Genomic DNA, 72,089 nt, shown 5'->3' on the forward strand with positions numbered 1-72,089 from the left:
TTGCCTTTGTGTTTTGGACTACTCTGCTTGTGTACCTGACCTTGTTTTTTGGATTGCCCTTTTGCTTACGTTTACCTGCTGTTAATGATCACAACTGTGATTATTTCTGCCTTCCTTGTTTTGACCCACGCTTGCACTTTGACACCAGATTTGCCTGTTGTAAATAAAACATCTTTTTACAGAACTCCGCGTTCATCTGAACTTCACCGAATCCACAAATTCACATTTTATGGATCAATATCTGATTGCAAATTTTCATATACAATCATTTTAACTTCTTAAATGGCCAGGACCCAATGGTGAGCCCAAAATGTTATTACACACTTTTATAGCCTATGAATAGCTCATCCAGTTTGCACTGACATTCCTGTAGTTACTGAATAATAAACCTTAATATGTATTAAGCCTGAGATTTTAAGGGGTTGAAATCTGATTTAGGACTAAAAATGGTCTATAAATGAGGCCAAAAAAAGACACCTACAGAAAAAATGCAAACACTACCTGTAAGTTATACACTTGTAGGACTGAGAATCGGCAATATGGACACACATACAGGCCCTTAAAGAGGTTAAATTTGGGGGGTGAGTGAGGTGGGTGAAGCCTGTCTGGGTCCTGCTAGAGTGTCAGCCAGCCTTAGAACAATCGTAGGCAGACAGGCACCAAGCCCCATGCTGCTGCCTCGCAGACTACATTAATGAAGCCCTGCCAAGCTCCATCCGCCCTTTCCCATCATTCCCAGTCAGAGAGAGGGGTTTTACAATGGCACAGGCCAAAATTCACCCAGCTCAAACACTGAACCCATGCTGGCAGACTCTATCTCATACACACCTGCATTAAACCACTCAAGCAACTGAGACGCTAAGAGGTTTTGTATTGTCACTTGTTCTGTGAATGGTACGAGGTATTAGCCAGTGTATACAATTGAGGTTATTGACAAGCTTAGGGATGTGGTAGGACTTGGCTTGTCCTGTGACTACTGTTTTCCTTTGCTTATCTTTCCAGCTCAGATTTCATTGTGCAATGAGTGGAGCATTCCATGGAATACACTTAAAATGATGCAGCTTGTATTTACAGTCTATAGTTTCTCTAAAGCACTGCAATAGAATGCACTGATATGCATATCATGTAAACACTATATTTAATTAAGGACTGTGTTGAAGAGAAATATTTCTCATTCTTGATTTCAGCTGTTCAACAGTTTGGGGTGTCCATCATATTTTTTCATTTCTTATTGTGCCAAATGGTTTCAGTCGGTGACAGGTCTGGGCAGCAGGCAGGCCAGTTTAGCGCCTGGTGTCTTTTACTATGGAGCCATGCTGTTGAAATACATGCAGAATGTGATTTGGCATAATCTTGCTGAAATAAGCAAGGCTTTCCATGAAAAAGATGTCTGCAGCATATGTTACCAAAACATGTATTGAGCATTCAGCATTAATGGTGCCTTCACAGATGTGCTAATAATTCATGCCATGTGCACTAATGCATACCTCTACCATCATGGATGCAGGCTTTTGAACTGTGCACTGATAAGGTTTAATTGACTACAAAAAAGAACTTTGAAAAAAGAAGTTTTGATTTGTTGGACCACAGGACACTTTTCCACTTCACCTCAGTCCATCTTAAATGAGCACAGGAACAGAGTAGGTAGCAGCATTTCTGAATCCTGTTTATATATGGTCTATTAACTTGCATTTGTGGATGCACAACAAATTGTGTTCACAGACAGTGGTTTTCAGAAGTGTTCCTGAACCCATACAATAAGGACCCAAAGATCATGCGCAGCAAACACTGGTTTTTGGACTTGTCCCTTGCACACAGAGATTTCTCCATATTCTCTGAATCTTTTTATTATATTATGTACCATAAATGATGAAACCCTCAAGTTCTTTGCTAGAGAAATGTTGAGAAATGTTATTCTTCTTTTCACAGTCAATTCAATATTGGGTTTAAATGATTTGAACAACATTGCATTCTGTTTTTATTATTTACATTTTACACAGCGTTCTAACTTTTTTGGAAACAGAGCTGTATATGATGTTCAGTGAGATGTGCAAAGTGTGGCGGCTGGATTGTGTGTTGCCAACTCACTGTTGTTGCTCCCTTCACAATATGCTGAATGGGGCCATTACATTTTTCAGTTACTTATTTCCTTGCTAAAGTTTGCAAAACTTATATTACATAAATAAAATATACATTTGAAAATTAGGTAATATAACCATTAGTATCATTTTGCTTAGTGATATTACACTTGGTATCAGCACTGAAGTCAAAATTCTGGATCCATGACAATACTGTGAATGAACATAAATTGGAACCTTAAGTGTTAAGATGGTTTTAACACCACAATGATTTTGGAAAATTGGAAAGTGGATTTAAAACAGCTGACATGGAATCAGCATGAACTCAGGATTAAGGCCAGTTGTTTTCTGATCAAAGCCTTCACTGAACACATGCAGCCAACTGGTTTGTACAGACAGTCAATCAAAGTACAAACCACATCTAAGCTTCAGACGAAGATGCCACAGAAATGAGCATCTCCAAGCAACCAAATGAAACGTCAGTTACCACAATTGCTTCACTTCAAAATGGGCTGAAAGGTCAAAAGGTCAGCTGGGCTGTGCAGTGTTGGTTTAGGGAGAACAAAGGACCACAGAGAACTGAGGGGAGGGTCTCGTGCTCAGGAAGGCTTAGAGGAGATCACTCAACATGGTTGTCACTGTCAAGTGAGAGGCTGGTTTAAAAAAAAAAAAGGACAAAAACAAAGAAGAAGGTCTGATTATGTAGATAATGTCCTGCTATTATAATCCGACATCTGTTTTCTTCCCCTCAAATCTGGACTTCAGCTATTATGTGAGGAGGTGAAAAACTACTTTAAGACCAGTGGTAATGAGAAATTTGTCGCAGCCATGAGCATGAGGTGGACAAGAACTGGTTACATTTACTCAGTTACATTAAGGGGAGAGCAGAGAACAACAGTGGGTAAAAGGTAACATGTATTTTTTATATAGTTTCAAGTAGAACAATTTTGCATTCTGTTTTTATTTACATTTTACACAGCATTCTAACTTTTTTGGAAACAGAGCTGTATATGATGTTCAGTGAGATTTGCAACGTATCAATAGTTTCAATACCACAATGTAGAAAACAGTTCTATACTCTAAATTCTTTATTTAAACAGGCTTAAGCTATGTTGATATATTCTATCTACAGACTAATCAAACAGCACATCAAAATTTCAGCATATGTAAAGGTTAAAGGTAAAGACTAAAGGTAAAAGGTTTTATTCAGTAACACACTGCTTAAGTTATGTTGTCTTTCAGCAGTCACCGTTTTGCTCATATAAGGACTTCCAGGTCCACACTGATTTTCTCTATGCCAAAAAATAATCTTGTCTAAAATCGTTACTATGGTGAACAAAATTCAAAAATGTTTTGTCTTTACATTTTTCCTCTGAATACCACTACCCTCTGAAACAATTGCTGGACATATAAACAGTTAATAAATGTTTAATAGCAGGTTTCCACTGCAAGGTCATCTGCAAATTTTGGTCGGCAAGTCCAAGCTCAGCCTATGGCAAAAGATTCAACCTAAAAAATTAAAGATGTTTTTTTTAATCATGTTTTTCAGTTGGCTGAGTTTTGTTTATAAGTCACAGAATTCACTCTTGTATTGTTTACTCTTGGTGGCTGTAATATAGCACAATGGAGCTAACTTGCAGTGACAGCCAGACTAAAGCCCAGCCTCAAATCAGTGGGGTTATTTACAACTATGGCTCCTAGAGACAACAATTAGAGAAAGCCATACCCTGCTTTAAGAATATAAAAGTTTTTTTTGGACATTTATATACAGATTAATCAAAAACATACTATACATGTCATTTCATTAACAAATATTCTAATTCTATTGTGCTGTTTGCTGTTCTGCTTCATGTTTGAAAATAAATTTGATAGCGACTGTTGATACATATACATACAAGTATTCACTCACCCATCCAAATAATTGAATTAAAGTGTTCCACTCACTTCCATGACCACAAGTGTATACAACCAAGCATCTAGGCATGCAGACTGCTTCCACAAATATTTGTAAAAGAATGAGTCACTCTCAGGAGCTCAGTGAATTCCAGCATGGTACTGTGATAGGATGCCACCTGTGCAACAAATTCAGTCGTGAAATTTCCTCACTAAATATTCCACAGTCAACTGTTATTGGTATTATAACAACATGGAAGCGATTGGGAACGACAGCAACTCAGCCACAAAGTGGTAGGCCATGTAAAATGACAGCACGGGGCCAGCAGATGCTGAGGCGCATAATGTGCAGAGGTCGCCAACTTTCTGAAAAGTCAATCACTACAGACCTCCAAACTTCATGTGGCCTTCAAGTGTAAAGTTTGGTGGAGGGAGGATTATGGTGTGGGGTTTTCAGGAGTTCGGCTTGGCCCCTTAGTTCCAGGGAAAGGAACTCTTAATGCTTCAGCAGACAAAGACTTTGGACAATTTCATGGTGACGGCCCCTTCCTGTTCCAACATGACTGCGCACCAGTGCACAAAAAAAGGTCCATAAAGACATGGATGAGTAAGTTTGGTGTGGAAGAACTTGACTGGCCTGCACAGAGTCCTGACCTCAACTCGACAGAACACCTTTGGGATGAATTGGAGCAGAGACTACGAGCCAGGCCTTCTCATCCAACATCAGTGTCTGACCTCACAAATGCACTTCTGGAAGAAAAAATATTTCCCAAAAATTCCCATAAACACACTCGTAAACCTTGTGGAAAGTCTTCCAAGAAGAGTTGAAGCTGTTATAGCTGCAAAGTGTGGGACATCATCATATTAAAACCTATGGGTTAAGAATGGGATGTCACTCAAGTTCATATGCATGTGAAGGCACATGAGCAAATATTTTTGGCAATTATAGTGTGCATCAATTTAACAACTGTTATATCTACTCCCTCAGTTTTTTACAACTAACCCCAGCTATGGAGTTACATTTGCACACACTTCACTTTTGGCTAAATTTGTTCACACATGGTAGGGGCTGGAAACAAAGTTTATGTTTTCGGTTGTAGCAGAGATGAGCAGTTTGCTTGTGTAAAAAATATAAATTTTGCTCAAATGTGTTTAAAATCATTTAGCAAGAAACAAAATTTGCTCATTTTCCCAAGTAAAATTTGTCATTCCTAAAGTATTACTTATCAAATAATTTGCACTCTGGTGAGGAAAGTAATCTATTTTATATTCTAGATTTTTTTATTGCAATTGGTCACCGCTTTCTCTTTGGTGGCTTAATTTAGACCAAGAATGCATCAAAATGTGAAGAATAGTGTATAACAATCTTCAGTTCTAACACTAATAGATACTGCACATACTAAGAAGTTCCACTGCAGTTCTGATTTAATGAATAATACTTTTACTTACTACATTATTTTACAGAAATAACAGTACGTGTACTTGCGTAAGGATACTTTACCCACAAAGTGGAGGAAAGTTTTGTCTCTAGGGGTGGACATTTTAACAGTATTTGTTGTTATCGTGAATGTCACATTCCTTCCCAAAATATTTTTCTGAGCATGCTGTCAGCATCGTCAGTACTTAAACACTGATCAACTGCAGGTTTCATTACAGATAGCATAATTAATCATATGACATATATGACAAATATTTTATATCATCAAAATTCCTTTTAGTACTGTGGTGTTCTTGCAATAGTGCCACCCCCATTTTGTCCCCCTCTACGAAACATGAAAAAAGCACCAAAAAAAGTACTGTCTCTTCCATATCTTCTCTTTATATTATTGCAGAACTTTCCACATACAATGGCTAAACTCCACAAGTTGGAACACAGGAGACAAAAATAAAATGACAAATAAAATGACAAAAAAATAGAAAGTATCTCATCCAAAAAGCATAAATAATATAAAAGATGAACTTTTTTCTTAAAACAGGTACATTCATATGAAATAATATTTTACTACTACAAAAAAAATAAATAAGTCATCTAAAGAGTTTCTTTCATTTTTTTTCAAGGGTCCTTCCCACAGATGTAATAGATTCATCTCTTTGAAAATCTATCCTTCTGTGTCTTTTTACATGCTTTTTTTCATTGTTTCTTTTTCTATATCCCTCACTTTTCCTTACTAATCCACATACAGCCTGGTCAGTCAGTATAGTGTCCTTCAGTTTACACATGGTCTCTGATCATGCCATCACTGGTCATCTCTTTGTCTTGTATGCGGTTTCCTGCCTCTTCAGTTGCATGCTTCTTTCCCAGTCCATGTGTGTATGAATGTTTGGGGAGTGTATATGTAAAACTGTGTGTTAGTTTATGTGGCATGTTTGTGTTTATGTATGGGTTCAGATCTCCTGCACTGTGGGCTGGATAAGATCTCCAGTCAGACTTGCAGAGGAGATCCAGGCTGTTTTATCTTTACAGTCTAAATCAGGCAGACCCAGCCTCTCCCAGCACACTACCGGCCCATCTGAGTCCACACACTGCAGCGGCTCCTCTGGCTCTGTGTGACGATGCATACATAACACACACAGAGGGTGAGAAAGAGGGAGAGACAAAGGGAGTGAAGTAAGATTCAGCAGGACTTTACAGTACTGGTATATAGACTGTCCACCAAAACTGTAAAGGACATCTTGCTGTCTTTTCTAATTTTCTATGCAATGTTTGATTTTCATGGTTTCTTTTCTATAATGTGAGAAAAACAAATGTTTTAATAAAATGAAACAGCTATACTTTTGTATATTTTGCTTCATGTTCTCATCTTCAAGTGTCATACATCTAAACTACTGTTAAAAGGACAGATGGACAGTCTAATGCTGCATTGCAACTCACTGAGGGGTAATTAAGAATCTTGCTGATGTTCTGTACATAGTTCTAAAACAACAGAAAGGGAATTTGCTATTAAACTTTATTCTTTTAGAAAAAGTGCCAGGAGTGTGATCTACAATTGTGCTCTGTGCATGTCTCTGGGCCTTTGGCTCACCTCTCCTTTGCTCAGCGCCTGACTCTGCGTCTACTGGCACACGGCAAGGATTGTGGGTAGGGGTCAAGGCTGTGTCCTCCGTTTCCACGGCAGCCTCCTGCTCACTGTTCCCGTGGAACTGCGGGCTGTCATTGCCACTGCAGCGGAGAGAACTATGGTTCAGGGGCACCATCTCAAGGCCATCGAGTTGGCACTGTGCCACACGGTGCATTAGGGGAAGAGTGCCGCCGGAGAAGTTGCCATTGGCTTTCGTGTAACACCTGGTCACAAAAGACACACATATGGATCAGACAATGGATGGACAGCATATGAAGAGTGGTTACTGAGAAGTAGAGCAGTTCTAGACTCTTTTCCCAAAGCTCTCAACAAGGAACTTTGACCAAACATACAAAAACTTTCTCCAAATACACTTGTCTAATACACACCCTATGGCTCTTAACTGGTATACTCTTGCCAAAATGTCAGTTCTTCCCACTCAGAGCTACCAGAGCACAGTGCTGTAATGAGGACTTGGCCAGGCCAGTTTTCACACTTGTATAGATATGAGCCATCTACACTGTCTGTGTGTCTGTACAGTTATGTTCAGCAACCCCAGTTCCAATATGTATGTTTGATCTGTTAACGTTTCTTGTTTCCCTTCTTGTTAAGGGTTTCAACAACATTATACAGTTTAAAAATAGTCTGGAAAAGGAACTGTGTTGATGTGTGTATGTGAATACAATTAACTCATTCTTTTAAGCCATTTATGCTCCACAGAAGTTGGATACTTGAGTTAGTTTCACTTTAACAGCCAGAGTGATTCATCAGTTTGCAGCCTGCTACAATAAGCACTCAGCCCTTAGCATTGTGGTTACATCTTTGCAGAGTTCTTTCATTCTATAGTGCTGCTAAACACATATAATGATACTGTGATATAAACGATGTGTCACATAAATTAATTTTTTGTTCACTGTTAATTTTATATCCTCATAGTCTCAGATGTGAACATATACATATGTCGACTTGCTGACTACTACCTGTGCTGCTGCCTTTGCGTTTACAAATGAAGAAATTTTAATCCTCTGCATCTGTGTTCTCTGACCAGTGCCTCAGAATAAACCACACCTGAAGTCCACTGGTAACACTATCTACGAATGAGCATCTATAGACACTTTCATAACATGTTGTAATGCATTCATATGGCTATTCATACTTATAAAAATGAATTACACATTATAGCCACGTATATTATGTATTATGAATTGTCAACCTAATGCATTATAAGTAGTGTTTATAACATGTTGTATTGTCAGTGCCAAAGAAGTCAGTTCCAGTTTGCAGAGTGCATTATGACTAACAAAACTGCTTAAACAGCAACATAATTTATTTGTCATTATGAGTATATGCTGTTATTGATAAAAATATATTATAACCCTTTTGCAAGAGCTTATAAGTTGTATTTGTCAGCTCAGTAAAGTGAGACACGCAAGTTTAATTATGCCATTGCACTACTGCAATATTTTATCATCACTCCAGTAATGCTAATTTCCACTAACATCCTACTGGATGTGCAGTGTTAAGTTAGTGCCAAGCTAACAGTGGAGTACACTGACTTTGCCATGCTGGGATAAACACAATCTGTGGCACCACTAGTTTAAACTTTGACATTTGAGTTTGAAAAACATAATTTACTTCATATATTGCAGTGTTTCAGTACATCCTTCAGTAAATTAATCAACTTGAGGCCAAACATAATATTGGAGGAGATATATAAAATATGCCTCACTTTACTGAGCTGACAAATACAACATACAAGCTGTTATAATGGGGTTATTACATCATATGTCTATCAATAATAATCTATACCCATAATCCCAAGTATGCATTCTGTGTGTTTGTTTATGGCTTGGCAGGTTTGTGTTTCATAGTCCACCAACTGGGAGTTTCTTTGGCACAATATAATGTGTTATGAACACTAATTATAATGTGTTATATTAGCAATTCAAAAATGCATGACGAACATAGGTATTAGTATTACGCACATTTGTAAATATTTATAGCTATATTTTTAATCTGATATATATATTTTTAACCTGATGAGTGCTTTATAGCATGGTAGGAATGTGTTCATAGCTTATTATAGACATTTTTCAAAAGCATTATTTATTTATTTTTATGAATCCTTATAGATTCATTCATTATTACTGTAGCCTTTTTTTATTTGGTACACATTAGTAAAAATGTATGTTGTATATCTGATTATCTGATATCTGTACTGTATTGTGATGCATATTGTATTGTGAAGATCTCCAGCTCTTGTAATGAGTAGTATCAATTAGTAGACTGGTGGTTTGTGTCAGGCCACTGAGGAAACTTGGAGGCTATGATGTTGTTCATTAAAAGCTTCAAGAAAACCGAGTACCAATGTCAATGAGCCTAGTCTGGGTAAACGTCCTGTTAGAACAATGATCCTATCAAAAATCACTGTTCTAATCCTATCAGCCCCTGCTCTGAGTGGGCTCCTGTGGGCTTTTTATCAGAGAACAGGTCTGTTTCTCTATGCTGTGTGGCAAGACAAAGCAGCAGCTGCCTTCACACTGATACACATACATTCAAAACACAAAAACAAATAGAACCTTGAGATATAAATACACACAATCACGAGTAAATAAACTCTGAAACATATTAATGTACCCAGATACAAACAAAGAGTAAGTTCTGAATGACTTTTACTCGTATCATTTCCATTCACCCACCCCTTGCCTGGGGGAAATAAACACTGTTCTCATTAAGACAGTCCCATTGGCTGCACTCTGAATAAACTGTTAGTGCTGGACACACTAGAATACATAAACAAGTTTCACTGATGGATGCATGCCACAGTATGTGTGTCTATATGTGTGTGTGTGTCTGGACCTGAACACACTTGGGTCAAAGGTGGCCTGAGCACCAGATGACTGCGTTCTTGATTGGAAGCATGCTGAACAGCAGTTCTACAGCTTGCTTTCTCTTACCTGTTGTTGTTACAGAAGTTCTGGCAGTTCATGCAGTCAGAAGAGTCCGTCTGGGGCAGAGCTGTGTACATTCCTCCCCCCTGCCACAGCAAGACCAGAATTAGCTATGCACTACTTCACCCACTTGCTACACACTTTCACTTTGATGTTACACTTCACACCTAACAGCATAACACCATACATTAAGTGCTGACCAATATTTTGTTCTTACAACAGAACATATTCCAAGAATAACCCTATAAAATCTCATGCTTATAACATACTAAGGCTTATTCTTCAGTAACTACCTCCAGTGTGGTGATTTTTATGTTGAAACACATCAGATTAATGTCCAGGTTTCATATCGAAGTTTGTTTGGTGTTACAGAGAAAGTAAATCACCAGACTGTGCTGGAATCTATCCCTCAGTTCCTCCCGATTTAAATCTTTCTGTCAGTGAGTTTCTGTTGAAGACTGCCAATAATAGCTGACCACACAGTTGATAACTGAGAATCAAATCAGTTTAACAACAACTACTGACGTCTATTCAGTTTCCAACTACCTAAATATTATACTGCTTACTGTACTTTTTTACTCCTTAATATTAGTATTGATCATTTTTATACGAGTCAGGTTCAACTTTCAGACCCAGACCACAGAAACAGAAAACCATGACCATTATAGTTACGCAGTCTTTCTGTCCACTCACATTGTGGATGTGGGTGTGTGGGTGTGGGTGCTCATAGTCCATGGTGCTGTGCTGCAGTGGGGTGTCATGGCTGTGCGAATGCCCCGAAGGGTAGAGGGGTCCAGAGCCATTGAGCAATGTAAGGCCATTGGGAAGTTTGTGGTGGAGGTGATGGCAACCCTGGGGCATGACAGGCCCTCCATGGCCATAGCCAGCATGAATGCTTCCGTTGACCCGGCTGGAGCCTGGCAGGGTTGTATACTCCAGAACATGGCCATTCATTTCAGCAGGCTGGTACAAGTAGCCAGGAGGGTCATACTCTAAAGGAGGGGTGAGGAAAAAAATATATACATAAACAGTAAGTTACACATAAACCTTAACAACTAATTATGATAAAGAAGTTCAGTCTTTGACTGAATCCCCATCACATTCAGACTGACTCTCCAACACATTCAGTGATGCTTAAGGTCTGGACTCCAATCCTTTTTTCTGCAAACACCTTTGTAGCAGCTTGTTTGTTTGATTTGGAATTTTTTTTGCCTTTTATTTATTTCCTTTTCTCATTTCAGACACATAGCGTAATGGAAATGGATTACCTTATATCTAATGTCTTCAGATATATGTCCTGAAAAATAAATAACTTGTACCCTATCAAACCAAGTGTCTTGGTGACAACATATTCTGAGAATAGATCTGTTAGAATAGAACTGTTTTGTCACTAGATAAAAGATACATGAGTCTTTCTTTATTGTTGCACACACTGGGAATGAGCGTGCAGGACAGCTTATTAAACAGCAGATGTAGCACTAAGTAGCCTTAGGGAGTTGCTGGCTATTTAGACTTGAAATTAAATAAATGAGCAAACCCATATGCACTCTCACACACATACACAGCCCACAGTGTTTATTCAGTTACTCAACCCCATTCAGAGAGAAAGAACTTCAAAGGGCTTTGTTGAGGACTGCTGGAGTTAGATAAAATTTGGCAGTGGATTTCTCCACAGGTCTGGATCTGGACTCACTGTGCATGTTGTGCTGTTGACGGTTCCTCCACAGACACATGATGATGAAGACGAGCAGGATGAGCACCATGACGCCCAGTACACATCCAACAATAAGATACAGCAGGCCACCTGCTGAGCTGGGAGGGTCGGGCGGGTACACACCCGGTGGGGTGATTGGCCGCTGGCTCGGAACACCTGGAGGCTGGCGGGCTGAAAGAAAGAGAGAAATAGTGAGAGGAAGAGACGGGAGAGAAGTGAGGGTTGCAAGTATGTTTATAAATGCTGTGAAATTAATGCATGCAGAAATTAAACAAACATCTTTTCAGCTGGCCTCTTACAGGCTCAAAACTATGTCATTCTGTTAAAAAACAGGTCATTCTGTACTTTAAGTCTTGTTTTGGTTTCACCAGGCCTGTATTAATAGCAGTCATTAGTACATGAGGTAAAGGCAAAGGAGTACAATGTGTGCCATTGTCTCTGACTCTAATAAAACCATTGCTCTGTTCAGGTCTGTAATTACAGCAGTGACTTTTATAGCCTCCTGTCTTCAGTTTAAGTATAGCGTTCTCGTAACAGTACAGCCTCAGTGTCTCTCCCTTTCCTCCTCTCTCTCACCTTTGGTTTCGCAGATCATCACATTACTGTATTCGCTCTCTCCCGCATCGTTGAAGCACTGCATCTTGATGTCATAGGATGTCTCAGGCTGGAGCTGACCAATCATGTGCCAGCGCTTGATGCCTGTGCAAAGGGGAGAGGAAGGGGGGGCAGGGTTAGTGTGGCATAATTACATGGGGCTACCTCTCTCAAAGCATGTGTTGTTCCCTCCAAAGTCCTCCGCTTTCCCCACACTCTCTTTTTCTCTCTCTCTTTTGCAGAGTCCCACGTGTCCTCAGACACATGCTTTACTCCAGACAGACTCCTTATAAGGCAGCTTAATGTTTGTTCTGGCCGAGCTCCAGTACTTCCCACTGCACTGCACAAACTCAGACTTCACAACACACTGCAGCCCTGTGAGCTCTCTCTATCTCAAACACACACACACACACACACACACACACACACACATTAAATCAGCTCTGTAATCAAAGATTGTGCTTCATATGTAAATAGTTTCTCTTATGTGTGCACCCAAGGCCTGATGAACTTACCAAATGCAGACAGACACAGAAAGCGTGGATAGCTGTAAAAGACCTATGAACAAGGCTTAACACTGCTTATATTTTGAAGGTGCCCCTGGCCACAACATTTCATATTTTGGCTGCTTAAATGCAGAGCAGAGTGGTTCAAATGGCCACATCTTCTTCCCTTTTAGGAAAAGAGACTGTTTGGTCAGATATTAAACTAAACAGACAAATAATTTTGCTGCAATTTGTTAACCATAACCACAGTGGCAGCTTATGATGTGGTGTGGTGTCTGTGGTGATCCCCTTGCTGAGTTCTTTGATGTTCTTTTTTAAGTAAAGCTTTTAATAAATTATTGTTTTTTTAAAGCACCTCTAGTTTTCAAGTGTGTGCTTGTTAATTGTAAATACAGCATTTATACAATAAATATGTTTTAATAATTCCAGACATAAACTCTCAATTTTAGCCACCAGGTTAATGGGCTTGGTGGCTTGAGTGTGCAGTGCACATTTTCATATGTGTCTATCCCTGCTATGAAGTTGACTAATTTGACTCAAGTATAAAAGTAACAGTGAGGTGAAGATGAACAGACCAAGTGGGAAGAGTAAGAGAGAGAGAGTAGTCAGGAAGGGGAGAAGTAAAAAAAAGTGGAGGAGGTCTGGGGATCACTGTTAACATTTCTCTGGGCCGTACAAACCCCCTCTCGCAGTCCGGAGTGTAGGATTTCATTTCAGGCCCATTAGAGAGGCAGCCATTTATTAAAAACACATTTTAGCCTGGCTCATTACGCCAAGCCCCAGACTCACTGCACATCAATCAGCAGAATGAGCTTCCCTCGGTCCGCTCCCTTGCACACAAGATATCCATTACACATACATGCACACACATACCTAGTCCATAGGTCCACCATATCTCATTCCAACCCCCTCACCTTCAGAGCATCTTTATTTTTTTGCTCTTGAGTTACTACAAGTATGAGTATAGCAGAAAGGGATTTTGATCAATGTTGAGAACGAATCAGAGCACGAGATATAGATTCATCTTACCTTCTACCATGTCTCTCTTATAGTCGCTGTCATTGTCACTGTCTGTGGGCCGGTAGTAGATGTAAAAACCCTGGATGGGGGTGTTGTTGTTACTGGAGGGAGTGTACTGCAGGACAAAGAAAAAAAGAGAGTTAGCAAAAGAAATAAGTAAATGCTGACAGTATATTGCATGTTTTGAGGCAAAATTATGTTTTTTAGGACACAGCGATGCAGTGGTTTGAGTTTGTATGATGCAGTGTGTACTAAAAAAACAACATCTAAACACCCAATTATTTATTCTGAGACCTCCCCCTCACTGTGATTAGTCCACATTGTGTCACATGACTGCCTGCGTCACTGCATGAAACTTTGTGCAGGTTTACAATGTAGATGGCAAAACAGATCTACTTAAGCTTGCTGTATAAAAACAAGCAGCACCTCAGAGCAGGTTAGCAGATTGATGCCACAGCAGAACACTGTCTGCTACCCTTCAACAAAAGAGGTAACCCAAACACATATGCAATGTGCCCACAGCTATTATTTGCAGACAAACATCAAAAGGAACAAACCACATCTCTCTCTCTTTCTCTCACTAGCTCTCTCCTCCACTTCCTTAAAACACACTCACTTCAAGCTCTCCTCACATGCCATACTCTAAAAATAGCTTTCACTCTATTCCGCTCCCTACAGCCGTATCTGGACAGGGCCTCCTAATATGCTCTGCAAACGTATACACATACACACACACACGCACACACGCACACACACACACACTTGCAGCCTTACAGTGGTCACAGTGGGCTCAACCAATTAGAGGCCTGCTTTAGCAGTGCAGGCCGCAGGGGAACTTTTCAGGGGCTGATGGGAAATAGAATATCCCCTGTTTTAAAACCCACACTGCAATTGCATCTGAAAAAATTGCACACACACACACACACAAATGAACAGATGCTCACACACCACAGATCTGATACTGAGAACACACAAATGAAGCAGGCAGGGAGGTGAAAACTAACAAAAATAAACCTTTCCTCTTTCCTCACTTGGAGCATGTCAGAACTCAGAGATGACATGAGAGGTTTTGGCAGTGAAGGCTGGTGGGAACTTAATCTATCTTTGGTTTTTTAGCATGAAATGTGAGCCTAATTAATGTGGGCAGGCCATAATTCGAAGCACAGCACACCTAGCCATTTGTCTAACACACTAATTTAAAAGTCAAATTACTGTTTCTGGATATTAACTAAGGAACAAATTCAGTGGTGTTTTTATGTGTTGTTTTTTAAGCAAACCAAGAGTACATGTGTGTACTTCTATAAGCTTAACAATAATAAGGCATGTATAGCATTAAATAAGACAACAAAGTACGCACATATTAAAGTACTACGCTGACATATCTGCTATTGTGTTGTATACCCATGTGAAATCCCTCGCCTCAGCTACACAACACATGCAGAGTCAGCTGTATTGCCCACCCATTAGGATAGTGTATACAAATAAGAGTTTGGCAATCATATATATATTTTTTTTACTTTGTTGAGGCTGTTGTCACAACATTGCTTGGGAGCCAATAAGGTGATTAAATACATCATCAAACAGATTCAACCAAAGTAAGGATTTAGTTTAGTGACCTTCCCACTCCACTGTTTCTTTTTGAAAATGTGACTACCAATATAGTAACTAGCGAATTCCAGCTAAACTTCTGAAAACTTCAAAACATTTGACTGCAGAAAAACTACACTTTCTTCAAGATGTGCGCTGAAATAGCTTTTCGGGGGCAGTGATGATGACTTTTAAGAAATGTTAGGAGTGTAATGGGGCTCCATACAGCTAAAGAGCATAATTAAAAACTGCTACTGACAGCACTAAGAAAAATGGTCACAGGTCCGTAAACATATATACAACAGAAGATTCTAGTGATATATTTAAGTTGTTAAGATGGTTGACTGTTCAGAGTATTGTTGCAAATAGTTTTGGTCTGTGTGTTGTCCTTGTATTTTCAATAAAAATGTAAACGAATAAATCATGCATTTGAATTATCTTCTTCTTAAACAATGTACATATCACCAAGTTACAGGCAAAAATATAAAAATAAACCCAATCAGCCACTTATGGCTTTTAAAGGGGTATTAAAGTACTGATTAAGTACTGAAAAAACTTGTCTTTAATAATGTGGTGTGTCTGTTGCTGCTGCAGTACTTACGGTCCATCGCACCATGATCTGCGTGTCACTGACAGCATCTATAGATGAGATGTGAGGGCCACTCACTGGAGCTACTGGACGGTTTGACATGGGGGGACTGACCATCGCTACCTGGTATGGCCTAGAGATGGCGCTGTGAGGACTCTCACCATAATTGTTCATGGCAATGACACGGAAGCGGTATGTGGAACCTGTGAATGGAAACGTGTAAGCTTACCAAATCCGCGTCGGATTAAGTGCTATCCATCAACTGTGGAAAGTAATTTTGTGGTATATGCTACATAATGCTATGATTAAAGAAAGATTATAAATATTGTAATTCCCACGCTTTCACTGTTAGAACCAAATTGCCCATAATAAAACATCTGCGATCCACAAGCTTGCTGTTGGTTTGCACTTGTCAAGCCACAGCTCTGAGAAATAAATTATTGCAGAATTCTTTTTTGCCAAACGAAACGCTCTAAGTAAGTTTAATGATGGTGAATTTGGTCCCTTCAACACCCTTGTTCCATCTCTTTCTGTGATAATGGTATATTCTGATTACACTTGCTACATAATTACACTTACATGGAATAAGCAATGCTGGACTAAACTGTCTGATCTTTTTGTGACGAATCCCTATACAGACAGAAATACATGTGTGTTATAACCTCACCTGGTTCTAGGTTGCGCACTTCCACAGACAGCTTGAGAGGTGATATGTTGTCATCTGCGATGATCCAGTCTCCACTGCGGCCCTGCTTTCGGTACTCCACACGGAAGGCTGTGATTGGAGAGCCGCCATTGGCTCTTGGGATCCATGCAACATATACAGAACTTTCTGTCGCCACTGAGATGGTAGGACGATCTGGAGCCTCTGGAACTGTAGGACAAATTTACAGAAAAAGTTACAGAAATAAAAAGACTACAAATTGGTTGGCAAATAATACTGTTCAATATTGAGGTTTAGCAGTTTAAATGGTAAAAAGAATATACACCAATATTTAACAATTCATTTTATTTTATGTTACATACACCTATACAGTAAGGAAAACAAATTACTTTAAAGGAGCTGCTAATACCAATTTATATTACAGAACAAAATAACAAAATACAAAAAACAATGATAATAATTAAAATGACAAAAGCATGTGAAATGCATCTTGATCTAATCTTCAGCATGTGAGAAATATGACACACACACACAAAAAAAAACCTTTCTTAAAAAGTCCTTAAAATTGGTACTGGAATCAACACTATTTTTTTAAAAGCAAATTATCTGCTGATATGGTTCTGATATCATTATGTACCCCTATATACTATACTATTTTTTTTAATCTGGACCCAAAATGAATAAAGCATGTTTCTTGACAACTAGAAACAGTTGACCATCCATCTAGTAAAAAGGGATGAACACACAGAGAAAGAGAAAATAAACAGAGACACAGACAACATAGACAAACTGCATGCCAGAGTGGAGCATGTACTTACTGAATGGGCTCTGGGCCATAGACAGAAAGAGGCAAACAGAGAGAGGGGGAGAAAGAGAAGAGAAAGCCAAAGAGGGTTAGTAAAAAAAGACGCTTATGATATATTAGGTTAGGTCTGCACTAATATAGAAACAAATTCTGACTCACACACACACACACGCCCAATTAAGATCACTGCATACACACGCTGTTAACCCTGTTTCCAGATCATAAGTATTTGAAGCGTGCGCTAAAGTCATTTTAGTCACACGGACCATTTGTGATGCACTCATCTTTAACGGCAAGTAACATGGGCTTACCTCTGTCATGTATGACGACTCCATAGTGTGTGTTGACAGCTTTGTCTTCCGGAGCTTTCTCAGGCTGAGACACAAACGGGGCCTTGGAGGGGTTTTTACTGGAGGAGGAGCTCCTCTCTGAGAATGTCAGCCGAAAAGAGGTTCAGAGAGAGAGAGAGAAAGACAGACAGAGAAGAATTACTGAAAAAGATGTAACGGTATAACTTTGTTATTCCCATTCTGGGTTCTGGCTATGCCATATTGAAATGCTGAAATCAATGCAGGGCTACAGGTTTACTTTTTTAAGTGACTTAAGGTGAACATATTAAAAAAGATGTTTTATCATTCAAGAATAGCTAATTGGTATATTTTCGAGTCAGAAGAATAGCAGAAGCTGCCCCTTCAGACTTGCTACCAAGCTAACGCTGACTGCAATCAGGCTGGAAGCTGATAAGGACTTGTTATCTTCAATGTCAAGTGTTCCCCAGTGGACAACGTGTCATCATGTTAATTTGTCCTTGAGATATATTTTCATTATTTCTGTACCAAGCTAACAGCATCATGCCTTTTCAATCAGGTCCTTAACAGTGTATCCTTGGCAACACTCTCTCTTTAAGCCACTTGTGTTTTGTAGTCTTTGAAGTTTTTGAAGTTTGTACCCACAGGCTGTCAGGCTTCTGAATAAGCTGTGAAGCTGAGGCTCTGTCCCCAACTACCACTTCACTCAGTCACTCCGTCAGTATTATTATTGTATCATATATTCTCTGCTATGGACAATAACAGTTTAACACTAAGCCACTTTAAAGAACTATAGCACAGAGTCACTCAAGTCACTTTTAATATATATATATATATATATATATATATATATATATATATATATATATATATATATTTTTTTTTTTTTTACATATTTCATATTTTAGTTACTTTCTGTAGAGTGATTATCACTTCTGTTGAGTGAGGTGAGCCTCAAGACACGAGCGTTTTGATGCATAAATGTCCTGACACGTTGCGCAAATGACAAATAAACTTGAAACTTGAAAATGCAATACAATACAGATATTTATTCGCAATTGCAAGCAAAACTATTCCACTGTCCTGTTAAAACGTAAAATTTCTGTTTCACTGAATCTTTAGCCTGTATTTTTTTTATCTATCTTCCTCTGGTGAAATCCTGTGGTGGTACAGAATACCTGAATAGTGATTTTGGTGATTCAAATACTAGCCCCTCAGATTCTTAGTCTGACATACAGTGTATCACAAAAGTAAGTACACCCCTCACATTTCTGCAGATATTTAAGTATATCTTTTCATGCGACAACATGGCACTTTGACACAATGAAAAGTAGTCTGTGTGCAGCTTATATAACACTGTACACATCTATATTACAGATGTTTGGAATGATTTTTCTTTCTATAAAGTTTCCATCTTTGAGGAGATAAGGCTGTTGTATATCAGTAAAGGTAAATACTTTTATATCTCCCCAAAACTTAACAGAAGAAAAACGAAAAACATTCTTAATATCTGTTTTTTTTTTAAAATAATTGTCATGCAATGTTCACACAACATAAAAATAAGCTGGGGTTTTCAAATGATGTAAAAAATAAACAGGAAAAACTGGAGTAAAGAAGTCTTAAGACCGCAATAACTGGTGCATGTGTGTGTCTGTTTCTATATGTGTGTATTCCTCACCCTTGCCGGTACGGAAGGTAAGCATGGCAGGCTGTCCCTCTCCAGCTGCACTGCGAGCCACCATGAGCACCTCATACAGGCTGGACGGCTCCAGGTCTGACAAAGGCAGGCTCTTCTCACTGCCTGGAACACGCACTGTGTGCCAACTGCCCACCACGTTCCCCATGTCTTCCACCTACAGAAACACACAACAACTCTTACCACATTCACACATAAGATCCTTTTCTTATTCTTTCTCTCTCTTATTTTCCCCATGTCGGGAATGATGACAAAGGACTGGCCTACACAGGAGCCACCGCAACAGTGCTGCCAACAGAATCGTAAATTTATTAGGCAAATGCAATAAATTTATTATTGATGACATTGTAAAAACAACAGGTGATCCATAAGAATATTGTTACAATTACTGATCTGAGAGGTAGCCACAGTCTAAGTATTTTTATTAGTATGTACCCTTATTAATATGGCTCTTATTAATGGCTCTTAGGAAAAACACAACCAAAAATCACTCATAAATCACAGGCAAGTCAAACATCTACAAAAGAGGCATCGAAATAAACTTCCTCAGAAATGCAAAAGATTTATCAATCTCACCTTGCGGTATCTGACAAAGTAAGCATTGACTGGACTGCCCCAGTCTCGCCCTGCCCGCCACTCCAAATCATATGTGTTGGGTTTGTGCGTTTGGGGTGGGCTGATGATGATTGGTGCCTCAGGTGTGAGTTTGTCACTGCTTTGCTCGGTAGGTGGACCAACTGCATCACCTCCTCCCAGAGGCAGAAACATCTCTTCCCCCTCATCATTCTGGATTGGATGAACAGTAGGTTGAGTCTCCACAGGAATGACCATGGAACTGGACTGAGGTTCTGTCAACATAGAGGTGTTCTTCAGTAATTTTTACACATCTTTATAAAAAACAAAAACAAAACAAAAAAAAAGTGAATTTCTAAATCTGTTTTAGTTCCTAATGTTGATTTTTCCTTGTAGGAATCTTGTAACGATAGATGACTTTCATTTCCATTAAGAAGTTAAGTTCAAACATTTTCTTTTACTTGGTGATGCAGGGCATGACTGAAGTGGCAGTTGACCGTTGGTTATATTATAAATACTGGTGACACATGTCATCAATAAAACAAATATACAAAAATACATATAAAAATACAAATACTGTATGTAAATACAAAAAAGTAGTGCTTGTTTTATATTGTAATAAGGAAACACCTTCAAAGTGAAAAGCCTATTTGCATACAAAAGTGGCATAAAAGTATAAAAAATATTATAATGTATGCATATGTGTGTGCATATAGTGTATACACACACACACATACTAGCCACTTGCATACACTTTCTTGTATCTACACTCACTGTCCATTTTAAGGGTTATTATCTGGATGCACTTTGTAGTTCTACCATTACATACTGTAGTCCCCCCAAAGTATTATTTGGGTGGTGGATAATTCTCAGCACTTCAGAGACACTGATGCCGTGGTGGCGTGTCAGCGTGTGTTGCACTGGTATGAGTTGATCAGATACAGCAGTGTTTTTGGAATTGTTAACAAAAAGTATACAGAGAAACAAACTACAATCTGTAATTGTAGAACTACAATGCACCTACCCGATATGTGGCCAGGGAATGTAGATACAAGGGGTATACTTAATGAAGTGGCCAGTGTATGTTTGGTTAGGTATTTATCGTACTCTGGAAGAGCAGAATGTTATATTTCTCTGTACAATTTACAAATGTTTGTGTTTCAGCATCCGCAGATGTGTATTAAACAAATCAGACAATTCCCATACAATTGCCATTTGAGAGTAATCTTATAAAAAATATATTTACTGAGGAAAAATAAGAATATAAAACTGTATTGGAAGACGAATGTTACTGATCATATAAAACTGAATTTGTAATCATTATCAGTCACATAATTTCCATACTAGTCAAGTCTTACTGCATTGGTGCCATTATGCAATGACAAGCATGTCCTTGCATTTGCAAGGCCCATCATAAAATGGTAAGTTAACAGCACTGCAGACAGGCTGTCTGTGCATGTAACGCACTGTGCCAAGGACTTCACATCCATCCCTGGAAAAAGCTCCCAAAACTCTTGCTCAAAAGTCTTGTGTAGCACACAGAGTTTTGAATGCCACTAGCAGACTCATGTCCAGCCTGTACTTAAAAACTTTAATATCGGGAAGGAGCCATTTCAATCTACATAAAAAAAACACAAGCAGTGGAGAAAGCCCAGGACACGCATGGCACTACATAACAAGGCTTTGCTTGTTTTTTTTTTTCATTACCCACTGCAGCCAGAATGGTCCACCTGGGAAATAATGCAAGCTGGAAATGTTATTACATCTGACACTGGATTGGCAGCTGAAGGATGGAATTTTTTCTGATTCTAGAGGAAAAGTGTGAGTCTTATGGTGAACCCACCCTTCTTGCTCTGTGGCTGGCCAAGCCAATACAATCCAAGGAGAGAGTGGCAACTGAACAGCACTGTCAACAGGGTTTAGTTTGAGGTGCAGAGCCAGGTTAAGTCACCATGTCTCTGGATCTCTGAACCGGCCTGGTTTTAGGTGCGTGCCGCTGGTTTACTTTACAAAACAAAGAGGCCCAGAGCTGGTAACTGTAGAGCGAAGGCTGGGCCTGCAGCCAGTGGACTCACATTCCACCTCGCAACCATTAAAATACCAGAGAGAATCAGAGCCCTAAATCAGCTTTAAATGCTCACCCTCCATCCCTACACTGCTCTTTTGATTTTTCTCTCTCTCTCTCTCTGTACTGTTCACTCTCTGATGCACTTGGACAGGTAGCCACATCACCACAGCCAGAACAAAAGTGGACGAAGTGGGTGAGGTAAAGGTTGTTTGAGTGTTCTCTTTTCAATCCCTCTCTCTGTCTTTTTATCTCTCTGACTCACGTCTTGCCTCTCTCTCCATTAAAACAGGAATGCTGGGTAGTCTATAAACATTACCACTGGTAAAGTACCATTACTCTGGAAACAGAAAGAAAGAGGGAGAGAGTATGCACAATGTACTGGGGTAGGCAATACGACAACATCACTATTACAATAATTTTTGCATTTCTGAGCCTATTGTGGGTATTGCCCACATTTAAAGAATACTTATCAACTGCTTGTTTCATTACAAAGAGATAAAGTAGGCCTTCTAAGTGGCACAGCTGTCTAAAATGTATCTCTTATAATCCAGAAACTGCAAATCCTGACACTGCCTAGTTCAAAAGCACAGAATAGGTTCTGTTTCATTTCATATCTTTGTATATATGTATATAGAGGGCATGTTTCAAATGTGGCTGGCTGTACAGCTTCACAATGACTGTATCTTGTATTTTGTGCCTTGTATTTTATATCAAACAAAATATTGTCATACACAGTGTGAAAAGGTACCATGATACAATTTTTTACATTATTGTCCACTCCTAGTGTGTACACAGAACATAAGTTAAATGTGCTCACCCACAGTCAGAAATGCCTCAGCCTGCACGGAGCCCAGCTCATTAGAGGCCACACAGATGTATTTTCCAGCATGGACTGTGGTCACAGTCTGAATGTAGAGACTGCTGCTGCCGGGGTGGGACATGGTGAGATGGGACAGCACATCTTCGGGGGGCATTGCTTCACCCCCTGGGGCCTGGAGCAAAAGAGCGGGGTGAGTGGCAATGGGACCTGCTGAGTTGTACCAGCGGATCACAGGGAGAGGCTGACCACTGGCATTACAGGACAGAGTGACTGGCTCTCCCTCTGCATACACACCACTCTCCGGAGGGGAAAGGATTACAGGCAGGGACGTTTCACCTAGAACACATAATAAATGATTGAATAAATGACTTTTAAGACTGATGCAAATACATGGCCATTTAATTCAATCTTCTCCGATGATAACCAATTTTCTCATTTATTTCGTTTATTCAATATGTTAAGAACAAAGCCAATAATTTGAAGCTTTTTATTTAGCTTCTCACAAATGACCTTTTTAAGGAAGAGAACACTGAGATTAACACTCTGATAAAACGAAACAATAAGTGCTAGCTGATCTAAACTAACTTTAAATGAGCTTGTGTGCTTGCTTGGAAAAAATCATGGCATCCACCCTTGCATATCTTTTATACAGTACTAGAAAACACTACCACGTTCAGAGCCAATTGGTGCTGTAACCCCTCTGGGGCAGAAATAACCAAGTTTCACACAAAGGATCGCAGGTGAGATGATCAGCTCACTAGGGTTAAACTAGAGCTGAGTATTATATAATTTACAACTGTACATCAGAGTGTCACACAACAATGCTAATTTTCAGTTTTAGCATTATTGAGAGATAGTTTGCTTTATATCCATGGACAACACTGTGTTCCATAAGACAGCTTCTCTGTTGCAAAGCATCTGTCTTTATTCATTTCTTTTTTCATTCTATTTTCTTTTACAGAGACTAAGACCTGAAAAGTAACCCCTTTAATTACCAGTACCCATTTCAAGACATCAAGGGGTTAACTGCATTGTTTTATTGCCTTTTTTAACAGTTGCTGATTTCATTTGCTGGTTTCAAAACAATGCAAAATACCATAACATACTTGGAAACTATCATGCTATTCAAATTTGCTAGCATTACACTAAATGTATTTGTAAGTGACGATTTAAAGGCAGATATTTAGACCTGCTAGGATTACCAGCTGAGTGGCCCCACAGTGTTTTCTCTGTAACATGTGCCTCCAAATATCTGACTCAAATCTGCAGTTTAACATAAACACCCATGATTTTGAACTGTCCCGCATTTTAGCAGAGCCACATAAATCTCCACTGTTCTGCAAGCCAGGCAAAAAACAGTGTGAGCCAACATTTGAAAATGATTTCAACTTTTTTCAAATGTGAAGCCTCCATATCTCTGGCTTTATCTATCAAGCTCAGGGATGCAGGGCAGCCCTGATGAATAGACCCAGAGGAGAGCAGCTGAAGCTCTGCATAGCTTGTGCGCATGTGTATGTGGGTTTGAGTGTGTGTGTGTGTATGCGTATGTTAATAGATATAAGGCTGGTTGTGTGTGATGTTGACAGCTGGGTGGTCTGCTTCTCGTCATAACCTTGTGTAGTTACTCCTTACATTCCACTGTTCGAGAGCATATCCCTGCTGCCCGTTGCCCGCCAAAACCTCTCCCGCTCCTGTAACCCTCCCCCAGTGCTGCTGCAGCCAAAGTCTGTGCACATCCCATAACCCGGCCCCTGACACTCCTACAGCCAAATCTATCCTACTCCTAAAACCTAGACCAACCTAAACCTAGTCTCATCAGAGCCTGATCCATATGAAAATTGTCATTGATTTAGGTATCCAAAGAAACCATCTGATGGGACAGTTACCATACTTCTATGAAAGCTCATCTTAAACCTTCTTTAATCTTCTAATAAATATAAGGATGTTTGACTCAATACTCAAACCAGGAAAACACAGCAAAAGGCCTGTCCCAAACATAAAATTTTAGATGCGATGAATTATTATATACATTATTATGCTTTCCAATTTGTCTTTTTGGCCAAATTGGCTCATCTTAAATACAGGTTGAATAAATAAACATCACTCACCACTGCCCTCTAAAGTTATTTCAGGACGACAGAATTTTTGTTGTTTTTGTAAGATCCATAACATGTCTCAATAAATGCATTTTCTGCTTTCTTTTGCTTCTATACATTTGCCTTAACCCAATGAATGAAAGCACACCAAATTCAAATTCCGTTCGGTGCATATGATTGGGAAAGCTAACAGCTGTGGAAAACAATTGCAATTAGCACAAATAATTTTGATCACCTCAAATAATTGTGATCAGGCGATTCTGTTCTATAAATGCTTTTAATGGTCTGCCTTGGAATGGTTCTACTTTGATACAGCATTTTGTTTTTTGCAAAAGAAAATGGAAGTACTCCTACCTGATTGGACACTAAGTCTGGCAGCGGACTGTGCAGAACCAATCCCGTTGTCTAGCAGGCATTGGTACATGCCCTTATCCTGAGCAGTGACTGAGGAAATATGCAATGAGAAGTTTGATATCTGGACGTGAGATGATGTTAAAATTGGGGAAGAGTTGAATAGCCAGGTGATTTTAGGGGCAGGGTTTCCCCAGACAGCACAGATGAATTGTACAGATGAGCCGGAAGACACAGTCTGGTCAGACAGAGCTCTCATTATGCTGGCTGCCACTGTGAGGGAGGGAACGATGGGAGAGGAGAAACGAGGAGCTGTATGAGCCAGCAGGTGAGACAATTATGAAAAACTCTGTACAATTTTAAATGAACATGAAGGTTAAGCAGATGAAACATCTCTTAACTTTAAAGATCCTACAGCAGCTATTGGTGTAGGCCAATTAATTTAGCCAGAAACCAATGTTAAAACAGGTGAAGCCAATGAACTCACCAAGCACATTCACATTATAGGTGGCACTGACCACATCCCCATCCTCAGTTTGAACAGAGCAAGTGTAGTTTCCACCATCACTTAGCTGAACATCACTCAGCACCAGGTTACTGTTCTGTAGTCTTAATCTGGAAGCCAGTAGCTCATGGCCATCCTTTGTCCATTTAGCAACAGGAGAGGGACTTCCTGATACTACACATTCCAAAACCAGAGACATGGACTGTTCCACTGTCAGGCTAACAGGGCTGACTGGATATACTATCCCCACAGGGGAGGAACCGTCTGAGTCTGTGAAAGGAGAGGTAGTGAGTTAACACAATGAATAGTCATCATCTTTTCTAAACATTTTTGATAAATAAATTTGTTTAAAAATAATCATTCTACTTCTAAAGGCCACCATCACTTTTAAATACGTCCTCATCTTACCTTTCACAATTAGCTTAGTGCCGTGGGCCTCTACTCGGGTCTCTCGGGTAACAGGATTATATGCACCACACTTATACATGCCCTGATGTTCTGGGGAAACAGAGACTATCTGAAGGTTCCCAGAGGGAAGGATTAAATATGGACCTGAAAAAAAAAAAAAAAAATGAAATAAATCCTTTCTACTTTAATTGTTTCTGCATACGTTTTTTTGGGGTTTTTTTTAGGTGTCAAGTTTAAAGCTGCAAGACATTATTCCATACCGGTAGACTCCTCTAGCCATTTGCCCCGTATTCTGTAACGTGGTAAAGCTGGAGGGTTACTTGGTGGTAGGGGACACTGAATAACAGCAGTGTCCCCTTCTTTTACTGTCAGTGCCCGCCGGTGGGTGGCCCCAAACTCCTCAATGTCTAGACATAGAGATAAGCACAAAAACAGCTATGTAAAATTACATTACAGCAAAATAATATATATTCAACCAAGTATTACAGGACCCAACACAAAATACTTCTGCCGCTGAACTGTTTGTATTGGACTGAGGGTAGGCCAGGGAATGTGTCCTTTGTGCCGAATAATAATACAGTGTTATCAGCACCAACAGTCTCCAGGACCATGGGTGAGCGTTGCGCCTGTTCCCCTCCCGGCATCAGCCCGTGCTACTGCACAGGAAGCCCTAAGGCTCATTAAGGATACTGTTAAAGGGGTTCATGGAAAAGTGCCAGACTTAAAAAATAAAAACAAACAACAACAAAAAAAAAACAATGCCACCACTTCCTTCCTCATCAGCATTTAGCTGAGAAAGGCTATGTCCCACTATTCTTGTAGACAGCAGCTTGAAAAAAGAGCCTTCTGTTTCGCTAGGCAATTTCCCTCCTTGCCCTTTGAAGCACAATCATGTGGTAGTGTTGTTCTTTGAGCTCTAGTGAAAATATGCGTGTCTGCGTGTGCCTTTGGACAAGTCTAGGTGTGTAAATGACCATGTCAGCATATCGTTGCTGCTGAAACAAAATCCTGTGTCTCAGAAATGGTAACGTTATAGACGACAAACATTCTTCAGTTTTATGTATGTCAATATAAGTAAATATGGACCATTTGCATTGGTCCTTTTGTCATGACATGTGGTGATCACAGCGTAATATGTAATGTAAGCAGTTGACTGTGAATATATCTATCTGTGTGAGTGACAGGTGAAGTGTGACAGAGTGTGAAATCTCATGCACATACTTGCAATGGCCACTCGTGCCTGCCGACTAGCGATGGCATTTGTGTCTAAGTGGGCCACGCACTGGTATAAGCCTGTGTGTTGGGGCTGGAGAGAGGACAGTGAGAGGGATCCTGGATGAACCTCCACTCCTGGCAAGGCCCCAGTCTGCAGGGGCTGACCCTGGAAAAGCCAGGTGAGGCTGGCCGAAGCAGGACGCGCCACACAGCGCAATAAAACAGCTCCACCCTGCTTCTGAACCACAGAGACAGGCTGCGTTCGGAATGAGAGAGATAATACAACTATAGGAGAGAGAAAGAGAGAGAGGGAGAGAGGGGAAGAGAAAAATGTATAAAAAGAGGGCAACAGAAATCAGCAATTTCGATTAGATCTGGGTGATAAGGAGATGTAATCAGATATTGTTGACGATGGACAAGTAACCTGATGGCGATAAAGATTTGTGAAGAAATTGTTTCTCTCTGCTATGCAATGTGTCTGTTTTTTATGCAGTGCCACCAGGGCCTGAACCAATATTTTTATGCAGTGCCACCAGGGCCTGAACCAATATTTTTCAGCCTTGTCCCTTGCATACAGAGTTTCCATGGATACTCTGAATCTTTTATTTGTGCTATAGGATTTAACTGGTATGTCTGCTAACAAGAGTATGTGTTAGGGTTGTGCTAATCAATCTCAAGAGATAATAACTAATTTACCGCCTTTTTGAAGACATACTGTTCATTTATTGATTTATCTTATGCAAATCATAACACACTAGTATTGATGAACATAATTTCACTTTTAAACATGTTGGGTAATTTGATATCCTAAATAAATACCACATGTATTGTACCTAACACAAATGAGATTGTTCTAGAAACGTGGCTGTTGAGCTGCACTGGTTGAACATGGTCTGGGAGGCATATATCATGCCTAAGCAAAAAGCTGACGATATGGTAAGGTATACTATAGCATAATGTGGAACACAGTGTCAGGTTTTAGTATGCTTTCCTACAATTTCATTATGTTATTTTACTTGGCAAGGATTGAGGCTCACACACACAGAAAAATTACTGTGTCCACTTCAGTCTCAAAATGACAACTGTTATCATTACTCTTATACATCTATTACACATATACATGTTTTCTGAAGAAAACCTCTCCATTTTTGTTGTTTTTCGGTTTTGACAATCTGAAAATGCCTGTTGCTCTTTACATCGTATATAAATTTCATGGTGAATGGACCAAAAGAAATGACCCAAAATGCCTTGGAAAAAAATCTGGTTCCATTGACTTACATTAAAAGCAAATTAGTTTTTTTTCCTTCTCCTGTAAAATGATAATTTTGGAGTTACAAGATTTTTTTTCCGACAACAGCGATGTATATACATAAAATAACTTTTGTGGAAAGTCCACATAAACCTTCCACACAGTTTGACCGTGTAATTCCATGGTTATTTTCTACACAGTTACCAGAATAAGATGACTCTATTTCCAGCACAGGTCTTGTATGTGTGTATATGGAGTATTTGACACAAATGTGGCTCAGCCAATCTATGTTGTTTTTAAACAAGTGTTAAAACACCTTAATAACCCTACACTGTCTGAAGTTGGCTGAGTAAATTTATAAGAGGAGTCTGCACAGTATCTCACAAAAGTGAGTACACCCCTCACAATTCTACAAGTATTTTATTATATCTTTTCATGGGAAATGAAACTTGGATATTACAAAGTAGTCAGTGTACGGCTTGTATAGCAGTATAGATTTACTGTCCTATGAAGATAACTCAACACACAGTCATTAATGTCTAAATAGCTGGCAACATAAGTAAGTACACATCACAGTGAACATGTCCAAATTGTGCTCAAAGTGTCAATATTTTGTGTGACCACCATTATTATCTAGCACTGCCTTAACCCTCTTGGGCATGGAATTCACCAGAGCTGCAGAGGTTGCTATTGGAATCCTCTTCAACTCCTCCATAATGACATCACAGAGCTGGTGGGTGTTAGACACCTTGCACTCCTCCTTTCACTTGAGGATGCCCCACAAGTGCTCAATTGGGTTTAGGTCTGGAGACATGCTTAGGCAGTCCGTCACCTTTACCTTCACTAAGGCAGCTGTCATCTTGGAGGTGTGTTTGGGGTCGTTATTGAGTTGGAAAACTGCCACGTGGAGCAGTTTCCGAAGGAAGGGTATCATGCTCTGCTTCAGAATGTCACAGAACATGTTGGAATTCATGTTTCCCTCAATGAACCGCAGCTCACCAGTGCTGGCAGCACTCATTCAACTCCAGACCACGATGCTACCACCACCATGCTTGACTGCAGGCAAGACACAGTTGTCTTGGTACTCCTCACCAGGGAGCCTCCACACATGCTGGACACCATCTGAACCAAATAAATTTATCTTCCTCTCATCAGACAACAGGACATGGTTCCAGTACTCCATATCCTTGGAATGCTTGTCTTCAGCAAATTGTTGCCGGGCTTTCTTGTGCATCAGCTTCAGAAGAGGCTTCCTTCTGGGACGATGGCCATGCAGACGAAGTTGATGCATTGTGTGGTGTATGCTCTGAGCACTGAAAGGCTGATCTCCCACTTCATCAACCTCTGCAGAAATGAAGCCAACCTCTGGATATGACGCTTAACACATGGACTCAACTTCTTTGCTCGACCCTGGTGAGGCCTGTTCTGAGTGGACCCTGTCCTGGAAAACCGTTGTATGGCCACAGTACTACAGCTCAATTTCAGGGTGTTTGCAATCTTCTTATAGCCTAGGCCATCTTTCTGTAGAGGAACAAATCTATTTCTCACATCCTCAGAGAGTTCTTTGCCATGCGGTGCCATGTTGAATATCCAGTGGCCAGTATGAGTGAATTGTATCCAAAACAAATTTAACAGCCCTGCTCCTCATACACACCTGAAACCTTGTAACTCTAAAGAGTCACAATTGGGCAATTTGGACATGTTCATTGTAAGGTTTACTCACTTGCGTTGCCGGCTATTTAGACATTAATGGCTGTGTATTCAGTTATTTTCAGAGGACAGTAAACCTATACTGCTATACAAGCTGTACACTGACTACTTTAAGTTATATCTAAGTTTCTATAGTGTTGTCCCATGAAAAGATATAATCAAATATTTGCAGAAATGTGAGAGTGTACTCAGTTTTGCAAGATGCTGCATATATATTTTTCCTGTGCAGAAATAGAATTTGTGGTAATATGTATGCATGGAACGTGTGTGTGTGTGGCATGTACACTCACAAGGGCAGCTGAAGAGCAAGGTATGACAGATACACAGCACAGTGGACAGAACCTTCAGGCCTCTCAGGCCTCCGTTGTCCATGATGCAGCTTCACCTCCAGCCACTAATCAGGGGTCTCACGCACACCCCCTCCACACACACACCACACCTGCAAAACACAGACAAAGAAACAGTTGAGGCATGTTAGTAGGTTTTTCCATCTGAAAAGGGCAAGTGTAAATGAATCTTGACTGGATGAGGATCTGATTACTACAATCAGATCAGGGCCAAACTATTCCTAATTGAATCTAAGATTCTAAGAGCTATAAATCAGTCTGAAACATAGTGTGATGAATGTCAGACTTCACATCACTTTTTATCTTCCCTTGAGAACACATTGAATGAGTTTCCTTGGTTACATATTTGATTAATTTGTGTGCTGATAAAACAGGGATGATGAACTTTTTATGCTTTGCCAAAATATTGCTTTGGTATCAATTATTATAGTAATACCCTTTATATTGATATCCTTTAACCTTAGAAACAGACTTAGGAACACTGAATGCATACTGCTGAAGCCTACTGCTAAACAATCATAGATAATAAGCTCCCTCTGTCTCTACATGTAGTGAAGGACTCTGCCTACATGCTGTATCAGGATGGCCCAATCCCAGCCCATACCCTGGCATAAAACTTCAGCTCGCATGAATAGCAGCACCTAAAGCTCTGCTCTTTAATCCCCAACAACGCTCGCAATAATCTTCATGACACATCCTCTTATACACTCCTTGATCTCGGTTAGCCTTCCCCCGATGATAAATCTCTTTCTGCTGACCCCCACCCTGTTTCCCACTGCAAGAGTGTCCTCATACACACACTGGAATTCCCACTTACCTCTCTGCCCCACCCCTTTCATCTCACCCTCACTCTCTCTCTCTCTCTCTCTCAACCCCCAACCTCTTTCTGTTTCTATCCATGTCACTTGCTCTCTCTGGACTGCTGTTACAGAGGCTTGCCACTGTTCACTCTTAATATCACTCTCCTCTCACACTGTGCTGCTTCCTCTCAGGTTCACTGTAGCCTGAAGAGCATCCATGGGGTTCTCACACACACACACACACACACACACACACACACACACACACACACACACACACACACACACTCATGTAGAAAGCCAAGAGAGAGAACCCAAACTGAGACAAGAAAAGAAGTGGAAGGAACATAATTAGGAGCATTCCTCTTTCCTTTTGAACCCTACCCCTCTCCTCCCCTCCGGCACAACCCCTCTCTCTCAGGGCTGGGGTAATCCGCAGGCCCTTTGATCACCAGCTCCTGGTCTGTAACCGTGGCTTGGGTAGGGGGCGAGGGACAATAGCCTTCCAGCTGCGACATTCACACTGTGGATGCCATGGAGCTCCAGGGCTGGCCCCACACCAGCCTGACACCAGGCCACTCAGCTGCGACAAATTAAAGAGGTGACGTCTAGGTGGGATCACTAGAGCTGAACCATTCTAGGATGAAATAAAGAACATGAGCAGCAGGGTCAGACTGATAGGCCAGTAGGCACATTTTGTAAGTGATACAATTACTAATTTGAAGGAGCTAAAAAATAACAATGGCCATTATAATTTTATAGGTTTAAAACAAACACCAACAGTTTTGAATAATCCACCCAAATGAAGTGTCTCACTGGCGATCGATTCGGAGGCTTTGGATGGCCCCTTCAACTCATATGAATTCGAATTCAGAACCATCAGTCAACTGTGTTCTGCAATTAGAAAAATATGTATTTCCAAATATGCCGCCACATGCATGTCCACTTTTCACCACAGTGAAATGTATCAGCAAATTTATCATGCTTCCTCTATGGTTGGATGCACTGCTCACATTCATTCAAACTGCTATTAGGTTTGCAAAGCACATATCATATTTAAAAATGTAACAAAGCTGATATTAGACTTATTTTCCTACTCTTGTGTCTTCTTGTTCATAAAGGTACATGTGTGAGAAAAATGTAACAAAGATCTAAAAAAATATTAAGCAATTTATGGGAACAATTTAACACAAATCTAAAGAAATATTTTTGCTTAGATCATGCCCTTTACATATTAAATAAATGCAAAAACAGCAATGAGAAGTTATGTTATTAACAGAGAAGAGCTGATGAAACATCAGAAAAAGCTACGCTTTAAAAATCGGAGCAAAGACAAAAAAGGTGAAATGAATAATACCACTTAGAAATAACCTTATAACAACTTAAAACATGCAGATATTATAAACTCTCAAGCATGGGCACTTTTACAAAGTACATCATCTGTTCTGCATAACCAAATCATCTTAACTTTTCAGTGCTTTATCTGTGGTGTTTCAGCCAATTGTGTCTGCCAAAGGATATAATATTACAGTAATAAAGTATAGTAATAAAAATCAGATAATTCAGACAAACACAGCACACAACCTTTGCTGCTGTTAACTGCAAGCCTACTGACTGTGTGAGATGTAAGTAAAAGTTCAAATCAATTTTCTTCTTTCCTTTGTAGAAAAAAAGAATGGCTGTTAAGATTTTGGCAATATTATATGGCCTAACAGCAAGTTTTCAGCACTCACACAGACCTTGAAAACCCCAAAAATAATCTGTTCCAGGCAATAAACTTTAATGTATAGGTTTTTCAATGAACTTTAGGGAAACTAAAGTTTTACAGTGAAGTCCAAAAACAGCGTTCAAACACATATACACTTGCTGAAGGCGGAAACACAGGAAATAATAAACTCTCTCAGCCTCTTGCTCACGCCCCCTCTCACTCAGGAGGTCAAAGGTTGCTAGGGAGCAGAGAGTCAGCGGGTGTCTCTTGGCCCTGGTCTAGCCCCATAGGGTCAACCCCCCCAAAAAACAGGGTGAGATATGGAGACGGCATCTTTATTGAGAGCTTACTGCAGATGTGCAGACAGACTTACACACACAGATAGGTGTACTGCATTTAAGGGTGGGCAATATGACAATGTGTCAGTATAATCATGATAATCATGTCACAATTCAAGCTGGGCATTGTTTAAACACTACTGATAGTGATAGAACACTGTAATTACAATACATTGACTTTAATGTTGATGCCGCAACCATTCTTTTAAATTACAAAATGAAAGTGTGTATGACTTAAACCAGAAAAGGGTGAGAGCTGTTGGAAGTGTATTTACTAGGCATGGGAGAAAAATCGATTCTTAGATACACTGCGATGGAAACGTGAACGAATTTTAATTTAATTCTGAATTTTAATTTATAACCTAATGTTAATGAAACACAAAAGGACTTTGAAGTGTGGAAGTACAGCAGCCGGACAGCCTGTGGTGTCACACAACAAAAACAAAAACTGGATGAATGAGAAATCCGAATGCACCCTCTGCAATAAAAGCTAGGTTACGTCAGGAGTTGACAATGTTAAAAAGAGCCATTTTGTCCTTTCAACAAAAATCAAACCACCTTGGGAGCCACAATATTTTATGTTCAATATGTCTCAGTATGTGCTGATGTCCTAGCATAGGCTAAAAATTATAAGTGAAAACACAGACTTACATGCTCTGCTTTAAGCTTTAGTTATGGCTGCCTTTCTCCACCAGAAACCTTTTCTTCAAATGTAGAAGACTTTCTTATAAAATGTCTCTCAACATTCAACTGTTTTACAAGCCTGAAGTTGTTTCTTATTCGCCACCTTCTAGTTTGAATTTTCCCATTTCACCTTAAATTCTGACTGAGGCACAGAATGTAAATGCGGCACCATTTAAGGTGGAACAGGAAAATTCCATAGAGAAGTTGACTTCATCTTCACAACTTTTTAGTGTCTGACAGTCTCTCGTGGCAGATTTAATGTATCAGGACACCAACTCTGCTGCTTAAAAATGAAAATAAGTCAACTGATCTCCAAATGTTCTTAAATCTCTCTTTGCCTTTTTGTTAGCTACTATCTAGGTGAGACTGCATAGCTATGTGACCTACAGTCTGCACGCCAGTTCTCGGTCGTGAGAACCAGGGCTTTTGCACTATGTTGTACCGTCTTGAAGATATTTTACTGACACAGCGATCTCCACTCTCTACAACAAGACCAAAACCGAAGTTATAAAATCACTAAAGATAAGGGGTCACCATAACAGTGCATTTTATCGCAGATGACTGGCAGCGTCTCATGTGCACCAAACAAAAGCAGTGAGTGAGAGCCTTCCAGTTCACTTGACACATCACTTCCATTTGTTTTATTACTAAAAGACATTGGAAGCAAATTCATTTTGGATACATTACAAATAATTTGCTTTAAAAGTAACAAATCAAAAGAAGAAGAGAAAATGGGACTCCTAACAACTGTGCAAGACCATCAAAACTGTCAGCACCAGATACACGGCACGTAAAGCTTCTATCTTTGACAGAGAGGAGAAGATCCAGCTCCACTCTTGATTCACATCTCAAAAAAATCCACTGGAGTTTTTGTCCCTCTTTCCACAGTGAAAAGACAACTCAGCACTATGAACCTTAAAGAATGTTTAGCTGTCAATGAGAAAAGAAAATGTAGAAATCAAAGAAGTTGCTGGTGTTCTTACAACAATGGACTGACCAGAATGTGTTTGGGATTACTTGGATTGTGAGAATGAGAAAATGCAACCAGGTTCTAAGACTGAACTTTGGAAAATCCTTCTAAGAAGAATTTAAGGCAAGTATCCCCTAAAGAATAAGTTGTAATATAGGCAAGGAATGGACACAGTAAATTCTGAAAATATTTATATTATATTTAATTGCTCGTGTAATTTTCAGCTAAATATATTGCTTTTTTTGTAAGCATAACAAATGGGGTATGTATGACCCCATTGCCAAGGTATAAAAACGTGTGTGTGTGTGTGTGTGTGTGTATACGGACATAAACATACTTCCATTAAAAAGAAAAAAAAGTAACAAATCCTCACACAGTGAGAAAAAAGAAATTCTGTATAGAGAAAAAGTTGCTCGATAATCGTTTTATAATCGCAACCCTATGAATCGTAATTGAATCATATCATGAGATGCCTAGAGATTGCCACCCCTAGTATTTAGACAAAGATTTACACAGCCAATTATCAGCCTAGATTTTGGAACAAGCACACATATTGGCTGTCACTAATTACATATTGAAATTTGCCATTAAAGGACATGGAATATTCAGATACACATAGCACATTAAAACTGTTACTGTAAATAGTGGCCTTAAAAATATAATGTTTTACTGAGATATTTGTAGCTCAATGTGTTGTTTATAGTTTTATAGTTGTGGATCTCAGGGGGTCAAACTGTAACAACCATGTGTGCATGCATGATTGTGCTGTTGTATCCCCCTTGTCCTGCGATACTGAGGGTAGCATTTCTGTTTTGCCACGAGTCCCAACAAGTCTTCTACACTGCCCCTATGCCATCCACCTCACTGCCAGAATAATCATACATAATTACAATAATAACAACAGGCTTGCATTAAAACAGCCAGTCAAAGCTGGGCAGCTTGGCACAAACCGTGCGGGTCTGGATGCCGTGATCGCAGTGGTGTGGCACCCCTCTGGTGTTACTTAGGAGCTGATTGGTGTTACTGGGTGGATGTGAAGGCAGCACCTCCGCACCTCTGGCTTATCTGTGCCAGGGATCTGGCGAGACGAGGAAACACAGAGGCATCATTCCTGACTCTTATCTCACTGCCTTTCTACTGACATCCGCCTAGAGGCAAGCGGGGTCTGGGCAGGCTGACGCTGCAAAGGCTATCTGGTGTCCGTCATCAGAGGGGGGAGAAAGAGAGGGAGAAAGAGGAACCGAAGCTAGATGCTGGTAAGTGAAACAGCAGCAAAAAGACAAAGTCTGGAGCCTGAGCACACAGGCGCCAAGTGAAAGGAGAGAGAGAAAAAGAGAGACAGAGAGAGAGAGAGAGAGAGAGAGAGAGAGAGTTTGGGGTGCTGATACATGCCTAGTCTTACATGGGAAGTCCCCGCTGTCTGATGGTGATCTCCACCGTACAGGCCTCATCAAACAAGCTATTAGGGGAGTAGAAAAGTGCAATAAGTGGCAAGTTCAATTTCTCAACCGCTGATTCCACACTCACAACCTCTCCATCACCCAGTGTGACGTTGGCTAGTGCTGCCATCTGTGGCTTAACATAACAGAATTGGTAATTAGTGCTCTTCTTCAATTGTGTTGAACAGTCCAATGGCTTTGTCACAGCTCAGAAATATGCTATGGCTGGCTTCAAGTGTCTCACAGGCAGTATATATTAGCCTTCACCCTCCTAGCTTGGTAGCACCTACTGATAGCGAGTGACACAGCTAGTGGCTGACAAAATTTGGTAGGAAATTTGTGTAAAAATCCAATAGTTTTAATTTAATAGTACTTTACTAACTATATAGTGAGATCAAGCCTAACCTAGTGGTGGATGATGCCTGCATTTACTTACTAATGCATCTCCGCTGCTCAGAAACACTACTGACTATGAGTGGATCCTATTCTTTCTCTTGTTGTGGGAACCAGGAAAGCTGTAATCCAGGACTGCTGCATGCCCATAACACTGTATTATTTAGCAGGCTAAATTGCTGTTTTGCTCATTACACTTGAGAGCGGAGGATGGTTTGGGGAACTGATCTATGGTCAGATATTCAGAATAAGAATTCAAATACTGTGTGTTTGAATCTCTGTCATGGACAGATCTCTGGCCAGTTAACTGTCATAAACGAACCAGACTCTTGGACATGGGAAAGCTTCTGGAAAGCTGACGTCCTCAGTCTCCTTCCCTTTGCTCTGTTTTTATGCTTAAGTGTAAATGTGTATTAATGTATAAAGTTCACTTAAACTGTAGACTTCAGAACGTCAATTAAGAATGAGAGCTTTAAATGATGCAGGAAATGATGACCGGGCATGCCCAGCAAATGAGCAGGCAAAGCCAGGGACACAAAATTCCAGGCAGGGCTCTTACCTGAGATCCTGGAAAAATAGGAGCAAAAACAGTATGTCCATTCTAACTATTATTTACGTTATATATGTGTACTCATATGGTTCCGTTCACCTACAATTGACCACATGCACATCCATAAAGGAAACACACACAAACGCACACATATTATCTAAATACCTTATCCTTCTGTGCAGAAAGGAAACAAACTTTTGGAAAAATAATTACTGCTACTCAGCATAGAATCCTTCAGCCAGGGTGAACCTTGAAAAAAACTGTCTCTTACCTGCACTAAAATAGCATACCTGAGGCCCTGCAAGACACTGCTGCAACTAGATGGGCACTTCTGGAGGAGTGCAGGCTCTTGCCTGGGTGACACTAGGAAAAATAAACATTCCAACAGGCCCTTGGGGTTGGGTGGACAGCACCTGCACCCCTCTAGAAAAGAAGGATGAAAAAAGAGGCACCCCTCACCACAGGAAACGCTTCAAGAGCCATCTGCCTCATGCCCAGTTCTCTGTCATATTGGGTAAACAGGGACAAAGGCAACTGCAGAAAGCATCAAAGGCCCAGGGCAAGGGCAAGACAGAGATGGGGTGTGTGTGTGTGGGGGGGGGGTTGAAGAGAGAGGGACAGAGTTTTAAAATGCCTAAGCACCTTAAAGTAAAACAGACCTAAATGTCTGGTACAGAAAATCTCCAAACCACAGCATTGAAAAGACCTCAAAAGTTATTTGAATTACAAAGATAATGTATAAAATGGCCTGCTCTGTATATACAAGAGACACACAAAACCACTAAAGAAACATAGGAGAATTTAAAATGGAAGAAATAACTAAAGAGAGAGATATACAAAGAGCTAGTAAATGTCTTTGCGATGGTCTGATCTGACCTGTGTGCTGAAGCTGACTCTTAAGCTATACACTGAACCTGTCTACACTTGCCCTCTGAGCTGCTGACAGAGGAGCTCCTACAAGCACACATGCACACACACACACACACACACATGCATATATTCCTTAGAGAGAACAAGCAAGAGTGGACTAAGCAAAAAAAAAACAAAAACAATAAAAACGTCATTAAAATCATCAACAGCTAAAATATACAAAGTAAGACTTTATAGTAGAATCAAGGGGTTACACCAACCAAAGCGTTGGTGCAGCAGTAGAAAAAAAGGTGAGGATTCATCAAAAGGTGAATACTTGACAAACCTCAGTTCATTTCCCCTGCTAATGCTTGACAGAGAAAAACTGATACTGTGTGAACCGTGCTTGTAATCCTCCTAGCCTGCTGATGGTACAATTTAGTGACTTAATGCACAATCAGAGAGGGAGAGGGGGAGAGACAGAGAGAGAGAGAGAGAGAGAGAGAGAGAGAGAGAGAGAGAGAGAGAGCGGGGCCCTGCACCACTGCCGGCCTGAATGGGCCTGTAATTGGCTACTATTGGTTGAAGTTTGAGGAATGAAGGCTGCCCCAGGCCATGCAGAGGAGACTAATGAATGGAAATGCTGGGCCTCTACTGAACAGCCTTGCTCTGATTAAAGAGTGGAGGGAGACTTTATTAAAAAAGAGGAGAAAAAGAGAAAAAGGCACGGACACATGTCTGAGTACCAGAAAGAGAGAGTGTAAGCGAGAACGGAAAATGAGAGATAGAGAGAGAGAGAGAGAGAGAGAGAGAGAGAGAGAGAGAGAGAGAGAGAGAGAGAGAACAATATGAATGTTTTCAATGAGTGGCAACAGAGAGGATTCTGTCTTTGTTTGAATGGGAACAAGGAGGAAATCAGACCGGAGGAGTAAGCCGCTGCGCAAGCAGATTGGAATGACAGTCGTCCCATTGAAATGACACACTGAGGGTTGCCTTCAACTGTTCTCCATAGTCACTGCGTGTGTGCAGTGGGATCAAAGTTCTGGGGGAGTGTGATGTTGTTTTCAAGACCCCTCTCCCCCTTGTTGCAAAAGTCCAGCATCTCCGCTAAAGGGAAATCACACCATCTGCAAGGTGAGGGTGACCTGGGGCAAGCCGTTGCAGGACAATGTGGTCCAAGTTTGCTCAAAAGGAGGACAGAGGGAAGGGGGATCTTCAAAGAAGAAAAAGAAGTGAAAACAGAGGTCCCTGGAATCAGACACGTCCAACAAAGTCTTGTTTACCAAGGACACACACATTGCCTCCAAGACTCAAAAGAATCCAAGCCCTGACCCGTACTCCCCCGCCTTCTTTCCCCAAGTGCCAGGCCCCAGACCTGGGAGACGGCACTAATTCCCGCCCCGGGCTGCTTGGCCTCGGACACAAACACTCGGCGGGGATCGCTTGGTAAGCCGGAGCTAGGAGGGAGGGGCTGAGCCTCAGTACAGTACAGAAGAACTCTCTTAATTGGAGTTTGTTCTGCGGCGTCTTGTTTGCCTGGGAAAGGGGGCTTGGGGTTGGAGGGGAGTGCTGAGAGAGAGAGAGAAGGGGGTGGAGAGGTAAGTGAGTTGTTTCCCAAGGTTTTCAACAACAGGGATTAAGAGCAGAGCCAAAACTCAATAGGGCTGTCTCGGACACTGGAAATGGATCTCAGGGCGCTGCCTATGCACTAGGCCACAGTCGGGCCTGCTGCGTGGCGCACAAGGGAAAAAGGAACTACGCCCACTGCATTGTTGGGAGCTGCCGAGCTGCCATTCCAGCTGAGTTCACAACTCCACTGGAGCCCTGAAGGAGTGATGGTTGTGGAGGGGAGGTAATTTGGATGGAGAGCAAGAATGCAGGAGAGACAGAGGTTGTGCAAGCCCCAGAGCGAGTACCGTTGAGGGACTAGGCTGATTGGCAGCCAATGCCAAATACACCTGATTCACAGACCATAGACTAGGGAGGAACGAATGTGTGGGTGTATGTGTGAGTGTGCTAGAGCTGCCAGGGCATTGGACAGCTCTTCTTGAGGAGGAGGCTGAGCACTCACATTCCACAGGCTCAGACTATGAGAGGAGCGAACAAGAAAAAAACAAATCCCAAGCCTGCACCAATATGACCTATCATGATGACCACTGGGTACAACAGGATAGCTGCCACAATGCTTAAAAGTTGAATCCTGCATGAAGCTTTCCTTTGATTCCTTCCTCTCTTTAACTCTAGCTCAGAGTTAGCTATCCCTGATCTCTCTGGATTCCATCACTTTGTCTGTCGCTGTGGAAACCAAGCCGGACATACAGCCACACAATGGGTTCTGCTCAGTCTCCTGCCGATAGGTCCCTGGCCATGGACCAAAAGCACTCCCAGTGTGGTGACATATATTAAAAACTCAGAGCCAGACCATGTGGAAAACAAAAACAAGTTGACAGTGCATCTCCAAACAGATATTTGCAATAAGTGAACGTCGAGAGAGGCTCACAAACATTCAGGGGGCTGTGAATTATCTGGTGCCGAGAGAAGAAAAAAGATGCCACTGCATTGCCTTCTTGTGCTGAGGCTAGTAGTCTAAACCACAGACTAGTAAAAATAACAGTTACTGTAGAATTCCCTGAGATAAAATTAAGTAGCTAGTGGCAGTGTTTAAATGTATACACAGTGTCTGTCTGTGTGGTTGCATTCATGGACTTCCCAAAGCAGAAGAATTTAGCTGCACAAAACAAAAACAAATGATGTCAAAAAAGGTTGACATCTGAATTGCTCTCCATTAAAAGACAGTTAAAAGCCACAAAACATAAAGCAATCCCTCTGCCTTTTATGTACAAGTCTAAGGGCAGTGAAATAAATATGCAGTCCAAACAAGGGCCATGGCCACATCTGTTTACGCTGTCTAAATGTTTATCTCTCTTGTCTTGTAACTCTCTTGAAGTGCAAAGGTCATGTTTTCGTCTTGCTGCCCGAGATCAGAACGCAAATTGGGTGGTGTGAGTTCAATAAACTTGCACATCTTACTTTCCATCCTTGGCTATAAATCAGGCCATTAAACACATCTCCACATTCTCAGTAATTCTAAGAGCAGTGCTGGAGGTGTGAGCTGGATCTGGACGGTGACGTATTGCATTCGACCGCGCCAAGACCAACAATGCCTCATGACAACAGGAAAACAGTGCAATAATAAAGCTATCATGCACCGTGCTTGCACAGCACGTGCTGGAGCTACTGTTAGCAGAGAGCACCCCAGGCCTTGACTTCCACAGATGGGGTATTAAAGAAAGAAAGAAAAAAAGGCAAACACTTGCTGGATGGGGTATCTTATGGAGACCAACCAGGAAGCCAGTCTTTCCAAGAGTCATAAATATTATGAATCTCCCATCCTGTATCTTAATCTAATCTTGGCTGTTTTTAATAGAGGGGTCAACAGTGCAACAATAAAGGGCCTTCTTCAGACTGGGCCTAGTAATTAATTCCTGTTTCCTCAAGGCCTCCTCAAGCAGTTTTTAAACAGCTCCATAAATGACCGTTTTTCTCTGCTGGTTATTGCTGCACCGTAGGGACCAAAATGGAACTCACAACCACTCGCCTCTCCGCAGCAATACCACACTGCCTCACACTCTGATCCACCCGCTGTACTGCTCCACCAAACACACAGTCTGTTTGTCAAGGCTGACATACTGGGGGTGCCAACCATGGCAGCTTCTTTCTTAATATAAAATATTCTCTTGCTTGGCTCCAAGGATTCAAAACAGCCAAATTCACTGAGATGCTGGATAAACTCCCTTGTCAATGTTGTTTATGGGTTTTGGGTGATTGAAATAGAAAGTTGTTGTGTGACCCTGTTGGTTTAAAATGTGGAGGTGCTGAGTGGGGCAGTGGGAAGGAGTAAAGGAAGAAGAGTGTTCAGGCCAGTGCTTGTGCACCCAGTGATATCTGAAGAGCGTAAGGAGGGTCATGATCAGGAAAAGGCCAGAGAAATGAATCTTGCAAACAGGAAGCTGCTAAGGACAGAGAAATTTTGCTCCTGATTTTGTCCAAGGAAGCTGACAGCAAGGGTCTGGTTCACAAGTTCAGCCCCAAATCTTCCACATGGATAAGGATTCTCTGCCCACCCCAGATACTGGGAAAAATACAGCCTCATCAGATCCTGAAGGACAATTATCAGATAAATAGTTGTTTTTGGCAGCAGTGAGTTCAGTCATCTATCATGCCATGTTGCAACTTCCTGAAGAACTGTATTTTGGTTTCTTTTTTCTTAATGAGGCCAAGTGCAATCAAACCTAAGTGCTCTTATAAACGTTAGTCACATCCGCCAAGAGTCACACGCGAAAATATTTTTGTTTTTTAGTGTTGAGCTCTCACCACCTTCCCCAAGCAAGAACCATATGAATACAAAAATGGACATTAATATTCTGACCACACCTGCTAAATCATGGCTAAAATCACAGAAGTAATGCAAGTTTTAACTGAATTGAATAATTCTCCAAAATACATTGTCAAAGAATATGTAGTCTGTTTTATATATTTCATGAACACATTGACTAACAATGCTCAAGGACAGTAGATGAAACAAATAAACAGATTTTAACAATAAACTGTTTTTTGTTCTTCTCAAATAAACATACATAAATTATGTATTCATGTCAATATTTTCATGGGAGCTGGAAATATATTAGTCAGGTAATTCTATGAATCTTGAAATGATACATAAAATGGATCAAAAAACACTGATCAGGATATTTTCAAGTACTTTGCTGCCCTCAACGAGCAAAACAAATTCTACAGTCAGGACTGTCAAATATAAAAATGTATACACACAAAGTCCACAGTAAATGGAAGACTAAATGCAAAGATGTGGTGAAATTGCATGAACTACAATTCAGCACATTCAGGGAATTAATCAGTCACTTGAAAAATCAACATTGAAATGAATGAGTAGACTTTAGTCAGTAAAATGAACTTAAGTCAATCTTCTGAGCCAGTCAGAATAACAATATTGACTACATGGATGACCTGGCAGACCTGAGTCACTGCTATAACTTGAGCACAGACATCCTGTAAAATAATCAGTTTAATAACTTCTGATATTAAATGTTTTAGTTTACTTTTGTTGTTCATTCTACATCTTTTTTTCACCACCATTATTTCTACTTTTGAAATACTCTGAAACAAGCAGTCCTGTTACTTGTCTACAGTACTGCAGTAAGTGGTTTCATGGGATGAAAACTAGGTCAGGCAAGTGTACTTACTGGACACCTCTGGTATATCAAAGAACATGCAAACAGACAACTGTATAAAGAACACTAACCAGCTGCATGCTTCATTACAAAGAGAGCTTAATTTGGCCTATTTAAATGGTCCCACATAGTATGTAGAACATGAAAAATCACTGTGTACATAATTTATGACAGTATCTTTTGATTGCAACTTATCAAACTTCAAAATAGCTGAATGCCATGATCACAAGATGACATCAGATTCATATCTGTATACACATATATAATTACTTTAAAAATCTGCAATTTATTTACTTTATTGCATTTGTATATCATGTATCAGCATTGGCCCATAATTCCACTATTGGTGCATCTCTAAACACAATGCATGTCATGTATCATGGAAATGTCATTAAACTATTCTGATGTTATTGCCCTATAACCCACCCCTAGTGTGCTCACAACTGCACATCTCGTTTACAAAAATGGTTTGTTAAAGAACCATCCATCAATCAAAAGGTTCTTTAAGATTCCAGGTTCTATGAGGCTTTTTGGGACCTTTATTTTTAAAGATGTAAAATAGAGAGATGTATCCAGTGACAGAACTAAACTATTCTAAAAGTAAAACCATCCATGAAGGATAGAAATAATTATATACGTCTACATATGAGTAACTAATGTATAACAAAGGAAAACAAAGGTCAGATCTGTGAAATCCATTTTAATATCTTTAACACACTGTGTATAAGATAAAAACACAAACAGCAAACGTACAGCAGAGTACAACATATAATGTAGCTAATTTTCAACAAAAGGTAGAATTCCTACCAGTAGAGTGCACTCACAAAACACTAGCCCACAGCAACACCCACACACCCACACTTCACCTAACCTGTCCATCTCTCCTGTCAGTGCCCTGTTCATATTTCCCATCTGCTCTCTCGTCAGAGCTGCTGGCCAATGTCAGTCAGCACCACGGAGGGCACTAAATCACACAGCAAACTTTGGCCGTCGTCCACAAACCCTCTCCTGTCCTTCCAGCTCTGGAGAACCGCTGATGCTGTTGTGAGGTGGACTCATCAGTGATCAATGCAGCTACTGCATTTCTAAAGCATCATCACTGAGAGGATCAAATGTCTACCATGCAAAAGTCGCAGTTTTCACTAGCGATAACAAAAGTATAGTGAAATTTGGTAATTATTTCTCACTCATACATCATGGAAAAGACCAAACAATTTTTTTATTTACTTTTAATTCTACTATATATTATATATTGAAAACGTGTTTGCTACATTCGTCATTGCTTGACACTGATACAATCAGAAAAAACAGAAATACAGAATTTGTCCTGTTCAAACAGAATGCAAATTGAATGTTGATATTCATTGCTTAACTAGTTGTTTAATAAAATATGTAATTAGAGAAGAATGCCAGCTGAATCAGAAATGGCACAAGACCATTTCCAAAATCAAAGCTTAGTATCGGCCAATGTCAGTCTGATATTTTTTCTTTTCACACAAGCATCTAAAAGTAGTATATCATGCTCAAGCTACTCAAACACTACTGCCCCAAAACGAAAGGTGCACTGTTGTAGCTTTGAGGGTACATTTACATTGTTTGTACATAAACAAGAAATGTACATGCACAGTACATTTATTTCTAACGGTGTACAGGGTTTGATCAGATTAATTAGCAGTATTCGATTCTGTATTTTCTGTTGATGTCAGATCGATACTGATAGCTGGTATCGGGTAAGAACATCTTCCAAATTGAATATTAATCAAAAACAAAAATAAGAACTCCTGACTTCTAAGAGTTTAAACTTTTATCAGGTCTGAGAATCCACTTGCTGTTGCAGAGTAAGAAAAAACTAAACAGACTTTTATTGACCTAATCAAGACTATACACAGCAGTGACGTTCACACTCATTGTACACATCTGCGTAGCACGCATTCCACATATGATGGAACGTGTGAACTGTGTTGCTATATTTTTTGACTCACTGACTTCACCGAGTCATCTTGTGCCCCACAGCTGATCCTCCTGGAGTAGGGCGAAGATCACAGCCCCAACCCAAATAAACAGGCCAACCACACACTGATTTAGCAGTTCAAACTCACTTTCATCCAGACCAGGCCAGAGATGGGGTTAGCAAACTGTGTAACATCTGTGTGGCAAAGGAGTCTGAGCCAAGGAGGAGTCCCAAAATACACCCGACTGCGCCCTCTCTCTCTCTCTCTCTCTCTCTCTCTCTCTCTCTCTCGGACACACCCGGCCTGCCTCCCATAGTTACACCAACATACTCATCATTCACTTTCACTATGCGCTTACATTTTCTCCTGCCCGCAACCCAAACACACAAAAGTACTGAAACCATTCTCCATACACGCTGCGATGCTTCTCTGTTTCTGACAGGCAGGCACGGTCCTTAGCAGGGATGGCGCTCTGCAGGTCGAAGGGCGTATGCTGCGGCTGTGCATCATAAGGAGCAGAAAGACCACTCTGAGCACATTACACAAGCTTACGTTCAAATTGGCCACTTAAAATACCTCCCCTAGCAGCCACATGTGTTTAGCATTAGCCAGAACGCTCTAATCGGCCAAACATTATTCTAGCCCTCATAATGGCACAGGCAGTGTTTAGAGTCAGCCCGTATGATAAGCCCTGGCATGCTAATGATTTATTAATGCCTGTACTTAGCTCAGAGACACTGATGGGCAGTGCCTTTGAAATCACAGGATGTAGCCCAGTCATCTGCTTAGTTGATTAGTGAGCTCATTCTCAGTTAAGCCAAGGCTGGAAATCAAACAGCAAGAAGCTCTTTTCAGGCTGGGTGTCCCTTGATATTAAATGGGAGTACCACTTTTCAGTCTGTGAATGAGTATAATTATTAGTTTTAGGTTAAAAAAGGACCAGAAGGAAAAGTCAAACAATTGTCAGTCTACTAAGCAATATATGCAGTGCCTATGCACTGTAGAAGTGGACAATACCGTGAAAAATTCATTATTGTAATAAATATGACACAAAACACTATTCTGAGCCTATCATCAGTATTCAACAAACACTAACCAGCTGTATATTTAATTAAAAAGAGTTTAATTACTTTTGACAAGTGGTGCATTCTGTCTGTTCAAACTCCAAAAAATGAATAAATAAATTTGTCATACAGATCATGTACTGTGAAAAAAGTCTTCAAATGTCATGATGCTGTATTACTGTCATATCTCCCACCCCACTACATTGGCTGTTGTTTACAGGTTCTCTGTAATGTGTTTTCTATGCTATATTCAGTTGTTCAATGTTCTAGAAGTCTAGAAGACAAGCATATTGTGACATAATTTATCACATTAACAATTTAACACTAACCCTAACCCTATCATCATTTTGGCCAACCCTAATGAGTGGCTGAGTGTGAATAGCTTGAAAGACACAGTATTGTCTCTTGCAAGATGAAACATAGCCCGAGCAACTGTTTGAACCTGTGGCTGCTTTCTTCCGAGGCGCCCATCTGCGTGCATCTCACAGACTCGATGTCATGCTCTTTCGGGAAGATCATTCACAACCTCGCTCCCCTGAATGGTAACTGTTCCAGTTTCTAAGTGCAGCCCCTATGTCAGAAAAAAAGTTGCTAGGAAGCACCGCTGAGATAGGGGTGTCATTATTCTACAGTGGCAGAAGCAAAACAAACAAAGGGCATTTGAGAGATGTGGGAGTTCAATAAAACAGTATCTATTTCAACAGGTCCCGTAACTGGAAACTGATCAAAGCGTGAGAAGTAGCAGAGGAAATAGCTTTTGGTGGGGCGATCTTGTTTAAAACGAATGCGCCGCTGAAAATGAACATTTACTGTGAATATGCCACATTTTCAGAGCATTGCCTTCTAAACACTGATTTTAAAATTACTTTCATAAAGTGAAACAGCTTTAGGACACTTAGGAACTGGGCGATTTCCCATCACCCAGGTCTCAATAAGAAACAGCGTGTTCTATATGTTTCAGCAATCACAGCTCGGGAGCTCCTTCTATGTACTTTATATTCAAAGAGAGAGAGAACTAAAGCAACGCCTATGGCGATGCATAACAAGTTGGTTTCTGTGAAGATATATTACAGCTTTATCTCAGTCCTACTGGCCTGCTGTTACTCAGCCGGTCCTTTCACGCGGAATGTTAACTTGGACTCAAATAGTGCGTATTATTAAAAAAGTATACATATTTCCAAAAATAGGTCTTTCGCTATGCTGTCTTTATAAAATATCTTTAAAACAGATTTTGTGCAAGCTTCTATTATGGTGATATCAATGGATCTCCGGGTGCAGAAAGCATGAGGGCTTTGTTGTGTGGTGATGGTACTGTCTTAACCTCTCTGATCAGACAAAAGCCACTCACATGCCACATGTAGGCATCTATTTATGTTTCTTTAGAAGAGGCTCATCAAAAGGAGAAATGGAGGAGAAATGCTATAGCATTCGTCGCCTCTGACAAGCACAAATACTGCCTGTTTGCAAATACACATACCCTACCCATGAGCTAATAATACAAATGCATATAACAATTACCTGTATACTAGAACTTGTAGCCGCATAAATATGATCTGCGAAAGTAAGGCTCACAAAACATCACACCATCTCAAGCAGTCCTCTCAAAAGTCTATGTCTGCATCTAATAACTCCTTTAGTTATCGTCCTGTCCCATCAGCAGTTTTGTCGTAAGCAGGAAAGAAATGCACAAATCTATTAGTCTATGGGTCAGGTTAATAAATTATATGGTCACTCTCTCTGTTTTTGAAGGCACAAAAAAATTACGAGATTTTAAGTTTTCTTAAGTATTATCTTACATATCAATTCAATCTTATCTCACTTTACCTCATCTTTCAAGGAAGGGTTTTGACTGACGTGAAAGAAAGAAAAGCAAACAACTTCTATCTTCATAAAGCAAAAATGATACCTGCAGGCTACAACACTCTTTAGTTTAATAGAAATCCCCATAGGTGCCACTTTCTCTTTTTTTCATTAATTGTTTTTTTTTTAATGTGTAAAAAAAAAGATCTTGCGAGTCAGACAGGCTTTCAGTTTCAAGAATATCATAGTTATTAGGTATGTAAGAAGACAAATAATTTAAGGCTTTTCCCACAGCCAGTCCTTAATCACAGTTTTAATGAAAAATGTAACTACGTGCATAATTAAAAGACACTGCAGATTTAGGAGCTCAGTGCACGGGCATCAATGTTGGACCTAAACACTGTACAGAGCCCGTCAACCGGTTGAGCCCATTACGGCTGAAAGTCAGCGAGCTTGCTGGTAAACATTCAAGACGTGACATAAAATAATTAAGGCAGGAGTGACGGCGTGCACTCACGTCACTTACAGTTTTATTCACTGCTTTTATATTCTTTTTATGACCGCCCCAGTGAGAAAGCAAAAGTCAGCCTTGTTTTTGACAGTACAGCTTCTGTACTTGCTTTATGTTTTCATATTTCAGGTTTACTGAGGAAAGTGGCAGTCGCCTGCACCGCCACCGCCGCCCCCCCCCAACTGAGAGAAAAAGTTGAAGAAACGTCGAGTTTAACTCTGATGATTTTAAATGAGTATGAGACGGAAAGTAGGCGAAAGAGTGTGTTAAAATTAAACAACACCTCAGTTTTGTGTGTGCGTGTGAAATGAGCCTCCCGGTTCGGAAGCCGAAGCAGGCCGAGTAGCTCTTACCTTCCGACGGAGGGAAAACGCGGAGCTCAGGCGGAGAAAGCTAGCAGCAAAAAGCATTCTTCTGGCAGCAAATCCGCACTGGGCCCTCCATTAGACACGGGCTCAGAGTGCAGGGCAGTAGGGAGAAGAGGAAAACACGGGATATAGTGGTTTAGCTTCTCTCTGTCTGTCTCTGTCTGGCTGTAGGTAGCTCACGAGACCCGCGAGTGCAGCGCCTGAAGTAGGATACAAAGTCACGGAGACCAACGAAGCTCGAGCCGTGGACACCGGGCGAAGCTGCCAAGTGAGTACTACGCTACGGACTAAACTCCCTCTTTCTTTCTCTACTCGTTCACTATCGCAGTACAACCGTCTTTTTCCCCCGAGCGCACACACTCACTCACTCTCTCACACACACACGCATCCTCGAGGCGAGTATCGAATTGCTGAACAAATCGTGGCAGCGAGGCGCAGTCTGATGGTGGAAGCAGGAATGTTTCAAGCCCACAGCCCAACAGGGCAGTGCTAGAGGAAGGGGGCTGCCCTACTACCAGCGTGGTAACGAGCTTTTACCACCAAACCAAATGAATATCAGCGTGCTCCCCGCCCCCTTGCAAAGACCCCCTTACACCCCCTTGCAAAGACTTCATCCACCACAGGAGTGGCTCTCTGAGTGGGCTTTTTCTTCCATATACCTGTTCTGCTCATTTGTGGGACAACGTTTCGGGGTGCTAGTAATTGCGTATTTTAAAGAAAAGAGGAAATAAATTGCTTTATATAAATTTACAAATTTGGACGTTATTTATTTCTCTAATAAATGTGATAGGCTAGTTATCATGATATGGTATTGATTCTTGTATGTGTAAAGCCAGCCCCCAAACCCTAAATGCATTAAGGCTTATGTGCTTATATTCTAATGTTAAATAGAGTCTTAACTGGCAAAAGTAAAACAAAACACACACACACACACACACACACACACACACACACATTGTATCATTATTGTGACAAAAATATGCTTTTCTAAGCATATCATAGATAGCCTCAAGAACATTATATTTCACTGAAAAGGGCAAAATTTGGCCAGTTTAATTGGATTTATTATAGTATTACTGCATAATATGTGTTCAAAAATTGTTGAGCTCAGATTTTGGCATTTTTTAAATACAATTTGTCTGTTCTGCCTCATCACATCTTAGAAAAACTAATCAAGCTACACTCTTGCTTTAGATCTGGTTCTGTTGAATCCTCCACTGTGAGAAGACAACGCTTTGGATCTGATAAGATGTAGTTTATTTTATGTCAATCAAGTTCAGCTGAGGGTTCATTTTCTGTTAAAAATGTTTTCTGTTTTTTTCTGATGCTAAAAAACAAATGGCCATTTTTACCGGATATTAAAGAAATAAATAATAATTTTAAAAATGATCTCTGTCTTTTTCCTATTCAATTATTGATATAATGTAACACATGCCACACTGACAAATAACACCTTTAAAAACAGGCCCAGACATATTCTTTGCGTTATTAAAACCCTGAGATTGAAGTGTCAGTCTTAATTCTAATGAATGTGAGTCTGAGAGTTATAGTGAATAATGATATATTGTGGCAGGTGGTGCCCCAAACTGCACGTTCTTATGTTTCTCAGCCGTGCAAGAGTTTTCCGGAAGTAGGTGATATATTTGTACATACCTCTGTCATTCATTGACAGGAAGGCTACAAAAAAGGAAAGAGGCTTTAAAAGACATTACTCTTCAACAGCATGATGGATTTGGTCTAAATGAAAAACATCACCTGTGATATTCATATGGCATATTCATTTTACTGCAGCACAAGCTGACACAGGGTAGTATAAAATACTTAACGGATTGTGCTGGCTTACTCTGCCCTCATTAATATGACTGAAATGAAGCCAGGCTTGAGTAACTAAATGGCCACAGGTCCTTTTTGGCCTCAGGATTGTTAGTTGGATGGACATCGTGTTATTTGGCTGGAACTATTTCCTCAGCAGTAGGGGTTTGTGTGTGTGTGTGTTTGTGTGCATGTTTGCAAGACTTGGTGGGCTTGTTGGCTGCTCAGGCCTGTGTGAAATGGTCATCTGTTCTGTGTATGGCCATATGTAAACAGGATAATCGTCCCCACACCTATATTCATTGGCTGCAGTGACGAGCGGGCCATGTGAGCCGGGACAGCAGGTGCTCCCTGCCGTCTGATGGCTAAACCCAGCAAAAGGTGATTCAGTTTCTCTAAGATTAAGTTGTCTATGCTCAGAAAACCCTGATATTGAGTGAGAGACAAAGAAAGAGAGAGCTCATGTAGGATGGTTTTATTGGCCAAGTAAGAAAACATTTACAAGGAATTTGTCTTAGCAGTATCTCACAATGAAACGATTGTTAGGGAAATAATTAAATGAACACATTTGGCCCCTTAAACTAAAAATAATTGATCAACTATGACATGATTAATGTCTTTTGTTTGCTTTTTTAGTTACACACTGGTGCTATGAGGCTGATGTGGCTATCAAGTAATGGAAGCTTATAGTTCAACAATTAGCATCACACGATCTATATACCTAAGTAAATGCCGAAATAATCAAATATTTGTCTCAAACTCCATTGAGCTCTTAAATAATCTCAAATAGACATGTACATGTCTTTTCTGACAATGTATGACATGCTATTCTTGATACAAGCAATAGCAAACAATTTTCTGCCTGCCACTACCATTTTTGCATTTTGTACTTTGTGACATATAGACCTCATAATACTGGTTAGCTGAATTAGCCTTGAAGCTCCAGTACAAAACCAAACAAGCTAACTTCAAACACTGGACATATCTTGGCTGATCGATAAGATTTGGCAGAAATTTGTGTATTTTTTTTTGCCAAACTATTGTATTAAGATAAACATACCTATAAGTGAATAAGCGGAATGTAAAAGCTAAATAAAATAAGCAATAAGTTGTCTTCTTAATAATCTGCCAATGACTTCTGTCCCTCATCTTCCTGTGTGTCTGTTTGAATTTATTGAAGTTAATTTCTATTCTTATTCATTTGTAACAAAGACAAAATGCAAACGACACGAAGACATCACACGCGGTCACTCAAGTTTATGGATGGTGGAGCGGAGGGATGCCAAACAGTTTCAGTGTGCTGCGTGTCTGTGTGTCCTTCTGGTTCTCTCCTTTTAGTTAAGCTGTCATAGTCAGATCTGCCGGAGTCATTAGCCACACTCTGTAAATGTTTACATTCCCTGTTTATGTACAAACGGATAGAATAAAACTAATTCCATCTCCCTGCTTTGTTTCCGAGTATACAATCACCCACATGTCCGGCCGGACACTGAAGGACGACCGACTGCCGAGCCCTCCTGCTACCCACTTCAGACCAGCTGCCCATGCCCCAGCTGCCACCACCTGCCTTGGACTAGCTGCCCACCCTACACTGATGTTCTCATAGACTCCTAGTTATTCCTAATACCAATATTACTGCTATTAATATTAGTAGTATAATCACTTGTAGGTAGTTTGACCAGAGGGGAATGGGTCCCCCCCAGTGAGCCTGGTTCCTCCCAAGGTTTCTTCCTCAGTTCTGAGGGAGTTTTTCCTTGCCACTGTTGCCTCTGGCTTGCCCACTGGGGGGGGGGGGGTTCTGTACATTCTTACAGTCCTGTTAAAACTTTGTCTTTTCAGAAATTCTGTAAAGCTGCTTTGTGACAACATCCATTGTAAAAAGCGCTATACAAATAAATTTGATTTGATTTGATTTGCTTGTTTTATGTGTATTATATATGCTCTTTACATGTTCTTGGGGTGTTGTTTTAGACATACAGGTAGGCAAGGAGTGGAAGGCATAATCAAAACACACTATACTTCACATGTACTTTATATGTGTTCCTCACTTGTCCTGTTGACATGCAGGTAGATGAGGGAAGGAAGTTGTAGGCGGATTCTTGAGCCTGTCAGCCCATCACAGCTGGGGCTTTCTTTATTGCTGTACAATTCATTCTTTTAAATGTGCTTCTCTTCTATTTTTTATACTATTAATATGACACTGGACTAGAGCCCTACATATTCCTGTTATAGATGATGCCATTCCTTTTCACCCCTCTGAATTATTTCTCACTCACTGAAAGAAGTGGAGAAATTCTGGCAGAAGTATGAAACATTCAAACCATACCATGTTTGTGTTTGTAAGCAGAGATGTAAACAGTTTATTTAAGTTTTGAATTTGATTTTTTTTTTATTCTACAGAATGAAAAACAATGCTTCCCATTCTTGTTATTGTGTGACGCTGAAGCAAACAGAAAAGTGGAAGCGCAGATTCAAAGGTGTCAGACAGACTGTAAAATAAATGCACATATAATTCGTTGTGTAAATTACAGTGTAATTAAAAATCTAATTACGGAATTGCATTTGTACAGCAAAACAATGTAATAACACTCAATTTCTAAAAGTTAAATGGCTTGTATCTTCATGAAGTATATGAACAAAAACATGAAGCCTGAAGCACCAGGTTGGTTGTGAAAATAGGCAGCCTACATGGAGCAGGGGCCAGCATAAAAAGCCTGAGGAGAGGGGTCAGGACCACAAGGGAGAGAGAGAGAGAGAGAGAGAGAGAGAGAGAGAGAGAAGAGACAGAAAGAGGGAGAGAAAAAGACAGGATGAGAGGCAATTGAGACAAAGAGAGAGAGCGCAAGAGCCCATAGTGAAGCACAGACACATTTCACTGGACAGAAAGTAAAAACACTATGGAACAGTACAATAAATACAGATACATATCAAATCAGTAAAAAGTATCAAGAAGGTTTGTAGGATTACAAACACAAATGTGAAATTTGCTAAATTTCCTTCGGGATCAATAAAGTATCTATCTATCTATCTATCTATCTATCTATCTATCTATCTATCTATCTATCTATCTATCTATCTATCTATCTATCTATCTAAAATGGTGAATTGGTGAACATTTTCTATAAATCAGATTTTCTTTACAGTGGTGCTGAAAGGAGCTAGGGTCTATGCTGTCTACAGTGCATATGTAGCCACTGTATTTACAATTCAAATCAACTAATGAACCCACATGTTTTCTGAGATTTTATATGTAATGTTGATAATGATGAAATACTGGAAAACAAAAAACATTTTCCCTTTGAACTGATTTGCATCACAATCTCCTGCAAATACTTCTCTGCCCTGCATATATTTTAACCTTTCTAATGGCCAGAACTAAACTGCTGTGGCTAGGCTCAAACCTTGATATGTCCTAACAATAACTCAGCCTGTCTGCAGAGTAGTCTATACAGTTAATGAAATATTTGCCATAGGATTTTTGTGTAGAGGTCTGTATGGGCATGAATTTTAATTCACTTTAATGTGCATTTGTATTTGTTGTAAATTAAGTAATCATGTACTATCCTGATAAATACTCCTCACATTTTCAGAATTTAAGAAAGCAGTGATGCTAACATAACATAAAAGTTAAAAAATGCAACATGAAGATGCTGAAGGTGCTGAAGAATTAAATGCCTAACTTAAAGGGGAACTTGTGCATTGTTAAGTTGTTAATACGTAAATAAACTAATCCAGACCATTTTGATGTAAAATGCACTGTACTTTAGAGAAACTTAAATATTCTGAAATGTTCTCTGTATTGATGATAAGAACCAGATGTCAAAAGTGTTTAATTCCTGCAAAAGCTCCCTCACAGAGAGTTATCACATGAAATGACAACCTATTTGTAACTAGCAAAGATATTTTCTCTCGGTGGACAAAACATTTTTTGTAACTCACTCTGGATAACAGTGTCTGCTAAATGCTGTAAATTTAAATGTACATGTAAATGTAAATGAATACACTGTCTGATGTCTGAGACAATGTTATATGACATTTTTGAAATGAGATTTTGGCTTAAAATATTATTTTAATCCATTCATGGCAGAGAGGTACTTGCAGATCATTAAGCAATTAGTCCTTAGATTTTTTTCAGATCAAAACACATTACAATGCGTCGTTTAACAGCACAATACTCTCAATGACTTTCTTTATATCTCAATGACTGAATTTTGCAGAAATTTGAAAAATTTGTGGAATTCCCCTTGAACCACCTGTTGGCATAATCTTTCCCAAAAATAAATACTTAAAGATTGTCATTCCATCCTTAGAGCTTCAAGCCTCTTAAAATAAGCCTCAGCATCACTAGAGGAACTCCTTTACTGCTGTTTATTTTTCAGATTGTGTGTGTATAGTCAGTCTCTGATCACCCTCAACAGAGTGTTTATGAGCTGTAAAGCGAGCCAGTGCAGGGCAGTAGCTGTCAGCATATCCCATGATGCACTGCTCCATCAGAAGGTCGTTTTGGATAGCAGGAGTGCCATCACTACCCTGAGCTGCAGTGGGTTAGGCTCAGGGGTCAGAGGTCAGGGTACACTACTAAATCAAAACCAGAGGGTGGAAAAATGGTTTAATCCTGCACAGGAATGTCTGTGTGTCCAGAGCCGTTTTGACAGTCTGACTCAGAAGAGCAGAACTGCAGGAATGATTTTGTGAATAAGAGACAAATGAAAGTCTCTCAGCCTGCTTGTGCAGTAAAAAGAACACACATGCTACATTTATTGTGTATTTTTTCCACTTATGACCATTGTGGTGCACTACTGTGGCTCACTTTGACCACTGGGTGGTTTTATATGCCATAAACCATAGTGAATGTTTGTACTTATTGGTCACCCTCTACTGTGTCTCATTCATAAAACAGTCCAAGCAGAAACACTCCTTATCACTTCAACATGCTGGGCTAAACTGCTGTAGGCCATTTCAGTAACATCAAATCTCTACTTACTTAATTTTACTTAAAGGCTGTTTTTACTGGAAATGAGATAAATAAAGGCCAGGTCTCTGACTTTTGCACAATACTGGTTTTTATGTAATCACAAAAACAGTTAGTTTAAAATGGGCTGATTTTGCAGTGTAGTTTCCGTATGTGGACTGTATGGGCTGGGGAGTGATGGTACATTTTGTGGCAATGTGTACATGCTACTACGGAGCCCTGCTAGTGACATCTTGTTTATATAAAAATAATGCATGGCTGAGAATTAGTAAGGCATGGGAACAAGATATTTAAGTTATGGCCATGACATAGTAAGCCATGGGGATAAGATCCTAATGCATGGCAAAAACTTAGTAAGGTGTGGGAATGAGATTCTAATGCGTAGCCACTAGTTGGCAAGGCATAATCTCTTTCCCACACCTTACTATGTAGCGGGCATGCATTATTCTAATTTATACAGGATGTTACCAGCAGGGCTCTGTACACTACACTAAACTCTGATATTCAAAAAAACTCAGATTTTCCTGTTTTCCATGATATCGCAGCTTTGTGTCAGGCTATCATGTCAGAAAGAAAGAATCAAAAAGAAGGAAATCAACATGAGATGCGTAAAAATTAAAGCTCCTGAAAAGCTTGGCTGTATGGTTCTAGATCAATGATGATGAAATAAGTGACTTTGTGTTAAAGGTTGACACATTTTAAGATTGACTGTTTTCTTAGGAGGCAAAAGACAGGATGGCAGTTTCAGCTTCTGGGCAATGCTAAAGACATTCTGCAATGGTAGAACTGTAGTAAATAGGGTGGAGAGAAGCTTCTCTCTGTGTTTTACAACATACGTAACCAATCTCCCCCAGGAAGACCATATATCTTTTGGCTCAGACAGGTATGTATGTGAGTGTGTGTGTGTGTGTGTGTGTGTGTGTGTGTGTGTGTGTGTGTGTGTGTGTGTGTGTGTGTGTGTGTGTGTGTGTGTGATTTGAGACCCCTACACCCCATCTGGTTTGTGCATAACTGTGCCTAGATCACATTATCCATCCTGGTCTCTCTGGGAATTTCATCAGTATGTAACATCTCACTTATTCACACATATCACTGCTCTCTCTCTCTCTCCCTCTCTCTCTCTCTCTCTCTCTCTCTCTCTCTCTCTCTCTCTCTCTCTCTCTCTCTCTCTCTCTCTCTCTCTCTCTCTCTCTGTCTCTCCCCCTCTTGTCTGTTTGAGATAACAACCAGAGGTTCTTCACAAATTCTCCAGAGAAGACAACTAAAGTAACTTCATATCTCTGTCTCTCATTACTCTTTCTTTCTCTCACTTTTCTCACTTTTTTGTTCACTCTTTTACACAATTTCTCATTTTCTTTTTCTATCTCTCTTCCCTATCGTTTGGTTCTCTCTCTTTCCTTTCTCTCACTATTTTCCTTCTCTTCTGTCTTTCTTTCTCTCTTTATTCTTTTTTCTCTATTTTTTCCATTTCTGTCTTCTCTCTCTCTCTTTGTAATTCTCTCTTTTCTCTCTCTTCTCTATCTCCTCATTTTTCTCCCTCTCTTCCCTAACTTTCTCTCTCTCTCTCTCTCTCTCTCTCTCTCTCTCTCTCTCTCTCTCTCTCTCATGGTCAAGGGCCGGCCCTTCCATTTGGCGATATAGGCAAATGCTAGGGGCGCCGTCTGTCCAGGGGGGCGCTCGCATGCATGTTTTTTTTTTTTTTTTTTTTACAAATAAACAATTAATAGATATGAAAACAAGCAAAATCCACATAATCTAAACTTCATTGTTTACTAATATTAGTTAAATTAATAATTATTATAATAACAACACACAACACCTATCACCTATTGTTTCTTTAATACTGATTTTACTGTTTTACTGTTGTTTTTCGTTCTAAAATAAAAAAACTCAAAAACATAAAGCTTTGCAGTGTCTGTGTGAGTGTATAAACCTGACGATTGATGATGCAGGGGGCACCAACCAAAATGTCGCCTAGGGCACCACATTGGTCAGGGCCGGCTCTGGTCACTGAAATACTTTTTACACCTGCTATTAAAATGCATCCCTGTTAACCTTCAATGCCACATTTATTGGTCAAATGAAAATACCTTCTATTTCTATACACTGCAGTTCTGTGTCATTGGACAGTGTAGTTAGGCAGTGTCTTCTTTGTACTTCACATTGAATTTGAAATAAAATAATGAACATTAGATTAATGGGCTCAATATCAAATTTAGTGTAAGAGTATTTGTATCTATAGCGTGTACCATATAAGAATCACAGCATTTTGTACTAATGGAGCAACTGGGACATTTTTAAGAGGAAAGATGTCCTTAATTTTTAATGTAAGTTAACATAACACGATTTTTTTTCAAGCAAGTTTGAACACTTTCTATTAGTACTTTCATCAGACAAGGACAGTGGTATACATGAAAAAATGAATAAAAACAGAGATATAAAGTTTGATGAGGCAGTGATCAACTAGTCCCTCTAGGAAAGTATAAGTAAATGGTCAAATTAACCTTCAGAAAGCCAAACACTGATTTTGCTGAAGTGTTTTCTCTTTGTTATTTGTCTGTTTGTTGGACATCACTGGCCATGAAATGACTTTCCATCTTTTATTTTGGTGGATTTTGGGGATATAGTGCAAACTTGCAATGGTGGGTTTTAAATTTTACTATTAAAAAGTTTAATTTTATTTCATATTAGTGAGTCTATAAAAGACAAAATGTGTATACATCATAAATATTATTTTGTATATAAGCCATAAATGAATTTAATATATTTAACTGTAATTTGAATCTATTCTACTCAATACTCAAATCCTCAAATAAAGTTTCAAGGTGCCAGTATTTGAATATTGATATCATTATTTGGTTATTTATTACTTACTTAATATAACTATTAAGTATTAACTATTAGAATATACTATATAATATAGTATAACTTACTTTATTGGTTACTTATTACTTAAAATATATTTGCCACTTCTGTGAAATAGCAATTTTACGTTTTAACAGATCAAATGAAATCAATTCAAATCAATTTTTTTTGTATATTTGTATAGCGCTTTTTTACAACAGATGTTGTCACAAAGCAGCTTCACAGAATTCCAGAAAAGACAGAGTTTTAACAAGAAGTGTAAAAAAAAAACCCAGGTGAGCAAGTCAGGGGCGACAGTGGCAAGGAAAAACTCCCTCACAACTGAAGAAGAAACATTGGGAGGAACCAACAGGACTATAAAATGTAACAAAATTGCTTGTATTTATAAATAAGCTATTCAAAACCACGGATGCCTGAACGTGGGCATGTTCTCAACGACGGATTGTTAAGTTTGCGTCTGAGAAGGCAGAAATAGCACAGCTTTATCACTAACTAGGCTTCCCTAGCTATTCTCCAAAAATAGTGAAGAAATATTTCTCTGACAAAGTAATGCCTCCATCAGCATCTAATGTTGTACTTGTTAGCTTCTAAGCTAAGTAGCCTCTGTTACATAGTCAGTGTGAAAACCATGGCTGTTATTGACAATAAACACAAAAAAAATTTCTATGTGTACTGATAAAAATGTCTCTGCATGCTGATAAACACCAGTGCTTCTATATAAAACATTTAAGCCCATCTGCAGACCTCCTGTCCCAAACTATTTTAACTGTACCCCACCCAACACATTTCGTCCAGTACACCAAGACTTGGACATATTATTTGTAATGGAGTGAACATGGTCGTTGTGTGAATAATGCCAAAAAATGGTAACAACTGATGATACAAACTGATGCTGAGTCAGTGCTGTAAACAGTTGGTGTAATTTTGCAGAGAGTCTTTAAGGTTAACGTAAATGCATGTCTAATACTCAGTTGCAAATGATACATCTTGAATCAGACATGTCTTTTGATCTTTTATTGGCTGTTTGTGTGAACTAAAGTCTCAGCGATGCACAGTCAATTACTTATTGGTTCCTCAAAGGGGGACTATTTATAAGAAGTGAGTATGTGTGTTTCTATGCATTCTGCACTTAATCAGTGTTTCACTGGGTGGAGTACAGAGCCAAAACAATAAAAATGTTCTCAGTACACTGCGCTCTGGCTTGTGTAGTAGCTGATCTTTTTAATGCCAGGTGTAAATGGGCCCTCATTCAGATCAGTGCAGATGTTAATATGGACTATTTAAACTCATTCACACTCAATAGGTAACTAGATAGGAGTAGTGATGCATTCTTAGTTCTAATTAAGCCACTAATCCCCGGCTGCCCCCTATCCTCAACCCCCTGGAACACAAATGGCTCTTTCTTTCTGCCCACCCTTCTGTGTGTGATGATACTCATGTCCCACTCATCACAAATAAAGCCAATAAATAACATTTTTAGCACACATTATGCATACTCTGTCCAAGCCTCTGCAAGGCAATATATAGCAGACAGTAATTACTGCAAGTTAAAATTTTTTCAAAGTTTAAAAAGTGTTGTAGCTCCGCCACACTTGGCACTTGCATGTCAGAAACAGAACAATGTGATTGCTGTTTTCAGTGCTGCGTCACACTGAGCAAACATCCCAGCCCGTTTGAATAGCTATGCCCATTCACCTGTAATCTTCTTATTTCTATTTTTACCATCGTAGCTGTGGTGTGGATAATGTAAAACTACAATGTAATGTCATTTAATCACCAAAATTAAATTTCTGTATTAGTGACTCATGCAGCACTCTTTTTTCCTTTGCTCTGTAGTATTACAAGAGAAAGTAAGGTATAGTAATGTATAAGGCTGAATTTATCATATTCATATATATATATATATATATATATATATATATATATATATATATATATATATCTCACACACACACACACACGCTTATCAGGTCTCACTCATGCCTGTCTCAGAACAGGGAGGGAGTTGTCATGGAAACAGGAAGTGAGAGGCAAGCCTTCAAGATGGCCACCAGCTTGTGAATGAAGGGGATTCCTCAGCAATAGGATGGCCTGCAGTGCGTCTGTGTGTAAGAGTATGGGGATGTGTGTGTGATGGGGGGGGGGGGTGGGGGGTTTGGTTGGGGGTAAGGTCAAGTAAGTGTTTACTTCTCAGGGAAGGCTACATAAATTGTAACTGCTGCTGTTGTAAGACCTTCCTGTCACTTGGTACAGTATTCCATAAAAACAGCTGTTAAACAAACAGTTGTGTTCCTGTCTGGGTCCTGCCCCCGGCTTTACCCCAAGAGGCCTGCATGCTGAGGGTTCAGCCCAGGCTGCCTTCATCACAGCCCACCAGTCACCAGCAACTAACCACAACCATTGTCTCACTGGCTAGTTCAGCCAAAAATCAAATTTATACAATGTTCAGTGATTTCCATTTTTTTTACATTGAACATAAACGATGACTGTATGTTCAGTTACTGATGGTCAAACAGATCCTTTTACACTCCATGTACAAACCTAATTTCCTGGTTTGTGGGACACTAACAGTACATTACTGCTTCTTTAAAAACTGAAAGCAGTAATTTGAAAATAAAATAAAAACAAGATATTTAAAGTTTTACATTATCGACTTCATTGTATCTTATTTTGTGGATGCACATTCCACAAAAGTTAGGATGGGGCGATTTAATGCTATGAACAAAGTGAAATGTTGAAAACACACCTTAACAAGGGATGCAATCATGCCTCTATATAAAAGGCATGTAGGAAAAAAGATGAGTCGAGGCTTGCCATTTTGCCAAAAAATTCTTCAGAGGAGAATCTAGCAGTTTAAGAACCATGTAACATGAACAATTGCAAGGATAAGTATTTCACCCTCTACAGTGCATAAGATCATCAAAAGATGTAGCAATCTAATCAATGGATATCAACACATGAGCTGGGAATACTCTGACATTGTAGCACTACTTATTAGTTAAGCACTGGAAACCATATGTCAACATTGTCTGGAATGCCATCGACTTCCCTGGGCTCAAGCTCATCTGAAATAGACCAATGCACAGTGAAAACATGTGTCATGATCTATCGAGTCAACCTTTCAGATTATTTATGGAAACATTGTGTTCTTAGGGCTGAAGATTCCATCCAGGTTGTTAGCAATGTAAAGTTCAAAAGCCAACATCTGGTGTAGGGGTGTATTAGTGCCCATGGCATGGTTAATTTGTGTGAAGGCATCAATAGCGTTGAAAGATATATACTCATTTTGGTGCAACACATGTTGCCTTCTAGACAACGTCTCTTTCAGCGACATCCATGCTTATTTCCCCATGACAACAGCAAGCAATGGCAACAAATTTAACTGGTCCATGAAGTCAAAATGATTGTTAAAAGGAAAAGTGATGTAATACAGTGGGAAACATGCTCTTGTCCTATTCTCTCTGGAATGCATTACAGGCGTCAAATATAAGGAGTTAGCATATATTTGCAAAAAACTATAAAGTTCATCGTTCAAACCTTTAGTACCATAAAGGTTTGAATAATGCATCAAGCTATTGTTCCCATCAGCCTGTTCCCATCAGGTGAAAGAGAAAAAAAGTTGCAATGTTTTTTTTTGTCTGCTCCTCTGCAGCAGTATATGAAAATATTGAGTATTTTATTCATTTTATACAAAATAATTATCAAAGAAAATGTATTTCTAAAAAAATGGCTTATTTTTAAGTTATTGATGTAATAAATCACAATATTGTCTTAATTTGTTCATATAATGGCTAACTTACTCAAAATATTGACTTATTGTCATATACAAAAACATACAAAAGTAATTATTTCAGGATAATACTTCTTTTTGTAAGATAGTGCTCTTAGTAAGGCAATACTTTGACCTTGTAAGTTGAAGTAAGAAAATAAGTCACTATTTCAAGATACTTAGTAAAATGCTGACATACCATGCCAGAAACTGATGGCAAAGATGGAGGAAGACAAAAAAAATCATAACACTATTAAAAAAGGTCTGTTGCTTATTTAGGTGAAATCATCTGTTCAGGCAACAGAAGACTGTATTTAAAACTTTGTTAACTTTACAAATAACTCTTTTTTTTATCAATGGCAGGTTTATTACAGAAACAAAAGCAAGTAATTTGTTTGCAGTGAAGAGTAAAAAAACTTAACAACAATGTAGGACGTGAAAAAAGCAATATTTATTTTGTGGAATCTAATGCTGTGTTTTGGTTATACTGGGCCATGGCACACTGCTGCATACGGGCCGAGTAACAATAACATGCAGGTAGCGGAAATCAGACCAGGGAGATGCTCCCTGCTCTGGAATGCAATAAGAGACTTTCAGAGACTATACACACACACACACACACACACACACACACACAAACATACACACCTGCCATTAGCAGCAAGAGCGTCATCAATCATCCTAGCCTTCCTTTAGATGCAACCCTGAAGCTGTCAACAAACATACTCAACACTGCTCCATGGCAACAGCTGACCAAAACAATCAGATGACTTTAAATAAGCTACTTGCCTCTCCCTGTCATACACATTCAGTAATCATCTATTGTTCTTTATATCACTGCAAACCGGTACCTCATTTATTGATTGTATAATTGATTAATATGAAAATGAAGATTGATTCAAATATTATCATTTAATTTGCAGCAGCTGTTCTTCCAAGGTTGCAGTGGAATATAAAAATATTTGTTCATACTCCACAAACAAATATATTTTTTCATAGCAACTATTGCCAGATTAGACTAAATTTAAAGTGCTATGGAAAAGATCCCATTCAATCTAATTAGGCCAGATTTGCTACATAGTATTGAGTATGCCTTCAAGTTGAACTATGTTGTTGTAGCTAATTAGCAGAAGAAAAGTTGGAAAACCAACAAATATATCACCATATATGTCCAGTGTTTGCACCCTCTCTATTATATTAATAAAAAAATACACCTAGGCTGTGACTGAACTCCCCCAGAGCGCTTGCAATTTCTAATGAATACTGTAGATCCCAGCATGCATTGTGAATCTCCTCATATAACAGAATGGACAGAGAAAAATAAATGTTTTTGGCTGGAGAGCCATTGCAAATAAAACTTTCCAGACTCTTTCGAATCCCCTGTCAAAAAAACAGCAGCTCTATACAGTTAAAACAAAGACCCTGAAATGCTTTCTTTTTCTTTTATGATCAAGAAAAAGAAGAAACCACACTTGAGAAAGTGTCTGAATTAATTTATTGACAAAATAAATCCCTCAATATGAAAGAGTAGGGATCCAATTTGGTTACAGCACTAATCTATCTATCTATCTATCTATCTATCTATCTATCTATCTATCTATCTATCTATCTATCTATCTATCTATCTATCTATCTATCTATCTATCTATCTATCTATCTATCTATCTATAATTATGATAGACACTCCTGCATGCTTTCAAACATATGCAGAATATCATATGAAACTAATAATGCAGTCTAATTGTCCATAATTTGACTCTCATTAGGTTTAAATGAACTGAAAAGGTTTTGTAAAGTTTGTACAAACTAGCTACAATTGCTATGAAAGAACACATTTAGGATTAGTCAATTCTACATGCTAGAGCAAACAACATTGTTTTTTGTGATCTTTCTTTGAATTACTTAGAAATTAATACTCAGTCACCACTGCAGTCCAGTTACAGAGCTTCTTCATTTTGATCAGTCTTCATACACAATCTCCAAAAGTACCAGCTCAGTGAATGTGTGTGTTTTTTGCCAAATCCCATATCCTGACAGATACCATCTATCTCTCTTCCGCTTGACACACATACCCACACACACAAATACAGAAAAACACACGCACACACACACAAACATTCCTTAACATCACTGCAATCTGCATTCACACATGCACACGTTTGCTTTATGCTTTGTCAGGACATGTGGTTATGCATATGATCCTTATATGTTATTGTATGTCCCACATGTTTTATATATGTATATGTAAACACTTCCTTGTAATACTATTCAATGTTATATATTTTCTGTAATTATATATATATATATATATGTAATAATATTATGTTCCATATGTTTTACCTATATGGAAAAGACTTTAATCTAAAACATAACCCTAACTTTATATAATTTCACAGATTTCAGCATAATTCATAATTAATTATTTAGTTTCAACATTATCAACATTACATAAAAATCAGAAGGCACATTGGGGTTCACTAGTTATTATTCATAATAAATAAAATTTATTTGCAATATAGGCATCAAAGCTCCTGTTTGCTGTCATCATCACTGTAAAAAAAGTTTCTACAATGCATTATTCTACATAAAACCACTCTAAGTAACATTTTAGTATTTTTTTTACATCTAAATGACTGATTTAAGCATACACACACATGCATGTGCACAGAGAAAGTGTCTATGCTTCAAAAAGCCATCCCATGCTTTGCCTACAGGGTATCTCTAGATAATCGCTATGAAACCAGAGCAAAGTCACACATGGATGAAGGGCAACTGAGTGTGTGTGTCTGTGTGTGTGTGCATATGGTAGGTATGCAGGATGGGATAGGGGAGCACAACAGTGTCAGTGAGAGTGTGTGCCTGTTTGTTCATGAGTGTGTATGTTTTGTCTGACTGTTCGCCGTTTTCACATTGTTCAGTATCTGATCAGGAGATGAGAAGGGCGTTTGATGTGGAAGGTTTGGAGCTGGAGTCCTGCCAGAGCCCTGTAGGATGGATGGTTCTTCCCTCTGAGATGGGAGGCTGAAATCTTGGGCAGATGTGAAAGCAGAGAGCCAGACGCTGATGTCTTCATAATAATCTGCTTCTCACTCCCCTCTATCTCTCTATAATGGCCCTCCTTTTCCTTCTGTATCTCTGGCTCTGTCTCTCTCCCACTTTCTCATACCAGAGAGTGAGCATCTCTAGCCATGAACAATCGACTCCATCCCTCTAGGCCCCAGGCCCAGTTCGGGCCCCCATTCTCTGCGCCTGTTCCGCAGGCATAAATTGCTGCTCCCTGGGGGCGGCCTCAGAGATGGCCAGCCAGAGAGAAGAGAGCTGGAAGTGTCTGGAGTGGCTCCTGTTTCAAATTAGCTCTGCTGGACAAAAGTCACCACAAAAAAGCAGCCTTGAAATGTTTGGAAAGGCCTTTGCATGTGTGTCTCGTGTAGCATTTCTAGCCAGGGATGTCAGGAAATATATGTTTTTATAGGTAATTCTGCCTCACATGTGCATTAAAGGGACATCATTTTCATGCATTGCGCAAATGCATTGTACAATCCTTTGGAATCAATGTGGTGTCAGGCAATCCTGACTGCTAGCCTAGCTCCTATCTATCTATAAATACATCAAAGCTAGCACTATAACTTTTGTTGTCGAACCACACCATAAAGAAAACAATATGCCTATTTTTATTCAGCACAAAATGGATGCCAGAGACAAGTTTTTACCCTTTCTTAACTTAAAATTAATTAAAGTCTGTAAAATGACTCACAGCATTGTGAATTACGTTTTCAAATTGCCTTTTTTTAGGGTTTAGGAGCTGCTTGAATGAAGGATTGGTGGAGATGCAGCCTGGAAGTGTTACACATGGACCAGGCCTATGGTGACCTTGATTGAGGTATTGAGAGGCAGTTTATAAGCTTGTTACACTGGAATAAAGAGACCTCTCCACAGAGGCACGTATTTCACAGGCCTCTCTCTCTCAGTCTTGCAGGCCACCCGGAGTGAAAGAGTACTTTGCCTGCTCCTCTCCACTCTTCTCCTCTTCTAATGCCTTTGTAAGACTACAGTTTACTTAGATGAGTTGCCAGGCAAAATGCAACACCAGCGTAATAAGTCAAAGAAGTGTAGTTGGATGTACATCTACTACGATCTGTAATAATAAATTATACGTTCATTCTTATCAATGGCTTATTTTCAAGTTAATTCAACTTAGTTTTGTTTATATAGCACTCCTTACTTCAGACATTGCTGCAAATTTGCAGAAATCCATGGCCTGAAATCTAGGCCAAGGACAAGAGTGACAGGACGGCAAAGATAGTGGAATTGACTATATTTATTGGAGAGATCAAACCAGAAGGTATTTTCTTGTGGATGAGACACTCACTGGGAAAGAACAATATAAGTACAGAATCAAGGAGTTGAGTTCATTGAGTGTTCATTGTTTTGGCTGTCAAATACATGGAAATATGAACACCCGGTGCAAATTGGTAGAAACAGAGATGGGCTAAGGCTGGAGAGGGGACAGATTGATGGTGCTGCAGAGTGCAGTCAGAGGGCATGGGTTATTTAGGAAGATCCGGGTCCAATGGGCTTACAACGGAGGGTGAAAAGGGGAGCCGTCACTCACTCACAGGCCAGGGCGTTACACAAACACATACATTGTAAGTCATGTGTAACCATGCACAAGCAATGCAAACTGCTTAAAAGTTAGTTTTAAATTAGGATATAAGCTTGAATTCCTGCTGTATCATTTACGGTCATGTTGGCACTTGGATGCATGGAGAGTAAATCAAATGTAAATGTAATGAAATGTAATGTAATTACACAACAAATGACTTCCAGTTAAGAGTTCCTAAAATTTTTGCACAGTATGTTCACTTAGATTTAAACAAAGTCATTCAGATTTCTATACAATGGTTGTTGTTAGAAACAAGAAACAAGGAGTCACTATGTCTGCAATGTAAATATAGGCATTTTATTTACAATTCAAAACAATGTGTCTTAAGATTTTAAAAACATAATTTAGGCTGAAAGCTTATTTCAAAAACTATTGTAAAACTATGTCTCAGGCATCAGGCAGTGTGTTTCTGTGAGGCAGCTTTTAGTGGCCTTAAACTATTCAGACAACAACTACCACTGTGAACAATTTTGACTTGGTAAGCTTCTTCTGAGCAATTTCATATGAAAACACTCTGAATGACTTTGTTTACGCCTTAACTAAGTTATGTAGACTTCCCCTATTTTTTCCTTGCCATGTTTTACTCTCAGGTTGTACTGCCCTGATTGGAGTTTTCACATTACGATGGTGGCCGTGGTGGCCCCAGGAGCTCATAGGAAGAAATGTGTTGTCAGCAGAGTTGAGGGCGGTTGAGGAGTACGATGTTCACAGCTCGCTGGGTTCTGACCCAGGGCACAATCGATTTCCCTTGCTGGCACTTCAAGTCCAACAGCGTGACTGTCCAAACAGACCCCGTCCCATGACCCTGCTGATCATTCCACAGACATGAATTAAAGCAGCAGGCCATAAAAGTCCTTAGCTTCTCCCTGCTCCCTTCATTCAGGAGCACAGCGGCTTCATAAATAACCAGAGATGAACCATAACACTAACACTTAACCTTTGGGAAGCAGATCAGAAAATGTTTAAAAAATGCGAAAGAAACTGCAGTTCAATATTCACTGCTGAGAGTTTGCCTGAATTTTAACCCTGTCTTACAACATGTGTCACTGGAAGCACATTTATGCACACAGAGTAGTAGGACTGTGTCAACCATGAATCATGTTGATCATTTACTTGAGAGTATGGAAGGACACATTAGTTCTCTAGCTAACTATATACTTACCAAGCATTCTATTGGGAACACCTCCTTGTATCTACACTCTTTGTCTGTTTTATCAGCTCCACTTACTATGTAGGTGCACTTGTGGTTCTACAATTGCAGGCTGTAGTCAATCCGCTTCTCTGCATACTTTGTTAGACTCATTTCTCTCTGTTTTTAATAGTCTGGATCCCCAAAGGACCACCACTGAACAGGTATTATTTAGGTGGACTTGTATGAGGGGATCAGACACACCGGTACTGCTGGAGTTAAATACTGTGCTCATTCACTGTCCACTCTATTAGACACTCCTACCTTGTTAGTCCACTATGTAGATGTAAAGTCTGAGACACTGTTGGCTGGATATTTTTGGTGGACTGTTTTCTGTCCAGCAGTGACACTGAGGTGTTTAAAAACTCAAGCAGCACTGCTGTGTCTGATTCACTTGCACCAGCACAACACACACCACCATGTCAGTGCCTGCACTGCTGAGAATGATCCACCACCCAAATAATACTCTGTGGTAGTGCTTTGAGGGTCCTGACCATTGAAGAGAACAGAGAGTAGGAGCTAACAATGTATGCAGAGAAACAGATGGACTATAGTGTGTTATCACAGAACTACAAACCTGTATGTTAAGTGGAGCTGATAAATGGACAAAGTTTAGTCACAAACAATGTTTATTGTCTGTCAAGTGTGAAAATATGAGCGCAAATGCTCTGTGGAGGCTAGCATCTAGTCTAATAGCATTATTCTATCAGCTTTAACTTGCTAACTACCTTATGTCACCTTAGCAACTCCTTACAAAGTAATATTACTAAAAAAGCATAAACACATCAACTTACCATTCTAGTTCACATTCTGGCACACTTATTTGTCATGCAGTAGTGCTTCACTTGGAAGAGTAAAGAATTTGATAAACTGCCTTTTGCCTCAGCTGCAAGTCTTACTAAATACAGAAGAAAACACCATCGGGTATCATTAGGTCTTGGTCAAAAATTTACACTTTTTTTTACTTGATTAAAAGAAACTTGGTTAAGAAATGATACCCATTTCCAAATTATACTCACCATTTCTAAATATAAATCACGGACATTGCTTTTAGTTGAAATCATCAACCCAAAACATCCTACACTAACATTTTTTCACATCTCTGAACTTTTAACTCAAAAGGCTAATCTTTTTGCTCTTAATCCTCCTGTCCAATAATCTCCAGCCTTGCTGGCCCCAGTCCCACCACCTCTGACCCAGGCTACGATGAGCCAGCCGCAGTGCCTCATTAGGAGTTGGGAGTTCACACCTCTCACCATGTTGAACCCAGCTGTGTGTGTAACTGCCCCTTCACGTTCATCCCTCACCCGACCCATGCCCAGCCTAAACTGGCCTGCCCTGGGCGTCAGGAAGGGACTGCAGGCGTCCAGGAGTGCACTGCATGGACTGGGCCTCTGATCTCAGCCTTGTGGCCAGTAAATCAGCATGGAGAGGTGACAGAGAGAAAGACCTCATTAAAGAAAGGTAATAAAAAGAGTGGAAGGAGGGGAAGGAAGGGAAGGAGGGAGACATTGCATTATTAACAACAGCAGTGGATTATTAACAGAACATACATTTTTAACTAAAAAAGTAACAAGGGGGCTTTTTGACTTATGAACTGACAACACATTGACATTTTTGTATATATATATATATATATATATATATATACATATACATATATATACTCACACACACACACACACACACATATATATATATATATATATATATATATATATATATATATATATATATATATATATCCTATTCTGCTGTATCTAATATGTACAGTATAGCCACTCCAGTCCAAAACCATTGCCATTAATATGGATTTGCCCCTCCCTCCCTTGCCCTCCCCTGCACCCCACACACACCACCCCCCCCAACACACACACACACACACACACACACACACACACACACACACACACACACACACACACTCCCTTTACAGCTATAACAGCTTCTTCTCTTTCCACAAAATTTGGAGTGTTTGTGACAATTTGCACCCATTCAGTCAAATTAATATTTGTGTTCTTGTACTGATGCTGGACGAGAAGGCCTAGCTCTCAATCAGCATTACAATTTATCCTAAAGGTGTTCAGTAGGGTTCAGGTCGGGGCTCTGTGCAGTCCACTGGAGTTCATCCAAACCAAACCCATCAAACCATGAACCTTTGTGCACAGGAGCACAGTCATGCTGGAACAGTAAAGGGTCTTCCCCAAACTGTTGCCATAAAGTTGGAAGCATATAATTGTTTAAAATGTCTTTGTATGCTGTAGCATTACCATTACCTTTCACTGGAATTAAGGGCCCAAACCCTGAAAAACACCACTAGACCATTATCTCTGCTCAACCAAACTTTACTGTTGGCATTATGCATTCCGGTAGCATTCTTCTGGCATTTTGTTCAGATAAGGAAGCGCAATTCATGACTCCCGAGAGTATATTTCCATAGCTCCACAGTCCAGTGGTGGTATGCTTTACACCAATCCAGACATCACTTGGAACTGTGTGTAGTAATCTTAAGGTTGTGTGCAGCTGCTCAGCTACAGAAGCCCATTTCATTAAGCTCCCAACACACAGTTCCTGTGCTGATGTTGTTTCCAGAAGTGCTTTGGAGCTCTGTAAGTGATGCAAATGAGGATAGGTGCTTCAGCGCTTGGCTGCGATGCGAAATGGATGCGGCTGAAACACTTCAAATCAACAAGTAAGAGCAGCATCCACATATTTTTGCACAGAGTGTAAATATGTGGTGTAATCAAATTCATATTTTTTTGTTGTTGTAGTATTGAACCATACAGAGCCTAACAGCAAACCCATTTGTTAAAACATACACAGCCATCTGTGTTCAACACATGTGTGAAAGAGTGCCATGATGAGATCATGTCATGTATCCAGTTTATGGACTTGGCACCCTCCTCCTCCTGTTGGTTTGTTTTCCTCTTACGTTATTTCTCACTTTCAGCTCATAATCATTCCTTGTTTATATGAAATGTTGTCACAGTCTTTAAAGTGGAGTGCCAAGAGAGACTGTGTAAGCTGTTATCAAGAGAATCCTTAAATAAATTCTCTTTAATGAAACCCATATTGATATAATGCTTACTTTTGTAAAGGTCAAAGAAAGGTCAGCTGCCCAGCACCTAAAACTTCCTTCACGTTAAGAGGCCTCTAATGAAAACGTGTTTCCCTTGAAAGCTAGGATGTCATGCAAACACACATGCACACGCACAATCAAATAAACATGCTTATGTTCATTAGCTGAGCAGGGCCAGCGGCGACAGGAAAGCTAATATTGGGCTGTGTGGTTTGGCTGGGCTGGTGTGGATTAGCGGCTAATGTGGCATGGTCCGTGA

At 39.8% G+C, this 72,089-nt stretch overlaps 1 protein-coding gene across 4 annotated transcripts; it reads right to left on the reverse strand.

The window, feature by feature from the left end:
* Window positions 1–5,378: 5,378 nt before the first annotated feature.
* Window positions 5,379–50,018, reverse strand: cdon (cell adhesion associated, oncogene regulated). Of its 4 annotated transcripts, none has more exons than XM_017722570.2 (22): window positions 49,467–50,018; window positions 32,423–32,500; window positions 31,991–32,243; window positions 30,750–30,898; window positions 27,507–27,785; window positions 26,546–26,692; window positions 26,286–26,429; window positions 25,860–26,147; window positions 25,376–25,645; window positions 22,923–23,261; window positions 20,041–20,312; window positions 19,447–19,621; window positions 17,772–17,888; window positions 16,659–16,865; window positions 16,004–16,194; window positions 13,825–13,930; window positions 12,272–12,394; window positions 11,675–11,866; window positions 10,675–10,973; window positions 9,988–10,067; window positions 6,995–7,254; window positions 5,379–6,514 (listed from the first exon to the last, which is right to left on the reverse strand). In XM_017722570.2, exons 4-22 carry the CDS (start codon window positions 30,829–30,831, stop codon window positions 6,357–6,359), a joined length of 3,729 nt encoding a protein of 1,242 aa, XP_017578059.1. In that variant the 5' UTR covers window positions 30,832–30,898; window positions 31,991–32,243; window positions 32,423–32,500; window positions 49,467–50,018; the 3' UTR covers window positions 5,379–6,356. The 4 variants fall into 4 exon arrangements, with proteins under 4 accessions (XP_017578059.1, XP_017578057.1, XP_017578056.1 ...); XM_017722568.2 differs by having other exon boundaries at window positions 32,388–32,500; XM_017722567.2 differs by lacking the exon at window positions 32,423–32,500.
* Between the last annotated feature and the right edge of the window lie 22,071 nt (window positions 50,019–72,089).

This window comes from Pygocentrus nattereri, chromosome 7 (genome assembly GCF_015220715.1).
Source record: "Pygocentrus nattereri isolate fPygNat1 chromosome 7, fPygNat1.pri, whole genome shotgun sequence".
NCBI lineage: Eukaryota > Metazoa > Chordata > Actinopteri > Characiformes > Serrasalmidae > Pygocentrus > Pygocentrus nattereri.

Bases quoted from the DNA above. Each gene is read 5' to 3' on its own strand.
- cdon (XM_017722569.2), bottom strand. From the start codon at position 30,831: ATGGACAACGGAGGCCTGAGAGGCCTGAAGGTTCTGTCCACTGTGCTG. The intron at 16,866-17,771 runs GTAAGCCCATGT...TTTGTCCTACAG, and splicing joins AGTCGTCATACATGACAGAG to TTCCAGAGGCTCCAGATCGT. The intron at 10,068-10,674 runs GTGAGTGGACAG...TTGCTGTGGCAG, and splicing joins CACACACCCACATCCACAAT to GGGGGAGGAATGTACACAGC.